Source organism: Ornithodoros turicata, chromosome 1 (assembly GCF_037126465.1).
Source record: "Ornithodoros turicata isolate Travis chromosome 1, ASM3712646v1, whole genome shotgun sequence".
Classification (NCBI taxonomy): Eukaryota; Metazoa; Arthropoda; class Arachnida; order Ixodida; family Argasidae; genus Ornithodoros; species Ornithodoros turicata.
The window spans coordinates 77148232-77216367 of record NC_088201.1 but is presented as its reverse complement, the minus strand read 5'-3'; the positions used below and the strand labels follow the sequence as shown (position 1 = coordinate 77216367).

Here is a 68136-nt window from a genome sequence, read left to right as displayed (position 1 = left end):
TTGTGCCCAGCGGAACGGCTGTACTGGAGTCAAAATCTGCTCCGTGAATGGTCGTTGAGGGCTTGCCTTTTTAGCTAACCGCTTCAGGGTGCCCCCAATTCCATCGCATGGCCCTTTGCCGTGCGATGTAGCAAAGAACTGCCATGTCGCGTCGATCCCGAAGTCGTCAGCATGGTGGCAGAGATTAACGAATTTTTTTTTCTTTTTTTTTTTGTCTTGAGAGCTTGCCCCATCGGAAAAATAGTGAATCTTGGTTACACCCGGGATAGCACATCTTATCTCCGTTATGATACTTTTCTGAAAAGCGTACACTGTTGGGTTGTCGTGTGTGAGATGATCTGAAATGATGGCGTAGGACTTCACGTGGAGAGAACCGTCGACCTCGCCTTGCTCGTGATAGTAGATGCATGCCGGATGAACAGTTGCTTGAAAGCTGTCCCAATGGAAACTTTGCGGCGCGTCCTGCACTATAAAACTATAATTTTCGGCAACGTCCATCACAACGATGGCATCTGTGTCGGGTAGATGGCCCTTCAGGTCGCGCAAGTATGCCTGCGACTTGCTGACGAAGTGGTGCGCCGCAAGCTCACTGATGACTTCCGCTAATCTTTCCTTGAAGTCGTCCGCTGGGAGGTTGAAGGTCTCCAGCCTACAGTGTTTACCACTCACCCACTGTTTGTACACAATTGGTTCTGTAGAATCCTGACGGTGCAGGCCGGTACTGCTCAAATGGTCTGTTAGGGCTGCCATTCCAGGGCATCGATCGCAATTCCCAGTCATGCAATGTTCGTTGTGCACGTCGCAAATGATTCGGGATATTAAGCTTTCGCAATCTTCCTTCAACCCTGCTGCGTGTATCATGAGCTTTGCATTCTGGTGGTATTGACATACACAAGTAGTGTGAGTTCCAGCTGCACCGGCGAGAACACACCACTGTGGCCTCAATGCAGTGAAACTGGAAAACGCAACCCTCATTTCCGTATTTTGAGATTTCTAGACTTCAAACGCCTCTCTTAGGTTCAGGAGCATCAGCCGTTTTTGTTTGCCGCGAAGTACGTCCTTTTTGCACGGCAGACACAAGGATATGAAATCGTCCTCGTACAATGCTACAATCGCGGCCTTCACTGATTCCTGGAGCGGCCTATTTGTCCTGCGCTTCGGTTCGCTTAGAACACCGTGTGTCTCCTTCAGGCGTCGGGCTTGTCGCACGAGCCTTTCTGGGGCTCCAAAAAGTGCCATGGTGCTATCAAAGGACCATGAATTCGGCGCAAGTGTAAGAATTGCTGCCTTTTTCGAACGGCTGCCCTCCGTTCCGAACTTTCGCTTTAAATCGCCCATCAGCGCCTTGTAACCCTCCTCCAAGATGATCGACTGCCAGTTATACTACCTGTTGCACCGTCAGATGAATCTGAGGAATCCTGCTCTCCTGAGGTTAGCGGCCCTTGCAATTCAGCTTTTTCCTTTGCTGTGCACGTGACGCCGCTTGGCGTTCTGTTGTCTGTTCACAGGACTATCGCCAACTGCACCGGGGCATGTGCTTGGGCCGGCCTCATTGTCGCTCTGCCAGGCACTCAACACTTCGATATTCGATTCTCGCAACAATTCTTCTTCGCCACTTTCGCCTTTCGCCTTATAACACTGCATGTAGCACAGGGTACAAAGCCTGTTCCCAGGCACCAGCTTCAGGTAAGGCAGCTTTCGCGCAAGCTGCAACGAGATCACCTTTGTTCCTTTTCGACGAGATTCATGTTGAGAAAATGGGTTCATGCATGTCTTGGGTGCAAATACGGTCGCTTACTAACTTCTAATTAATCTCTTAATAAGGTACTTCCTAACGTAGACCTCGTAATGATGACCACATACCAATCGCGGAGTAACTGCCTTCGCTCGAAGTATTACCAGTTCCCTTTCTACTTCTGGAAGATCCTCAACGTTACGCAACATGATTTCAGAATAGACAGTGCGATGGCACATTCCTGGCCCAAAACAACACGCGGGAGACACGCAGCTCCTGCGAAATGGGAACATTTACAATGTTAATCTCGCGCATGAACTTTGGAAGTGACAGTTAAACTCGCGACAAACGGATAGGCCAAACTGAAATTACATTTCTGACTTTCGTGATATATAGCTATAGTTTGGCAGGCACTGTGCTAAATTTGTGCGTGGCAGAAATATTACGTGGAGCCCCGTCTGTTTTTAGTTGCGCTTGTGACAGTACCATGTGCTCTAAATTCGATAAAACGACCGTAAACGTCGCGAAACGTAAAGGTGTGCCAAAGAGATGTTAAAACTTGCCATCCCAGTGGTCATTTGCTGCAACAGGAAGTTCTCGGGACGAAACTTCTCTGAAAGCATCCATAGCTGCCGAAACTGCATTACGAAGCCCACTCATGTAGCAGACGACTCTTAGCAGACGACTGAAGTGTTGATGCGCCGTCGATCGGCTGCATCGCCGGAGCTCTCCGTGACATTTGTTCGGCGGCACAGAGCGCTCCACATGCCAACCTTCAAAAATTATTTTTTCGGAAACAAAAAATAATACCTTTTTGAAACTTTCTCAGAGCGCTCAATGCACCTGATACTATCTCAGAGAGCTTCCCTCGTATTTTGCGCGGCCCACCATTTTCGATATTTCGAGCCAAACTTACCGTTTTTCAGAAAAAATGACAATTTAACGTATTTTTTTCGATAACTTGTCCTCCGTTTTTCTGGACGGCAATTTTTAATCCTGTACAGCCCTACAGTATCTTGCCTATAAATTATTTCAAACGCTCTTGTGTTCAGCATGTGCGTGAAATAAAATGGCAAAGTTTGCAATTTTGGCAGTGTTTTGCGTACCATTGAAATTGCACGGAACATGTCCACAGTGCGTTTTGAGACTTCAGGTGCTAGCATCATTATCTCAGCTGCCATCCCGTCCAAAAATATGCCCAATTTCATTCTCCATTACGCAGCGCGATTAGTTTTTGGAAGGTGCGGTTCTGCGCAATTCCGTCAATTTCATATTCAAATTTCAAGGCGAAAAAAATTTTTAACGCGCAGAAAGATGATCAGTAATGTTTTCTTATCATAACAACACCGCCTGATTTTTTAAAACAATATCTGCGATGGTCAAATTTTTTACTCGGACGTTTGACGTGGAATGACCCAGTCGGCGAACATTGTAGAAAGCGCGCGTCGGTGAAGTAGAGGAAGTAGAGAAGCTTCTCCAAGGTCGTCGATCCGTCCATGAAGTTGATGCGAGCGAGGGAACAGATGCTTCTGCAAGCATCGCTGGCTAATCAGCGCGGCGTGTCCTGGATCTCAGCCCGTCGCTCGACGGCTCCCCGCCCGCTGCCGCTGTTCCGTGTGGTCGCTTCAAAAATGATACGCGGCATCCTTCGAGCCCTTCCTGGGTAAATGTGACTCTAGTCGTGTTCAACTTAAAGGGGCCGTAAACAGGCCACCAAACATTTCTGAAATAATGATACCCCATGAAAGAGCGCAGATCATGATACCCAAATATACATTTCGTTCGGCTCGTGCCAGCTCATTGACCCATATAACTGCTTTCAAAGATGAGTAACCAGCGAGCCTCTCTCCACCACGCATACGTCACATGGCTACGTAGCGTTTTGCCGTCGAATCGGGGGCCGAGCTGCGCACATGACGTTTCAAATTACAAGCCAATAAAGATACTTCGTTATCAGCTCTGAGTCGGAGCGCTCAGTTTGTTTGTGTGAATCGACGTTTTGCGCTCCGTGGTTCCGAATTTCAACGTCATGACATCTTCAACATCTACGGCTGGCGCAAACGTCAACAGTTGGGCTGCTATCACATGACGCGATTCGAACCCGGGTTCCTCCCAGTCACGACGTGACATGGCCAGCACGCTATCCACTGTACCACGCGAGCTAGTGACGCGATGCCGCGTGGCTCAAACCAAAGTACGGCAGCCCAGTTGTCGGAACCATTCGAAGATGACGAGGATGTTCCATCGCGCACATACCTAAGATTCCGGAACTGTAGTCCCGGATATTCATTCGCGCTCGTGGTGTGCTACTGCCCAGAAAACGTAGTGCGCGTATGATACCTAAATTAAACGCATTTCTTTTTCAGTTTGAGGCTGTAATTGTTTAGATTTTGAATAGAAGAGGATTCACGTTCATCTAGTCCAATTCCCCATTTGCAATAAAATCATACGTGGAACACTCGATCGTAATTGGCGATGAAAGCGCTACGTCAAAATGACGTAAAGTTAGAGCGCGGGGCGGAGCTAAAATGCGAAAGAGTGCAGTGAATATTTCATCCGTATGCAAGCGCCTTTTGTTTTTGAGCGTTAGTAATTGCAAGGAGTTTTCACTGCATAAATTTCATTAATATAACACAAAAAAATGTGCACCTTTTGTACCTGTTTACGGCCCCTCTAAGAAGAAGAAGAAGAAATCTAGCCCGTCAGCTTTCAAAATATTACTGCGCCGCATGTAGGATATGGCTGGACACAGAGAGCAGGCCACGGTAGCTCAGACGGTAATATTGTTGGCTTGCTGAACTCAAGTTCACTGGTTCGATCCCGGCCGAGGATGGTAGCAGTGTGGGGGAGTTAAACATTGCTTCCAGCACTGCGTGTTGTAGATTTCCGGCGCACCTCAAAAGAACCCCAGGTGGTCGAAATTAGCCGCAGTAATACCCTGCGGCACGAGCAGCATGTCGCGATACAGGGCAGACGAACCTTACGTGTAACATCACGGCACCATTATTTTGGACACAGAGAGGTCACGCTCCTTCCTGCGCGAGTTGATGTAATCACTCTGCTTCCGTATAGACCGTTTACAGCAGAGTTATCTGGGCGCCGCCATCTTAGCGCACGTGACCTTGCGCGCCACTGCTTGCCTTCTCTTTCGACTGCTTGTTGACATGGCGCACGTAGTACGGCGGTGCAACCCAGAGACGCTTTCCACGATTTTAAACCTTTTGCAATGAATTCCGGATGGAAGGATGTCATGAGGCTTTGGCCGAAGCTTCAACGCTCAGGTGAGTGATTTGCTTGATTTAGAGTGACATTTCTGTCCTCGTGCGTCCCACAGATCGGCCCCACTATGCTCGAGTTACTATATATTTCGGCGTTTTTTTTTTCTCTTCTTTTGTTGGGCATACGTTACGTTGTGGGTACGTTCATAGTGTAATATCGTAAGCTCGTGATTTCTTGGTTTTTATCGCAAGAGTTGGGGTACATGAGAGCTTGTAGCCACTAAAGGAAAGCTTCAGTGTTTTATAATATTGTTGTTACAACTACCTGGGAAAGATATGCATGTAAGGGCTGTTATGTTGTCGTTATGTAGTAGCATACTTTTATTGTTGATTTCAGATGTATATAACCACATGATCAACGAGCTAGAGGGAGACGGAAAGCCTGCGCTGAAATACAGAGAATTCGCAAACGCAAGGAAGCTGTTTGACAGCGGCCATGTCGGTGTAGTACTGTGCCAGTGCAACGATGGTGTATGAATTTTAAAGGCCTACATCAGGTCGACACAAACAGTGAGCAGAACGTGTAGTAGAGAGACTCGCTTCGGGCCCACTTTGGCGGCAGCATGCACATGTAAAGCGGGTTTGAGCAGCAGGTGCAGTCATATTTGTACACTGGTCATCAAGGTTGTAGAGGCGACAAACAAGGGGCTCACGAGTGCTTCGTGCACTGACAAGGCATGTACGTGGAACGGTTCAACTGCGAGGAACGTGACCCCTGCTACTATTGGGGAAGTTTATTCTCACAAGCAGCAGCCAACGCCTACAGCAGAGTTTGGGGCTCACACAGAAATGCTGCGCCAATTTGAGGGCTGCATTACTTACCCTCGCTGACTTGAAATCCTTCCCGATTTGAAATCCTTCCTCTGAAGATTCGATACCTACCGTTGTCAAATCAGCTTGTTTTTCTCTCTCTGTGGAAACCCGTGCATTGCAAAATGCCTCGAACGCGGGCAGTCTTTGTATAGCGACGGGTCGTGAATTTAACAAACAGCTTCGTCCCACACGATCAGATCTCTGTCACAGTTTCTGCACTCAATCACGGAACAGGTCTTCCCTCTGTTTTTTCAGATTTTGCACAGAACTGTAGCATAGCGGCAAAAAAGGTCGGAAGCACTCACATAGGCAAAGGCACTCGCAGGAGGCAAGCAATGGCGTGGCTACTGTGGCGCCATCTATTAGCGCCCGAAGCAACTTGCTGCTGTAAACGGTCTATTGGCTGTTAGGACCGGCCAATGACACTGCGCCGCGGCGCTCCCCTACTGATGGCGCTTGGTGGCGCTGCAGTATTTCTCTTGGCGCGCTATTGTATCTCCTTATCTCCAACAGCTCATGTAGGTGACGCACTAGGCTGCTTTTCCTTCTTAAGTTGAACACAACTATAGCTCAGCATTCCTAGGCTTCTTGTCTGGAAGTGTCCTCGGTTTGGCTACAAAGACATCTTTCCTTTTTCCTTTAGTTTTAGTTTAGTTTTCCTTTAGATTTCCTTCCTTTTGTTAGAGCCGCTAAGCAGCGCAACCTAGAGCCAATAATTAGGGGTATAGGGTATAGCATTCCTTTTCCTCGCCAGAGGCACTTTTCGGTGTCCGCGATTGGGCCGATCGTATCACGTGATTTCCCTTTCTAAGAACGCGCCGTCCATGTTGAGTCCCCTCCATCCAAAATCGGTTACCTCGGTTGTTAGCTGGCTCGACTGCGCGCTGTTCTCCGGCGGAGAAAGGGCAGATTGGCGTCCCATTGCTAGGCGACGCAGGCGCACCGGACCCAAGATGGCGGGCTGGCTCACCGGCGTGGCTCAGTGTCGCTACTCCGTTCTCTCTATTTAGTGACCCCAGCTTAAGCGAGACAGTTAGTAGAATTCATGACAGTAAACCTTTTCTCCAGTTAACCATGCTGTTGGTTTCTTATACCGGCATGTGACGCGCAAAGCAGAAAATTTTATTTCGCCCATCCTAAACAATCTTGGGAAGAGCTCCGAAGCAGGTTGGAGAAGAGGTCATAAAATGCGAAGTAGTTGTAGCCCGCAGTAACATAACTGCTGTAGTTAAGTACAGAAAAATGTAGTTTAACTACTAGTTATAATTACATTCCCAGAGATAGCTTGTAACAACTTTTTAACTACTATGCAGTAGTTTAACTAGATGTAGTTAACTACTTCCCATCATTGTCCACAACCATGAACCCCAACACTGGGGGTTTAAATTTTTTATGGTGTTATACCACCCGCCCAATTTTTGTCGCTGATTCACTAAGGAGAAATCACGAGAACAACCAAGTTCTCGGGCAAATGGCAATTTCAGGGACACGGTGCGTTGATTTTGTTGTGTAGCCTAAGCTGACACATTTCGATTTTCAAACACTGTTGCCTATATTTTCTGACTGTCAAGTATAAAACAAATAAACACTTGAAAAGAAAGATTCAAATGTGAATAATGTCAAATAAATGTCAAATGTGTACTTTTACATCATTTACACATTTCAACGAAGAGAAAAACAAATATAAATTCACAACAGGTCATAGGTTGATTTAGTCTGCAGTCTGCTCCAGAGGGAATAGTGGGAAGTAACCGCGTCGGCTTCTCCCGCAACATGGCCGGCGCAGCTCAGTTCGACGAAAGCGCAACAGGTGGCGCTCATTTTTGAAATGGGTCTATTGTGCTTTTCCGGAGGCCTCACAGCGGTGGGCAACGTCTCGACTGACGCCCTAGAGGAATGTGCGTCATGGGCCGACTTCTAAGGGAAAACCAACGGCAAACCCCAGACACCACAGTCGGCACCGGGATTCGAACCCGGGTACCTCCCAGTCTCGACGTGACATGGCCAGCACGCTAACCAATGAGCCACGTGATTCGTGCTATCCAGTGTAATGGCTGTAATGCGCATCAACCCTGAACAAACGGAAAGCAGGGCTTGCGTGCATAACGCTTAGGATGCGTAGCTGTCAGCCTTTGCTTTCAGTTCTATAATACATATATACGGGTCCAATCATGCTCACCGTGACTAATTGGCATCCGTGAAAAAATGCAAGAACAAAGCGAGTCGTGTGTTCCTGTCGTCCCTCTGTGTGCCCAGACTCAGGCTAATGCGAGCTTGCACCTTTGGAAGCAAAAAGACGTACATGTCGTAGACCTCAAGTGAGACAGTTTCAGCAACATTGCCCGTGTAACTAGTGTAGCATCAAACAGTATACAAAATGGCTTCAAAATACAATACGTACAAGTTTTCTGTAACACAGATGCACAACTTTCCCGCCATGTTTTCCGCACACAGATTCTTGTTTATGGAAGGAGGGCTTGGCTTTGCAGTGTTGCCAACATTCTAGACGAATGATCCGCCAAAGTAGCCAACCGATTCCGGTAGAATCCGCTAAATTTTGCGAAGAAGCCGCTAAAACCGCTCAACGCTGAAAAGTGCATGAACACGTTGAGATTTATGTAATTTCACCTCTGCGTATGGTGTTCTTCTTCTTCTACCAATGAGATAATGGCCGTGAGCCGTGTTCTGGAGCGTGCTTCGCATTCTCGTTCATTTCTTCGTCGTCGTACCGGGGAGGTCGTACTCGAAGCAGCTCTTCGCGTGCCAGCACCACACCGAAGTACTAGAACCAGCACTATACCGTTTCGTCCAATCTGCCGCCGTTCTGAACCGTACCTTAGCACAGGGTCCCGAAGCCATTCCTTGCAAAGTTTCTGTTTGTAACTCACTTTTGGCATTTCAACAAACGAGAAGAGTGCACACTGCCACGGACGCTAGTGAAGAAGAGAAACGAAGCCACCTCGCAATGGGAACAGCAATCGGCAGACTTTGTGGGCTACTATAAGAGGGAGCAAGATGTCCATACAATCTTTAATTCGGGTTCTGGTGCAAAAACTCGGTTTATGTGTCATCGTTTCCCCTAGTCAACAATACTGTGCTGAGTGAGAGCATCATTTAAGGTCTTAGTAGTTAGGGCCACTTAGATGTGTTTATGTGCATACTCTGGCGTTCGGAATCCACCACGGAAACAAATAGCCGCGCTACCAAGGTAAAGTGTGCTACACCAGCTACAAGGGCTGCATCCGTCTCGAAAGTGATGGTCGTAATCTTGTGCTGAATGTGACTTGTTAGTTACTCTAAAAGTGTGTTTTTTATTTGTTTGTTTTTTTGCGCGACATGATTTTTCGCGTTTTTCGAGACCGCCAAAGAATTCGCAAATTTAATTGTACCCTCGAAGTCGACAGTCACCGAGATATATGAGCTTGCGTTTTTCGCGAATAGTATAGGGTGTTTTCACATGACGTCAAGCGAACCCGTTTGGACTCCATGGTGATGGTCACTTTTCGGCGCAGCTGCCGGACTTATCTAGCATTCTAGTGTTGAAATCCGGACGCGTCCGTACCCCTCTTTTATCCCAAAGGTGCTTCGTCATTGTCGTTCTCACATTTTCTTTTATGAAAACTATGGTTGTCGCATCGAAAAATAGCGCAGTTTGTCATCTTGCAATGCCGCTAGCACGAAAAGTGACCATCAGTGGGAGGAGCTTCCGAGCATGTCACGTCACTGCACGTCACGCAATGACGTCATGCACATGTTGTCCCGCCCACTGGTGGTCACGCTTCTGCAGCTAGCTGAACTGTGTCCTCGTGGTATTTGTTTTTGTACGCGACGCTATGGTAAACTGCGCTATTTACGGTTGTAACGAGAGAAGTTTCCGCAAGAAAAAGAGGAAGAGAGAAGAGGAAGACGAGGATTCACGTGAGACGTCGCTGGGAAACGAATATTTGCAAAATGACGATGACGAAAATGTTGCAGAAGAGGAGGAGCGACGAGTGGCTCTCACGCATCAACCGAAAAGACATGCAAGCAAGTACCACCCATTACAGAATTTGCAGCAAACACTTCATATCTGGTGCGCTGATGTTTTGATCTGGTATGCTTCGCATTACGTGCAAAAGTATTCAGTCTTTACCTGATATGAGCGGCAGCGACAGCTAGAGTTTAGAAGAACATAACTAGGCCAGTTTCAGGTGAACCACCACTTCTGTACGATGTCAACAACCCGTACTGGGCACCAAGCGTCCAGCTTGGTCACAACAAGTGACTGCACTGTAATTTAGACAGGTACCTGGTACTTGCTCATTGTGTCTGTCTTCATGCATATCTCATACTGTGTCATTGCGATTTCATGTAGATACAGTAGGCGCAAGAATAGGGCAGCATGCCAGGCAGGAGTTGCAAGGCACCTCACAGAACTCAAAAATGTGCCTGTGGCTGACAGTGCTGGTACAGACACAGAAGCATCAGAGTGTGGACTCAGTTGAGGTAGTGGTCATCTTACCATTAAACTTACTAACATGTTAAGTACTTTAATCCAGATAATTTGCAAAAGGATATGCTTTGGTGACTTAAATGATGTGAAATTTTGATTTAGACATTTCGGTGGATCACCCATTTGCAGATGATGAAGACGGGCAACTACAGGATGCGCTTTCACATGACAAGGCAATTGCATCGGGTAAGTTTCAAGTTGTGCGTAGCAATTCATTGCTAGATAACTGACAGGACCTGTTCACATTTTTGCAGATATCTCCATGGCTGATATTCTCCGACTTGAAGAAGAAATCCGAAGGTTAAACCACGAGGTCTACAAGCTGAAGGCACATATGGCACATACGAGAAATGACACAAGCGTATTTTCAGAATGACTCTGCTGCAGTGAAGTTTTACTCTGGACTTCCCAACTATGCAATGTTGCTTACAGTTTTCGATTTGGTTGAGAACCATGTCCACCATACATCTTGCAATTCTTTGACGAAATTTCAGGAGATAATGTTAACTTTGGTTCGGCTTTGTTTAAACGTGCCTCTTCAAGATCTTGCAGCAAATATATTCCCAGTATGTTCGTCTCGGGGAGGGGGTGGGTGAGGGTGTTCTGTAAACGGTGTGTGGCACTCAGTTTTGCAGCTTTTATGGCTTCTTTTGCCTTTCTTGCAGACAATTTGGAGGGGTGTTGGGGGTGTTTTAGCAGGGTGTAGGGGATGCTTAAAAACCCTGCGACCCGATTTTACGGAGCACAAAGTTGAAGCGTTTGTTGAAGGTTACCAAGCAAAAAGTGCCTCAATGTCACTTGGTCTCGTAGGTTCTGTCTGGGATGGTCTGGAAGGTTCTGTGGCAAAGTGCAATGCGTTGGCGCGTATTACGGAGTCTTTGTTTCCCGTCTCCAAATCCACCGCTGCCAAATAACGCCGCCATCTTTCTTCGTAAGACTGCTCGGGAGCTCTCGCAGGATTCCGCCGTAAGCTGCGAAGATTTTGCGACGCGCGCCCTTCGTGAATCTACACTTCGTCGTAACTTTCCCGTACGACGGAGTTACGACAGATTCCGTCGCACGAGCTCTTTGTGAATCCGGCCCCACATCCCGTTCCGTCCCGATGAGTGCGCCCTACCGTGCAAAGTGCCAAGTGTTCAAATTTCACAGTTGTGTTTGGACCTTCTTTCTGCTACGCCATCCATTACATCGTTATCGTCCGTCAGCACCACTGATCTCTACAGTATAGGCTGGATCGCGGATAGGGTGCTCCACAGCGTGGTCACCGGCCGCCATATTGGTTGGCCCAACGCATTCTGTCGCCTGCATTTAGTTCAAGCGGGGCTGCCCGTATTTTTTTAAAATTTCCTTTAAACTAAAGGGCATGTCATGCCTGTTTAAACCGCAATAAATACTTCAAATCAAATCGCTTCCTATTGTTTGCTATGGGAGCAGCCGGCGCAAGTGGGCCCTCCAACATGGCGGCCCGAATGCACGCCTCTCCCCCACGAGCCCCTCTCACATGCGCGATCCAGCCATTATACATAGAGATAAGTGGTCGGCACCTCTGTTGTCATTCGAGAGCGAACACAGGCTCGGACACTTTCACAAACAAGGAATGATTTGCAAAAGCGAGGAAACAAAATACGGAATGCACGAAAGCGGAAGCGCCACTAATTGTATCGATAATTAAGCCCAGAAAGGAAGTACCATCGCGCCACCTCTATTGTTAGCACTAATTAATGAGACAGTGACATCAGAGTCGGTATTCGCGGCATATATCAAAACGCGTCCGAAGGCTTACTTTGTTACTTATTAATTGCTTTGTTCCACACTCCCATTCCTGTCAGCAGCGTCGGTGGATGCCGGCATTATGCCCGTCACGTTGACCCCAGTGTCAGCAGAAGCTTTAAGCGTTACACAGTTGAAGCAACAAAGGTGAACTATGTCAAAGCGTTAAAAAACAAATTTACATACATATACCTTCGTTCTTTGTAACGCTACACTGATCCTATTTTAGTCTCTGCACCTAATTATCGTGCGTTTTGCACGTATACTATGATGCCTAATGTTTTCCGAATCCCTTTCGTACAGATGAACTTCCACTGTCATAGCGTTAAAATACTATTTGGTTCGATCAGTAGGTGAAAACAATAAGTATAAAAAGCTTCAGGATTACAAAGGGAATTATGAAATCCGAGAGAAAGTTTCTAATATATTACGCGCGTCGCTAGAAAGGGTCGTGCTGCTGTGAGCCGGTGGAAATTAATTGCATCGCGTGAAGAGCTTGCAGATATGATGATTACATGCGCGTTCTGTGTCGTAATCAACTTCCGTGTTACCGTGACCTTCAGTGAAAATATTCATTACAGCTTCCGGAACGAAGATGGAACGAGTATTGCTTTTCTTTTACAGTTCCCATTTATTCTGCTTACTGGTGGCAATGCTGAATGGGAAGTAAGCATCCGGAAATTAGTGCCCTCCCTAAGCAGTTGTGTGATCGCCCGTGTAATTACCAGAGCAGATGTCCGCTCACTTGAGGCGCTTGCACAGTGAAAAAGTGTCACAAAACAATCGGTATCTGCTGCCTCCTCGAGGCATTTTTGTTTCCATTACCTCTGGAATGAGACATCTGTCTTATTTTCGCACAGCTTTTACTCTGGAAGTTTTCAATGCATTCTAACGACAAGGAGGGACTTTAAAGTGCGCGTGATCGGGCCCGGCGTGACCACCTTCCGTTACATCAAATATGGTGAGCTATGCACAAAACACAAGGACAATACACCCTCCCGCGCGGCAGGTGTTCCCGCTCTAACTTCCCTCTCCACCGCGCACACGCCTTCCTACCGGAGCTAATGTTATTGGGTTGCCTGGTTCCGTCAGTGCATGTCTGGTTAAGCTAGCTTTATTTCCGAGCGATCTTTCTGGGCCATTGTGAGCCAATGCGTCCTAGATCAACTTCACAGGGAAATGTGCAGACATTTGCGTTCGCAGCCGTCTGAGAAAAAAAAAAGCCAGGGAAATCACCCGAGAGCATACTGGGATGCGAACCCGGGTCGCCTCGCAGCGTCGTCGTGAAAAGCGGTCATCTTAGGCACGAAAGCACGCTAGCTGGATAATGATTGGGAAGCTTGAAATTACCTTCTCAAGCAAAAAAAAAAGAAAAGAAAAAGGCAGCAAGAAATATCTATTTATATATATATATAGATACTCATGGAACGATGCGACAGCACCAGAGGACACGTGTTTCGCCGTATTTGCGGCTCGTCAGCCCTGGGCAGCTGCTCATCGTTCGGGATTGGCAAACCAGGGGTCACTCAACGAGCGATATACACCTGGGAGGGTGACTGAGCACCCCTCAATGCCACAGTGCGAGCCAGTGAATTATAAATAGGGGAAAAAGGCCATTAAAGAAATAAGTAAATTATGCTTGACGTGTTTGAAATTCAAACTTACAGATTAAGTTGGCTTCTATGGCTGCACGTAGAGAAACAGATACTCATGGAACGATGCGACAGCACCAGAGGACACGTGTTTTGCCGTGTTTGCGGCTCGTCAGCCCTGGGTAGCTGCGCATCGTTCGGGATTGGCAAACCAGGGGTCACTTCGCGAGCGATATACACCTGGGAGGGTGACTGAGCACTCCTCAATGCCACAGTGAGAGCCAGTGAATTATAAATAGGGGAAAAAGGCCATTAAAGAAATAAGTAAATAATGCTTGACGTGTTTGAAATTCAAACTTACAGATTAAGTTGGCTTCTATGGCTGCACGTAGAGAAACAGATCCTCATGGAACGATCGTTCCATGACGCAGTTAAAGACTGCTCTTCGTAAAGTTCTGGGGAAAACGTCGCTCGGCTTTGAAGAACTCAGAACAGTAATGACCGAAGTTGAGGCGGTAGCCAACTCCAGGCCACTCACGTACGCTAGCTGCAGTCCAGACGACTCAAACGTATTATGTCCATCTCACTTTCTCGTGGGCAAGAGAGTTATCGCCCTGCCGACGCAGACAGCAACACAGTACGACGACCAAAATCAATCAACGAAAGATCAACTGACGCGTAAAATGCTCTACAGAGAAAAGTTGATGCAGCACTTTTGGAGACGCTGGAGACGCCAGTATCTCTTGCAGCTCCGGTCAGCACATCATTTTGATTCTACGTCCTCCAAGAGGCTACTACCTGGCGACGTAGTTGTGATTGAGAGCAACAGGCCGAGGAACGTATGGGACAACCGGTGGACGAATGGTATGGGAAGACGGTATCAATGTTGCAGATGGGATCGCGGCCAAAGACTAAGCGGAATGGACTAAAGTTGGTGGTCAACTGAACAGCTGTGTTGTAGGCGAATGTCAGGTAAGGTAACAGGCTGTCCCAATTGGTATGGTCAGACGAAACGTAGAGCGACAACATGTCACCCAAAGTGTGATTAAAGCGCTCTGTCAGGCCGTGGGTTTGTGGGTGGTATGCAGATGTTGGACGGTGAACAACTGCACAGGCTTGGAGAACGTCTTGGAGAAGCCGGGCAAGGAACGGGCGACCGCGATCGCTTACGAGCACACGAGGAGCACCGTGGCGAAGGAGCAAGCTATGTATGAAGAAGTGGGCGATTTCTTCTGAGGAACCACTCCGAAGGGGTGCCCTCTCGACGTAGCGAGTAAGGTGATCAATGGCAACGACAACCCATTTGTTGCCGGTAGGAGAGACGGGAAAGGGGCCAAGTAAATCAATGCCGACGCGGTCGAAGGGGGCATGTGGTGGTGACAAGGGTTGGAGCAGGCCGGCAGAAGGTGGGGATGGTTTTCGTCGCTGACAGGAGAGGCAGGACGAAACATATTTGTAGACGGAAGAGTATAACCTTGGCCAGAAGTAGCGCTTGCGGACGCGGTCGTAAGTCTTGTAGAAGCCTAAGTGGCCGGCAGTAACGTCATCATGTAGGCTGCTAAGGACTTCATGGCGGAGGTTGCGTGGTACGGCGAGAAGGAATCGCTGGCCTTCGGGGTCGTAGTTGCGCTTATAGAGGGCACAATCTAACAGAGCGAAATTTTTGCATTTGCGCTGGAATTTCCGGACTGAGGAAGGCAGCGAGCCATTGAGGTGACGAATAATGGCCGAAAAATCGGGGGCACTGAGCTGGAGTGCTTGGAGGGACGGGAGATCAACAGGAGGCAAAGTGAGAGCACTGATCGACATATCGGCGGCTTGTGCGGTGGGCGGCCAGTTTGGTAAGAGGCAGCGCGATAGCGCATCGGCGTCACGATGTTTACGGCCAGACTTGTACTTAATGGTGTAATCGAACTGTTGGAGGCTTAGCACCCAGCGGCCTAATCGGCCAGATGGGTCTTTGAGAGTGGTGAGCCAACACAATGCGTGGTGATCCGTGATAATGACGAACGGACGCCGTTTTGCGCTTTACGCGCAGTCTTCGTTATGGAACGAAGTTATCGTCATGGAACGATCGTTCCATGAGTATCTGTTTCTCTACGTGCAGCCATAGAAGCCAACTTAATCTGTAAGTTTGAATTTCAAACACGTCAAGCATAATTTACTTATTTCTTTAATGGCCTTTTCCCCCTATTTATAATTCACTGGCTCGCACTGTGGCATTGAGGAGTGCTCAGTCACTCTCCCAGGTGTATATCGCTCACTGAGTGACCCCTGGTTTACCAATCCCGAACGATGCGCAGGTACCCAGGGCTGACGAGCCGCAAACACGGCGAAACACGTGTCCTCTGGTGCTGTCGCATCGTTCCATGAGTATCTGTTTCTCTACGTGCAGCCATAGAAGCCAACTTAATCTGTAAGTTTGAATTTCAAACACGTCAAGCATAATTTACTTATTTCTTTAATGGCCTTTTTCCCCTATTTTTATATATATATATATATATATATATATATATATAGAAACGAAAAATAATAGTGATAAAAATAATCGTAGTATAGGTAATCTACTTGTCTGAACACTATGGGGTCAACGCTATGTATCACGGAGGATACTTTGCCATGACTTCTGAGCACTTTTATCAAATTGAATTTTCCTAATTGAGCTCCGAAATTTACCGACTCAACCTAACGTTTTCTCGTTTTTTTTTTTACAAAAACAGAAAGCACATGCCGTATTTGCCCCATTCTATTGCAAAATACATTCAGTACTACAATGACAATAGCCGTAAAAAATTGCGGGAAAGGTACTGTCGCAAGAACTCGTAAACTCCTAGTCAGCTTACCATGCCAGACAAATCAATGCAGGACATGGCCACTACAGGTAGCATCCGCGAACTTATTTCTGAATCGATCGTTCGCTTTATAAGTAATATGTGAACAGCAGTGTTTGAAACCGTTCCGAAATCTCTGTTTACTTTTCTTTTATTTTTACTTTCGGATCGTTAGGGTGCTTTCGAAGCGTGCTCGAGACTAGTTTAGTATACGTCTCAGGCACTGCTCGATCTCCGCAGTTCTAACGACGTCATCACGGGATGCATTTCGTGAGAGGAGACACGTGCTCGTTGTAGCATCTTCAAAAATGGGTCTTCTGAAGCGAGCTTCGGAAACTGGTGGCGCAGCAATGTCTATAGAGACGTTGTTGCGCCACCAGTTTCTGATGTTACTTGAGATGGACGTGGGGTGCTTCTATTGAAAATCGGTAGTTTGTGCTCTGCTCTCCTGTTCGTCTGAGGGGACATGCTTGGATATGAAATGGGCACGCATGGGTTTTTTACAGTTTTACAGTACGTTCACATTCGTTTCCATACATCGTTATAACCGGGATTTCACCGACGAATGGTGATTTGTGTGAAGAGATCATTACAGGAACGACATAAATAAAATGACATAAGTAGATCCACGCGTACTCTTAAAAATGAACTTCACCGCATAGCACGCTCCTAGCCAAACCATCGTCCCGAGTGACATTGTTCTTTCCAGGAGTTCCTTTTTTTTTTGTCTTTTTCATGTTTCTCTTTTATTTGCTGAGAACGGGAAAGGGGGAGGGGGGCGTACGCCATTCTTGTGTGTTATGTAGTTCATAATTTGCACAAACATGGCGTACGCGTCCCGTTTTCATCAAATCAGGGGAGAGAACGTTGTCATTCGGGATGGTGGTTGGCTACGAGAATGTTATGCGGTGAAGTTCTGTTTTTAGAGTGTATGACATGCTTGACGTCCCTAATGGCGTCAGCCTAACGCGTATCACACTCTGCACGTGCAGTGGCCGTTATAGAAATTGAGGGATTCATCCGAGTCATTTGACACATTGGCTGCGTCCAAGCGTTAGCAGATGACATGTCCTACAGGAACTGCACTGAAGATGACGATCCCCCACTCCCTCGTACTGTCCACTTTCCATATCTGTCAACGTTTCTACGGCGGTCATAGCCACAGTTACTTCGCGGCGCTAACACACACACACATACATACACATATGCATGTATGCATGATACATACACGCACACACACACATACATACGACACACATATACATACATACATACATAAAAAAATTGAAGTAAGTAAGGCAGACTGTATCTCCGAATAAGCGGAGACTGGCTTCTACGGGTAAAAGGAAAAAGAGAAAAGAAGGCCACGAGTAAAAGGAACCAGGACGGCGGGAAAAAGGGAGGGAACACTGAATGAAACGAGAAAATTGAGCAAGCGTGAGAACAAAACTAAACACGAAAAAGTACATAGCACACGACATACAGCCGCTATCGTTATAAGCATGAACGCATCCTATGCTGTTGTCGCAATTCCTACAAAAAATAAAAAAGAAAATAAAAAAAAGAATAAGAATAAGAATACGAAATAGTTAGGTGCGCAGAAAACACATTCCGTAGAAAACGAAACTACGAGACCAGAGTATCAAGAGCGGCACAGGAAGCGCACACCGCAAATTAGAAGCGACGAAAGTCGACCTTTCGCAGCCCCAGCTCGACGGCATACACGCACTCGTCCTCCTGTTTCTTCTTTTTTAATGCCTGTGCGTTTTTCTTCCCCAATTTGTCCCACCGTCGAAAGGGTGCCGTGTTCCTTTATCGTCGCGAGTTGCCTCGTTTCATGGCGGAGCACGGGAAAGGGAAGCGCCAGTCCGACACGGGATGTGGCCAATTGCCCTGGGAAGTGTTGTCATCAAACCTTTATTGTCCCTTTTCCATGGAGATACCGAGAAAATGTTTTTGTTGTTGTTGTTGTTGTGCCCCGTGCTGTTTATTGCAGAGTAGCGCTAAAATTAAGTTGCATCACACATGCGTTTCAAAATGCGGTGCCACCTCTACATTCGCGGCGCTGTGGCCGACAGGGGGCTGTGTAGTGGGCCAACACGGCCGATCCGCCTGCGTGCTAACGCTTTTCGTGATAGTTGCCACTTCGATACTGTACAGACACTTCGTGCGTGCCTCGTTAACCTGTGAAGCATTTCTGCTAGAATTATGACACGACAAACGTGACACGATATACTATAGACGCACAGAAGGGAAAGCAGAAGAAGTGAGACATAACAGTAACATAAAAGTAATATGCATTCGAGGTGGTGTGTACCTGACGTTGGCAACATATCCCGGAACTTTGTGGAAAACACAAATGCACCGATCACAGTTCTCTTGTGCTGTTCATTCTGTGTTTCGTACGTTTGTCTTTTCCCCAAGCTCCTGGATATGCTGAGAACAAAAGGTTTATCTGCCAAAAATGACAAATGTTTATCTGCCAGCGACTAACGCAACCGTAGCACTCGGATATATTTATTTTCGTTGATTGATATGTGGTTTGCGTATATGCCAAGCGCGTCGTTGACCTCCGCGGTTCGCTTAGACGACAAACAACAACGTGTGGTTTTATGTGGCTAAGACAATCTGCTCCGTCGACGTGTGCGACGAGGCGTCCCAAAGTCGTAGCACGAAGCGGTTCTCGAAAACCGCCTGGAAGCACCTCACGTCGCGGCATCCGCTTCCCTACTGGGACGTCTTGGCGCCGCCTCAAGATACCAATGCGAGAGACAAGCTTTTGGTGTCTGGTCCGGTCTGGTGTAGTGGGGGCACTGCGGGCATGGCAACCCGTACGATTGTCACAAAGACTCTTTGTAGCCATTACACTAATATTTGTAACCAGGCAGAGGATTTCGGTCAATTCCAGCGTGATGAACACGAGAGACTAGGCACAGCTGCAATACACAATCATCTTCAGCCTTTCATTTCGAAATACCAGAGAGATGAAGTGCCCACGGATCTGAGCGAGAGCGCCACCACTGCACTGTAATCCCAAGACAGGCACTAAGATAATCGATGTCCTTTACATGCGGGCTCTGTTCCAACAGGTGGGGAGATTCGGACCATGGGAATTCCCAGGGGGGGAAGCGTGCAACCCAGTCAGAGTTTTTCTGAAGACTGATGCCGCAGACTGTGCGGTTCAGAGGTGAATACTCAGAGGTAGAAAAATCATGGCTATGAATAAAGAGTGCACTATTTTCACAGGCGATCTTGAAGCCCCCCTCCTCTGCATCCCCTCGCAATACGCCCTTGATTAGGAGACACGTCACATCTAGAAACGGGAGATATGAAATATTCTTTATCTGCACAAGTGTGATTTTGTTATGACATTGAGATCAGTGGAGAGAAGAGGGCGATTATCGCGAATTCACATCATACATCGCTGCAGTCGGTGCTGGGGCTCGAGCGCGAATGAATGAGGGCTACAATAGCCCAACGAAGCGCTCAATGTTTCGAAACCAAAACAAATACTATATAAAAACAAGACAGTTTGTTCAGTGGGCCTATTGAAGTCACTTGTCGCAGGGTTGCTTCTTTGCAATGAGACCACGGAGGTAGTCATCAAGTGAGCGTTGTCTGGCAACCGCTTCATAACCGTAATGTTCACTCCAGATATCATGCAGAGCCTTTCGCTTTTGTCTGTTCATCCTGGCGATGTACTTCTTGACACGTTGACCGAACCTACGGGGTGACAAGAGAGGTATCCAGGCATTAGAGATGTCAAAGACATCGGAATCCAAAAAAACGCGTATCACCTGCAACTCTCGTATAGCGGCTCGTATGGTGTGAAATTGATATTAGACTATTCTTGATGGATGTTGCACAAAGCTACGTGGAGTTCGCAGCAGCCAAAGGAGTCTGCGGGGGTTGGGGTCGTTTCTAAGGGATTATATCAGGTTTCGTGGGCTAAGTGGGCTAAAGTCAGTTGAACAGAACCACACAAGTATTCCGAACCCAAGAAGTTACAAGGTCTGTCACAAGCCCAACCCCTTAGTTGCTCCGCGTTACCCGTTCCACAATACGAAACTTGTGGCGTACCTCAGACAATGCCTGGCGGGCGTCGAGCATCTAGGGCACAAAAGGGGGCCATCCTCAGGGGCAGTGGAGCAAGCTTTCCTCAAATCTTCCTCGGGCACAGAATGTCCGCAGTCTCCGAGCGCTACGAGGAGAACATTTAGGGACGTTCCCGCTTCTTCCTCGTACTCTTTCGGCTTGCAAACACTGCATAGCGTCGGACAGGGCTCGCCGCAGGCTCCGAGACAAGCATGGCCACAGGGCAGCAGTCTCGCGCAGCGATGGTTGCAGGGAGGCCGCGTACAAGGTTCGCAACACAAGGCACCACAACGATAGTGCGGACACGACCACGTGCAGGGTTCTCCGCAAGGTGGACATGGATAGCCACATACAGCCGGGCACGGGCCGTGAGGGCAGGACATTGGGCACGATAGCTGGCACGGGTATGGGCACGGCGTTTTGTAGCAGGCGACCGGACACGGATGACCGCAGGCAAGAGACCGGGGACAAGGTTCTAAGCAAGGAAATTCCCTTTTCAGCAGACTGCACGGAACGATATCTTTGTGGCCACAAGCTCTGTCCATAGTAACATACTTGTTGCACGTACTTGCGCAAGGTTCACTACAGGCATTCGAGCAAGGATGACCGCAGTGTAGGATAGCTGGACAAGGTGCACGGCACAGTCTAGAAATGGCAGAGGAATCCTTTTGCTTCCAGCAAGGAACTACAACGGTGTGTCCAGATAAGCACGGAGCGGCTACTTCGGCATTGCAAACGTGGCTACAAGCTCTCGTGCATCCGAAACGGCATATGTGTCCACATGGCTGAGACTTCGGACACTGATCGCACGCGAAAAATGATTCAGTTTGGGTCTGCCAGCATTCGAGGACCACGTCATGTCCGCAAGGAAGCACGTAACTAGATTTCGTCCGGCATGCAATAACCGTTGTCAACTCACGACACTCCGCAGTGGCCGTATGGCCGCAGGGTAAGGACTTCTTTACGGCTTCCCTGCACGGGTTATCGCCACACGGCTCACCACAACGCCCTGCACACTTATGTCCGCATTGTAGCAGTCTCTCGCAGCGGGCTTGACAGAGTTCTGGATTAGCAGCGATACAGCCAGACATCTTGCACGGGACTTCGATGAGATGTCCGCATGGACCTACCTCAACATTTGATACCATGCACGCTCCACCGCAGAGCTCGCCGCATTTTTTGCCACATGGATGACCGCATGATTTCAAGCGTCGCCCGCACTTTTTCGTGCAAGTCGCCTCGTCTGCCATGTAGCACGGGACTTTCGAAGTATGGTGGCAAGCGGGAAACTCCACCTTAATGTGCACCGTGCAACGCGTACAGTGGCCGTGGCAGCGTTCGTTGCAACAGTGACCTCTGGAACATGTCTTTCCGCAACGCTCTCTGCAGGTGAACAGCTTGTGGTCCTCAGTATCCATGTGACAGTTTTTTGGACAAGAATGTCCGCAAGGAAGGGAGGCTGGGCACGGAAGGTTACAGAAACCATTACAACCGCTAGGAAAGTCCTCTGGTGTTCTTACTACTGCCGTGCTGTTCGAGTGTCTCCTGCACCGTAACTTCAGTTCGCATCCGACCAGACCACGATATTTGAGGTCGTCAACGATGTCTCTCCATAAGTTGGACGCCTCGCTCAGTAAGGTCATATTGCCTACGCAGTAAAATCCCATACGAGCCCTGGACAGGAGGACACAAATTCGGTTCGCCACTTGAACAAAACCGGTTTCCCCAGTTTCGTTGGAGCGAACCAGGGACAAGAGGATGATGTCGTTCTCTTCTCCTTGGAAATTATCCACTACTGTGATGGCCACCGCGGTCAGCTCGTGATATGTATTAGCTGTGCGCTCTAGAAGCTTCTTCTGACCCATGTACGGCGTGAGCAAAGTGATTTGAGAAGGTTGGTAACCCTGAGCAAGCAGGTATCTGCAGAGGTTGACAAGAAACTTTGCCTCGAAAACGTTGCTATAGCTTCTGCCAGAATTTCTCCGTTCTGGGGAGGAGTGATTGAAGAAGAACATGTTCGTGGTCATACCCTCAATGTCTTCGTATCGTTCCACGCACGGGTGGGGCTCCAAAGTAGGGTAGAATCGTGGCGTGAGAAGGCGGGCGAAGTCCGGCCTCATGCGATGTTGAACGCAGAGCTGTTTGACACCCACGCCGTTGATAAGCATTCTTTCGAAAAGAGACACGTCCATCTTGTATCTGTTAAGTAAACCATCTTGCTTTCAAATGTAAGTAGTACAAAGCACACGACGACAGCAATATTACGATTAAAGAACGGCAGTCGATGGACGGGTACCGGGACTGGGAACCACGCTATGCGGCTGCACGTTACACATGATGCGCTTACACGATGTTAGATCCTCAACATACCAAGCTTCGCGCACACACACGAGGACAAGCTTCCACACTCTACACATCCCCTTTGATTCCCTGTCACATCCACACCCATTTGTTTACTGAGTATCGTGGTGGTGAAACACAGGGACGGACATAACACTCTTGGCGTACAGCGGCGGGTTGCGTTACAAGGTTTGGTGCCGGGTTACGCACACTTCCAACAGTTTACAACCCAAACACGTAAGATAACCCCTATGGGTGCGATTTCCTTTCCGATTTCCTGAATAGTGTTATCGTGCCCCGTAGCCCACTCAATGAGCGTTGCATTAAAGCCTATTGCTTGTCAATGGGTCTTGAGTGTAACACTCGTTGAGTGTTGCATTCAAAAAGTTTCGTGCAAGCGGGCCCTGTACCTGATTGACAGTTCTTGTACATTCGTGGGCGGACGCAACTGCTGGTGGTCCCCGATGAGGATCACATGCTGAGTTTGCGGAGCCAAACTTGTCACCACGTGAGCTTCGAGTACTTCGGCTGCCTCTTCCACGATGACGATGCGCGGTTGCACCTCGCGGAGGAGAGCCTGGTACTTAGCCGCGCACGTTGTTGTCATTCCAATGACCTGAAACAAGACTACTGGTCATCTGCAGACACACAGCAGGAGTAATGTTTGCACTCTAGTGCCCTTCTTGGAACTCATTAGGTACCCACCTTGGACGCCCTAAGGACCGATAGGTCAGCCATTAGTCTGGAGTGCGCCATGCGCTCTTGCACATCTTCCATTGTTGTCATCTCAGAAGTTTGAAAGGTGTCAATCACAGAAGTCAGGTTGTCGACCCAGTATCGATACAGTTTCCAGCGCTCTCGAGATCGTAGTGTCCAGACGTCCTCGACGTGATCGTCTCCTGTGGCTCGATCGCCCTCCTTGATGATGATGCGCAGATGTGCTTCCCAAGAGCTTGTGTCCAGGTCCCGCATGTTGAATCCTTTTATAGCTTTGTGCACCTGTGCAAGTGACATCCCTATCACCGCACTGCCTATGCCTAATGGTTCAATATGTCACAAAACCAGCCACCAATAATTTAAGCGTCAGTTTTGAAGTCCACGCAGGAGTCTTTTGGCGTTGTGCGAAACGAGTTTAAATGTGGCCTTATACTCTTAAGCTGGCGGTAATTTTTTTTAAAAATCCTATCATGAGGTGTCACGTGGATAGTGGTGCGCGCGGGTACGGTTATCCCGTGGATCCGCGCGGATATCCGGTCTACGCCGTGCTGCGTAAAAAATATAACGTCTTGAAATACACGAGGGTAAGGTGCGGATAAACTCGCGCACCACTGCGGCAGGCGCGGATATCGGCATTTTATCCTCAAATAAGCATTTGTGTTGTTGTCGACGTCCGCCAGGTGGAGCCACAATTGACGCGAAGAGTCCAAAATGGTGTGAAAGTGTATATCATTTGCACAGTTGTGGGTGACACAATATTCCTGGGTGGTTTACGTAACATTTTCGTCATGCGGATTTTCGTCATGCGTCATGCGGTGACTGCGGATACATCTGTTTCATCCGACGCGGATGCGGTCGCGGATTTTACGTGCGCGGGTGCAGTGCAGATGCGGATACTATCAATGTCATCGGGCTCTCGTCTGCCTAGGAGGCAGAAGACAGAGAACTCTGTGCAGAAGACAGATACATCAGATATACTCTGAGAATGTAGTGTACCAATCCAGCCTCCCTTACCGATGACGTGTCCTTTTTGCTGCATTGATTCAGGAAGAGTGCTTTCGTTTGTTCCAGGCGCAACCACACCCTGAACACTTGACAGAAGGAATGCTCGTCGAACACCGCTTGGAAGAAGGACCGGCAGCACGCCTTGCTCATGACATGCATAAGCAGTTTTACAACGTCCTCTTCCTCAGGTACGGACAAGACGGTCTGTGACAATGTTGAAAGCGTCTGAAAAAAGGTCAATGCATAAGCTACCGTGTGAGCTGAGATGCAGCAACGTCAAAGGTACAAAGATTGGCTAAGGCTTTGTCCTTTGCTTGTCCGTAGAAGGTATAAGAGCATGCACGTTAGATCAGCGGGAGCACAACGGAAGACCAGTAGAAATCTGCCTCAGCTCCTTGAGGAACGCATCACTTCCCGTGTATTCTCACAAGCGACATTCCTCAGAATACGCCACCGGAAGATGCGATACAGTCACATGAGCGCGTGCGCTCAACGTCATGTCTTTGCGTGCACTGCTGACCGTGGGGAAGATACTCAACAAAACAACTTAATTCTGCCCCGTGAGCACCTTTTCGCTTTTTCTTCCGCTAGAAAATTCCGTGGGGATATCGTTCGTGTGAATACACGTTTAGGCCCCGTTAGCACCATCCTGTGCACTACACAAACGAAAACATCAAAAACAAAAGGCAAACCTTCACTCGTTCAAGGTGCTTCCGTAGAGCTTCAGACGACTGCCGACCAGCGTGTGTCCGTTTACACTTCTTATTGACATGATACATTTTCAAGGCGTTGTTCTTACATCCACCGCCCATCCTCGTAACAAGTTTCGTGAACTGAAGCACGCCTTCCAGAAACTGATCCAGGGCGCGATTTGTATAACAGACCACCAAGATGGGACCTTGGTCGTCACCCCATACAGCGTCGTTCTCCAGCAGCGTCTGAACAATCTTCAAACCCATGTAGGTCTTTCCCGTTCCCGGAGGTCCCTGTATAACGCCTAGTTCATGGGTTAGCGCGTATTGAAGAGCCTCCAGTTGGGAGCTGTCCAGTTGGAGTTCTTCCGCCTTTGGCCAGCTGTCTCGGTCGAGGAGGGTCACCTTTCGGCGGGTACCACCAGGTGTCTCTAGGAGACACGTTATGTCGAACGTCGTCCAATTATTCACGTAACTTGGATGGAAAACGACAGATTCCGCTCCTGCAACGGCGTGTAGTTGAGTGTGAAAAAGTGACGAACGAGGGAAAAACTGATACAAACAATTATACGCCTGTGCCGTCAACAGTGCAAGTGTTTATGTTCCTGATGTCGTCAGCTGCCACTGTAAGCAACGTGGGTACTGTCGCAAAGCTTGAAACATGATCTTGGGAAGGTTCTATCTTCGTTCTGTGAGTTGAAACCGGTTAGGCACGCAAAGAGTTCTGTGTGTTCCTGTATTTTGCTCGCCAAAGGATGTTATGATATCTACAGGGTGTCCACGCTAAGTGTGAACAGATTTTGCAAAAATATATATAACACTTTTTCCAAGATGAAATCAATTGCAATATAGCATATGCTAAAGGCACTCCCTAGCAGGGCATTAGCAAAGTCCGAAGGCAATGTCTTAATTAACTTTCATCCAGGTTGCGCTTCTTAGAAGACGCGTCTTTCTTTCACCCCCAATGTGAGAGGGAGAAAGAGCACACTATCGCCTCTCGCGTCATGGAAAAAGATTAAAAGGAAACAGAAAATGCAACCCAAGATAAGGCTAGTTCCGATAGAGTCACCCGATACATTTGTTTTTGTTTTGTTTCCGCAAGTTAAAGCTCATCTTCGACACATGAGGCGGCACTGTGCTCCTTCCCCCTCTCCCGTTGGGGATGAAGGAAATACGCGTCTTCTAAGAAGCGCAATGAACAAAATAAAGAAAAAATGGCGTTCCTTCACGAATTTTTTGCGGGCGATCTATCGAACGGATTTTTGTTCTGAAAACGGCTACGATATCAGGTGACCGAAAGGAACAGATGTTCTCATTGGGACAACTTTGTAGCTTTTATAATTAAAAAGTTAATTAATGAAATTTAATTAAGACATTGCCTTTGGACTTTGCTAATGCCCTGCTAGGGAGTGCCCTTCAGCATATGCTATATTGCAATTGATTTCATCTTAGAAAACGTGTTATATATATTTAAAAAAAATCTGTTCACACTTAGCGTGGACACCCTGTATATCTGTGCAAAACAGTTTTGTTGCGCGGCCTGCCATGAACTGTCCTGGGGTTCCAGAGAACGCTCTTTCTGCGTTACATATAGCCACACGAGACACATGCTCCAATAGGTAACACGAAGTCATGCAATGCTATTCTTCAACATTCAACTATATAAATCACGCATGTCGGGAAGCACACTATGTGCACAAACGCGTGCGTATAGTCGATGGGGAAAGGAAAATACATATATTACGGAAGCGCCTACAACCTAAGATCACGTGGTGACGTTCTTGCCTACGTACCAGGAATACTTGAATATAGTAACGACGTTGGTCTGTATCAGCTCACCTACGATGTACTTTTCCAGTGGAAGAACGTGCGTGTTTTGCAGAGCCTGGAATACATGACGATAACCCTCGAAGTATGCAATGCTTTCCAGAACAACAAACTGGCCCGTGACTGCGCAGCTACAATTCCAGAATGTGACTTCAACGACGCCTCTGCCGAGCATACTTGGAGTGGCACGAGACACCGTAGCCACCTGGATTGTCTCGAAGTTGTCCTTACTGAAGCAAAGAAGCGATCCGGGAATGAAGCGCCTCGTTCCCTTCCAGAGTATCTTTGAGAAGCTCGAGGCGTCGAACTGCACAACGTATACCCTTCCATCTGCGTTGACGGAAGAGGAAATGACGACAACGCCGGAATGGACGTTGACGCCGTCCAACTTGTGGAATATTTCTTTCCTGCACAGAAATACATCGGCTTAATTAAACGTAAAACTAATTATCTCGCGCCCGTTTTAATGACCAAGAATCGCAGACCGTTGTAATGCTTCAAATGCTCCCGCGAAGTCTCAGTAGATCGCACGCAATCGTTTCGCGTAACGCTACAGTCAAGACTGTACGCGTCTGACGGAGCACACATTTTAGTATACCGGGCTCCAGCGCGCAAGCTATTTCCACGAACGCACTTGACGCAAGAGTCAACGCCTGCAACTGAGTCGTAGGGCTTGGACAGCCGAAATAGAAAGAACGTATTTTTAAAATTCCGTGTTAGCGCCGCGAAGCAACTGTGGCTATGAGCGGCGTATAGAAGTGGCCAGATAGAGAGAGGACAGCAGGAAGGAGTGGGGGACAGGGGGTGTTAGTATGCGTCCTGGACTGACTTCAGGAGAACTGAGGACATTTGTCTAGAAAGTCGTCGGAAAAATCCTCGGACAGCAAAGCCGGTGGTAGGATTCGAACCCACCACCTCCCAGTCTTCAGCACGACCTTGGCTACCATCAACGAGCGGGCCGCCTTAACCCACTCTGCCGCTGGTCTAAAAAGAAGTGGTAGAACGTGTGAATGCATTCTCGTAATGTTTAACGTTATTTTGTACTTGCAGTACACTTTGCTTTTCGATCTTAACGAATGAGTAGACGATATGCTTGCCCAAATCCTACGAGGTGCTCCCGCAAATGCTTCTTACGTTGGGATGTTATTCCTGAAAAACAGCTCATGCGCGCAAGCACTCTTTGCGTACTGTGCATGCAATGTTCTAGCAGGTACGATCCACTAAAACCCTCCTGAAATGTCCATCTCACAGTATGGTTACTGGCATATATCAACGCAAAAATAAAATACGATACACATGCGCCATAGTAATGATATAAGCGCATGGTATCGATAAACATGGGTGGCTCCGACAAGGCTGATCAATTTTTGAGCAAGAGACGGCAAGTTTCGCAATATTCTGGCATTATACGAAGTTTACCTGTATCTATATCCACGGACTTCCTGTGCCCGTGCGCACTCCCTTATCCCTTCCCGGAGCGGACGGACGAAATCCTCACGAAGCAGCCTAAACTGGACGTCCAGATAGTGCTCCGTGCTATTATACGACCCACGGACACGATTAGGCGTCAAATGAGGCAATTCTCTGGCTAGCAACTCTTCAGATGCTGGAACGACTGGGAGAGTTCTGAAGTCCGGGTGGGACAACACACGTTGTCTACCCAGCATGGCGCCACTCGTCGCAAACGCTTCCAACTTCACGGCCCTATTGCAGATGTCGTCGATGCCTAATTGTGATTCACGCAGTGAATCAACCATCGCCGTTATGTAGGGTAGTAGGCTAAGGAAGGTGTCCGTATTCAGAACAAATTCCTTTATGGCCTCCAAGACGTCCAGTAGGTGAACGAGGGATTCCAGCTGAAAAAGCAGGCACTTGCTTAATCATTTTCTAGTTCTGTAAATAACTCAGCACAGAACACTCGTACGCAAACAAAGGCGTAAGCTTCCAGTGACAAGTCAAGCTCAGGGCAAGTCAACTACAACAGGTCAAGTTCGCCCACAAGTCTGAAGACGTCTGTGATCCGCCTAGGAGCGCGCATGCCTTCGCGTCTCAACGTAGTGCCCGCGCACGGATGTTTCAAACTTACACAGATGACGTTGCCAAAGCACACTCGTCGAAGACGACGTACTAATTGCGTACTTTTGAAGCAAAGCACATAAAATATTCTCACTAACAAAACAATGCGTCCTTACCTGCTGAGAACAGTTTTCGAGTGACGAAACCTGAGCGCAAAATTTGGAAGCGTCTTTGTCGCAAAGTTTTCAGATGTAGCTGTCTTCCTAAGAAGGTCCCGAAGTCTACGAGAGCCGCGGTCGCAGTGCGAACACAGGAGACTGAACACCGCGGAGGCCCACTTGAGGTCCTGGAAGTCTAGGTCGTCGCACTCCAGGAACGCGTCAAAACCATAGGGTATTAAGAATGGCAGTTGGGCTGCTCAGGCAAATCCCTCGGAAGAAAGCCCACCACGGATGGTCACTTCCACGAAGACACCGAGAAGACATAACGCTGCATCAGGTCGTACGTATCTTGAGACAAATTGTGGAATGCATCAGCGCGTGCCTTCTTCTTCTTCAACGTCTCTACATGCACGTGATGATACTTCCTCTTCATCAGGGACTTTCTTGGGATCTTTCATCTTTCATCTTAGTCTTGCGGGGTCATAATCGGTGGTGGCAGCAATGACCAAAAACGTCAAGAAGGTGCACATCTAGAGTGTGTCTTAAAACAATTATTTTGGTTTGTGTGCATGTACATGTCACACTCTCAGAGGCTTTGTTTTTGTGAGCACTTCTCAAAGAATTGGGGGATGCCAAGTTTTTGGCTAAAATCGCGTTTTAAAATGTAGCCTCTGGATCTGTCCTAGGCGGGAAATCTGTCTGACAAAACGCGCTCAAATCTTGACTGTCCCGCAACACTTCTTAGGTATCAGGTTTTTCGTTGGTCGTAGGTCAAACGTAACGCTGTATAGACCTATTAGAATGTAGATTTATTGTACTTGCCAAAGAACCCACCAAAATCACACAACGTCAGTCCAACTGCGCAGTTCGTTCCAAAACGTCCGTTCTACACTTCTTCCTCTACCTCTCTCTTGCCCATGACCATAGGGCTGCCTACAACCCCAACACTCCCCCCGACTAAGTTACGACAAAGTCTTTCAAATGTGCCGGAGTCTTGATGACACGCCCAAAACGTCCCGTTCGCATGTTTGGCTGCTGAGTGCCCTGAGCCTGCCCGCTTGCCTGGTCTGTAGTCAGTAAAGGGAATGCTGGTTCCTGCGACGTACTCTGCTGTGTCTGCTCGGTGTCCGTGGATGGAGGGAAATTCAAAAGGCTGGGTGCAGTTACCATGGCTGCAGTATCACCAGTTATATCCATTTTGTCAAGGATTCGGCGCAAGGATTTCAACGTGGCGGCGATGGAGTCTCCCGTCGGTAGACGTGACAGCAAATGAAGATCGGCCCGTCTGCTTTAGTATTGTTGCCGGAAGCCATCGCGGCCCGCTGTGGAACATCCGAATATACACTGGCTGCCCTACTTTGTATTTCTCAGTCGTTTGGCTTGATTCTTTGGGCATGTTGTCTGAATGCTCCTGAGGATGCAATAAATTCCAAGCTGTTGTCAGGGGGCGACCAAACAGCAGTTCTCCGGGGGTCTTCCCGGTTGTCTTTGACACCGTGGTATGCTGTCGAAACAAAAAACGTGCCAGGCGACACTGAGTGTTGTTCTCAGTGAGCTTGCGAAGTGCTTTTTTTGTTTCAGCGACCATCCTTTCGGCCTGGCCATTTGTGGCTGGATGGAACGGGGCACTTGTACGTTGCTTGATTCCGTTGCGCTTACAGAATTCGGACATCTCCCCGGAAACGAAATTTGGAGCATTGTCTGAGAAGAGAACACGTGGTATGCCAAATGTCGCAAAGACATTACGTAGCTCATGTATGATGTTTCCAGAGGTAGTGGTTCGTAGCCGTCTCACCTCCAGCCATTTCGAGAATGCATCGACTATGATGAGGTATGACCAACCGTCCATTGGACCCGCGAAGTCGATATGTAGCGTATGCCAAGGAGCATCAGGGCGTTTGAAGTCTTCATCCACGAAGCATGGACTTGCACGCGCCCAAGTTTGGCACGTGTGACATCTGTCAAATGTTAACTGGATGTCGTGGTCAAGTCCTGGCCACCAGAAATGACTTCGAGCGGTGCTCTTCATTGCTGCTACTCCTGGGTGGTTTGCATGTAGCATTCGTAGTGCCAAGGGCTGAGCTTTCTGAGGTATTATGACCCGGGAACCCCACGTGAGGCAACCTTTACAGACGGCAAGTTCCGACCTTCGACGTCTGTAGGGAAGGAGGTCTTCTGTATTCCAATCTGAGAAATCTCCCCGTTGGACACCTTCCAAGACCCGTGACAAGATGACGTCACGTTGAGTAAGCTGTGCCACTTGGTTAGCATTCAGTGGATCGCAGTGGAGTGCTTCTAGCATTAGTACGTCACCCAGTGATGCTTGACCATCGACGGATATGGGCAATGGGAGACGGCTCAATGCGTCTGCGTTTTGATGCCGATTTCCAGGGCGATATACCAAGGTATAGTCATATGCGCTTAGTAAAAGACACCAGCGAATCATTCGGGGTGACAACATCTGAGGAATCTGTTTGTTAGGGCTCAAGATTCCCAATAACGGTTTGTGGTCCGTGAACACCGTAATGTGTCTGCCTGCAATAAAGTGATGGAAGTGTTTCATTCCAAAAACGATGGACAGACCCTCCTTGTCCAGGTGTGCGTAGTTCCTCTCGTGAGTACCCAGTGTGCGCGAAGCAAACATTATTGGAAGCTCATCTCCGTCGACTGTTTGTTGAGAGAGAACGGCCCCAACCCCGTATGGTGAGGCATCACAGGAAAGGATGATCGGCCGGGATTCATCAAAATGTGCTAAAACAGGTGCCTTCACCAGAAGCTGTTTTAGTTCTTCGAACGTGCTTTGTTCTTGATGTCCCCACTTCCAGGAGGTCTGTTTGTCGAGCAGCCGGTACAGAGGCTCCGCCACTGTCGCTCTATCCTTCAGGAAACGGTTGTAGAAGCTTAAGAGGCCCAAAAATGACTGAAGTTCCTTCCTGCTACGTGGTGCAGGAGCGTCGATGATGGCTTGTACCTTTCTCCTGGTCGGAGTGATGCCTGTAGATTGGATGTGATATCCTAAATATTCCAGTTCAGGAACCGCAAAAAGGCATTTGTCGAAACGTGCTTTCAGTCCAGCTTTACGCAACCGTTGGAGTACTGCACGCAGACGTTCATTGTGCTCTTCCTGAGTGGACCCCGTTATTAAAATGTCGTCTAAGTAGGCTCCGACGCCCACTAATCCAGAGAGTAGCGTGTCCATGTATCTTTGAAAGATGATCGGAGCCACGGATACACCAAAAGGTAAGCGAGTGACCCGGAAGAGTCCTTTGGGTGTGTTCAACGTAAGCAGCTCTGACGTGGGTTTGTCCACCCGAAGCTGCTGGTAGGCCTGTTGAAGATCTAGCTTCGAAAATATCTTGCCCCCCTGGACGATACTGAGCATGTCGTCTACTGTCGGTAGTGGGTATGCAGCTTTCGCCACAGCCACATTTACAGTACTTCTGTAATCACCACACAATCGAAGTGTGCCGTCCTGTTTGCGCACAGTTACAAGAGGCGTAGCCCAGAGCGAAGATGAAACAGGTTCGATGATTCCTTGATGCTGAAGCTTGCTAAGCTCTTTGTCGACGTCATGCCTTAATGCTAACGGCACGGTGCGACTCTTCAGGAATTTCGGAGCAGTGTTCCGCTGTACGTCAATATGTATAGGATTTCCTTCATGTCCAGTCATGTTGCCCTGGAATACTTCCTTGAACTCGTCCAGCAAGGCTTGACACTCTGTTGCGGCGACTGTATTAATCCCAGTCACTGAAATTCCCAGAGGTTCGAACCAGTCCCGCCCAAGAAGGCTTACGCCGCAACCAGCAACGACGTAGAGATCCAGTTCAGCCTCTGTGTGCTGTAGCTTGACGTGCACTCTCGCTTTGCCTCGTACCTGTAGTGGAGTACCAGTCCACGTCTTTAGGTCAAAAGTTGCGCTGTGTAAAGTTGGCCTGTCATTATTCCAGAGGTGGTGAAATGTTTCTTCGCTTATGATGGAGAATGATGCTCCCGAGTCCACCTCGAAAACGCAAGGGCGGTTGTCTAACGTTACCTCTATGGTGTAACGATTCGTTGCTTGTCTCGAGGTGTGTAGTGAGAAAAGGTCTGCCCACGCCTCAGTCTCTGTAGCCTCAATGCAGTTCGTTTGCCGGTGTTGTTGAGACTGGCGAGTGTTATCGTGATCAGTAGTCTTACCAGACTGCTGCCGCTTCTTACTGATGCAAGCCTTTTCAATATGTCCAATTTTCTTACAGAAATTACAGACTGACTTCCGAAATCGGCAGTTCTGAGCATTGTGATCTCCATTACAACGGTAACAACGGCAAGTTTGTTTGGTCCCCGTCTTTGAATTCCGTTGCTTTGTCGTCGTGTTGAGAATCTTGTTGCCTTCCGTACTACGCATGCTTGACTGTTGCTGAACTGTCGACTCCATAGCTTTTGCGATGTCAAAAGCTTTTTGAAAGGTGATACTCCGCTCTGAGAGTAATCGCTGCTGTACGTGGACGTCACGTAGCCCACAGATGAATCGATCCCGCAACATTATCTCCAGTGGAAGAGTCGTGGTTGCAGGAGTTCCGACAGTAGAAGGAGTCGTTGTGGTTGATGCCTCTGGCTCGGTTGCGCGTGACGTGGATGGCGTTGCAGCCGGTGATGTACCAACAGTCTGCGATGTTCCAGCGTACAAGGTGCCAAAGTTGCAGTCCTTGGCGAGAGCTCTCAAGGCATCCACGTATTCTGAAATGCTTTCCTGGGGTCTTTGATCCCTCTTGTGGTAACGCCATCGGCCTAGCAGTTCGGAAGGTCCCGTCTCGAAATGGAGATTTAATTTGTCCATAATTTCATGATAGGGTACCTGTGATGGCGATAACGGATGTAGGAGATCCCGAACCTTGTTGTAGGTTTCTTCTCCGATGCAAGTGAAAAGCAACGCACGCTTCTTTGCTGCGTCCCGTACGTCATTTGCCTCGAATAGAAACTCGAGACGTTCACGCCATGATGTCCAGTCTGAGCCGGCAGTGAATTCTCCAAGTCTTGCGTGGTTCATGCTGCTCCCTCGTCGCCAGTATTAGAATGTAGATTTATTGTACTTGCCAAAGAACCCACCAAAATCACACAACGTCAGTCCAACTGCGCAGTTCGTTCCAAAACGTCCGTTCTACACTTCTTCCTCTACCTCTCTCTTGCCCATGACCATAGGGCTGCCTACAACCCCAACAAGACCGTTACGTCAAGACGGGTGCACAACCGCATCAAAATGAAACATGCAATGTATGTCACGGTATGGTACACCAGGTACGCTTTGAAACGCTGTGCACAGTAAATTCAAAAACACCCTTTCTGGGTAAAAAAAGGTGTTTTTCAGCAAATACACCTTTTTTAATTCCACAAAGATAACCAAAGGCCGCAAAAAGGGTGCTAAAAAGGTGTATGAGAAAATACACTCTTTATTACACCAAGTGCTGTATCAAAAAGGGTGTTTTTATGCGTTTACACCTGTCTTTACACCCTTCAAGTAACACTGGTGTCGAAAAAGGTGTTTACGTTATATACACCCTTTCGATACACTGGTGTTGAAAAGGGTGTTTTCATTCGTGAGAGAAAAATTACATTGGCTTGACATCTCCGCTCATTAGGTAATCACATTATAGACGATAGCTTGAGTTGAAAACACAATATTTGACAGGGAGGGATGTCAGGAAGCTCGCTGATATCTTGACTCGTTACAGGCGTACGTGTTAATTGCAAAGACACATGTTCGTCACCGTTACAGACGAGTTTTACCGCACTAAGCTTAGCGAATATACTCCAACGAACTGCATTTCAGTATATGATCAATCTGGTACGCCAATTTAGGCTACCGAGAGTGCTCGGGCTCATTACAGGCATCGTCTGAAGATGGCAGCATCGTAACGCCGCTCATTTCACGAGCACGGACAGCGTTACGATGTTGCGATCTTCACCTCTTGCCTTACATATGTCCAACTGTTTTGTTTTCATTTTATTTGAATTGTTCTTTTTTTTGCTCACTCACAGTGTTGCTAGGACGATGAGGGTTGCCAGTGACGCACTGCTCTCCAGTTTAGGTTCTGCTGTGGAACCACGGCTGGAACTGTGCCGTCGCTAGGGTGGTTGTTGCCATACAAGCAAAAACGTCGGTCTGCATGGCTCGGCATGCTGCCGCGGGAGCTTACACCCTTTCGAAAGGGTGTAAGAGTGTTAAACACCCTCCTAAAAGGGTGTTTAAACAGGTGTTTTTTGCACAATACACCTTTTTGAAAGGGTGTTACAGTTGATGCGGTGTAAAAAAGGGTGCCAGCCATAGGACAAAAAGGTGTAAGCGGTTTATACCCAAAAGGGTGTTTTTGAATTTACTGTGTGAGTATTATTCGCGTTCCTTAATTATGTACAAATCCTGGTGATACATGCATGTGGCTTTCGTTCCCAACTAGCCAATAGTTCGAAACCACTAGTATCCCTATCCATGTGTCATGAGCGCAATTGAACTCGACGAAGATTGGTGCAACACCACCACCTAAATATTTTCCGCACGGCACAAGGCGTACAAGCAATGGATATAGAGAGGACCGAGAATGCGGTCACAAATTCTGAGCGCATACATCGTAGAAGCAAGAAATACCACCATGGTGTTGCGAACACATCGAAGAAAGATGAAACACGGTAAGATTAGGGTGCAGAGGGAGCTGGTATTGAGGCACCCTAGGTAAGATCGCCCACTGGTGACACGGAGGTGAAAAGAAGAAAGATAAAAAAATGAAAAAAGAAACCCCAACAAAACACGTTCTGTCACGGGTGAAACTACAGAGCCCAATTTCCCAGATGAAGATTAACACAGGCAGCACACACCGCGAATTAGAAATTGCGCAATTCAAAGAACTATTGTTGCTCTGTTCACGCATAGTATACAGTTCATGTCTGTACTTTTTTTTCCTATCTGTTACCTCTCCTTTTGTTGAAAAAAAAGAAAAGAAGAAGAGAAATATATAATCATGCTCTGAGACGTGCTTGTGTATTACTATGGGTTTCTTGGTTCGACCACGTTTCGAAAAGCTGGAAGTGGTTTATGTGGGGAAGGATCACAACAAAGCGTTTATCTTCCCTATTCTATACAGCCAAAAATTAATCTTTCCATATTTGTCGGTATCGCTACCAATTTGGAGAGAAGACAATAGTCATACCGCCATGTCCTTTCACTCACTGATTAATACAAAAGCTGAGCAAACAGAGCAGGATAAAAAAAAAAAAAGACGAGAAAAAAAAAAAAGAAACTCGGTGAAATCTACACTGTTCAGGCTTACAAAGTTTCACTGACATTCTCAACACCGTGCAACAGTGGCCTACTGGTATATTGCCACGTATCATCGTCTTGCGGGTTGGGGGTCCCAATGGCCCGAATTCCGCAGGTAGTCCACGCTGTCTTCGACTCAGTCGTTTCTGTTCTTCCAGGCAGTTGAGCACGGATTGTCCCGCACCTCCACCAGAAATGTCACGGATGAAAACAGGCGAGCGAGACGGCGACAAGAGCGGTAGCTCTTAGACAGAACTAGGGTAAAGGATGCTCCGGCTGGGAGCTCACAAGCTTTTATACACAGCGGGGTCATTCCATGCCAAACGTCCGAGTGCAAAATTTGACCATCGCAGATTTTGCTTTAAAAAATCAGGCGGTGTTGTTATGATAAGAAAACATCACTGATGAAGTTTCAACTCGTTAAAAAAATTTTCGGTCTTGAACTTTGCATTTGAAATTTACGAAATTGCGCAAAACCGCACCTTCAAAAAGCTAATCGCGCTGCGTAATGGATAAAGATATTGCGCGCATTTTTAGACTGGATGGAAGCTGAAACGATAATACTTACACCTGAGAACTCAAAATGCACTCTGGACATGTTTCGTGCAATTTTAATGGCATGCGAAACACTGCCAAAATTGCAAAATTTGCCATTTTATTGCACACACATACTGAACACAAGAACGCTGAAAATACTTCATCGGCAAGATACTGTAGGGCTGTACAAGATTAAAAATTGCCGTCCAGAAAAGCGGAGAATAAGTTGGTGAAAAAAATACGTGAAGTTGTCATTTTTTCGCAAAAACGGTAAGCTTTGCTTGAAATATCAAAAATGGTGGGCCGCAGAAAAATATGAGGGAAGCTCTCAGAGATAGTATCAGGTGAGTTGAACAAGCTGATAAAGTTTCAAAAAGGTATTATTTTTTGTTTCTGAAAAAATAATTTTTGAAGGTTGGCACGTGGAGCGGCCTGTGCGGCTGAACGAACGTCACGGCGAGCGCCGCAGAAGATCGACGGCGCATCATTATTTCAGTCGTCCGGTACAGGTCCTCGTACTGACGGGAACCGTTGCTTCTTAGAATACGACGTTAGTCCAACATTGATTGTGTGCTTATCAACTGGTTCGAAGCTGTGATAGCGGCGTGTGCCTGGAATCGGCGACGCGTTTTGATACCGGTGCTGTAGGAATTCACTTGCTTTCTGAACATCAAGATCCGAAACCCAGATAGGAGTGATATTTTTGAGCGCCTCTTGTGCCCAGCGGAACGGCTGTACTGGAGTCAAAATCTGCTCCGTGAATGGTCGTTAAGGGCTTGCCTTTTTAGCTAACCGCTTCAGGGTGCCCCCAATTCCATCGCATGGCCCTTTGCCGTGCGATGTAGCAAAGAACTGCCATGTCGCGTCGATCCCGAAGTCGTCAGCATGGTGGCAGAGATTAACGAATTTTTTTTTTTTTTTTTTTTGTTGAGAGCTTGTCCCATCGGAAAAATAGTGAATCTTGGTTACACCCGGGATAGCACATCTTATCTCCGTTATGATACTTTTCTGAAAAGCGTACACTGTTGGGTTGTCGTGTGTGAGATGATCTGAAATGATGGCGTAGGATTTCACGTGGAGAGAACCGTCGACCTCGCCTTGCTCGTGATAGTAGATGCATGTCGGATGAACAGTTGCTTGAAAGCTGTCCCAATGGAAACTTTGCGGCGCGTCCTGCACTATCAAACTATAATTTTCGGCAACGTCCATCACAACGATGGCATCTGTGTCGGGTAGATGGCCCTTCAGGTCGCGCAAGTATGCCTGCGACTTGCTGACCAAGTGGTGCGCCGCAAGCTCACTGATGACTTCCGCTTTCTTTCCTTGAAGTCGTCCGCTGGGAGGTTGAAGGTCTCCAGCCTACAGCGTTTACCACTCACCCACTGTTTGTACACAATTGGTTCTGTAGAATCCTGACGGTGCAGGCTGGTACTGCTCAAATGGTCTGTTAGGGCTGCCATTCCAGGGCATCGATCGCAATTCCCAGTCATGCAATGTTCGTTGTGCACGTCGCAAATGATTCGGGATATTAAGCTTTCGCAATCTTCCTTCAACCCTGCTGCGTGTATCATGAGCTTTGCATTCTGGTGGTATTGACATACACAAGTAGTGTGAGTTCCAGCTGCACCGGCGAGAACACACCACTGTGGCCTCAATGCAGTGAAGCTGGAAAACCCAACCCTCATTTCCGTATTTTGAGATTTCCAGAGTTCAAACGCCTCTCTTAGGTTCAGGAGCATCAGCCGTTTTTGTTTGCCGCGAAGTACGTCCTTTTTGCACGGCAGACACAAGGATATGGAATCGTCCTCGTAGAATGCTACAATCGCGGCCTTCACTGATTCCTGGAGCGGCCTATTTGTCCTGGGCTTCGGTTCGCTTAGAACACCGTGTGTCTCCTTCAGGCGTCGGGCTTGTCGCACGAGCCTTTCTGGGGCTCCAAAAAGTGCCATGGTGCTATCAAGGGACCATGAATTCGGCGCAAGTGTAAGAATTGCTGCCTTTTTCGAACGGCTGCCCTCCGTTCCGAACTTTCGCTTTAAATCGCCCATCAGCGCCTTGTAACCCTCCTCCAAGATGATCGACTGCCAGTTATACTACCTGTTGCACCGTCAGATGAATCTGAGGAATCCTGCTCTCCTGAGGTTAGCGGCCCTTGCAATTCAGCTTTTTCCTTCGCTGTGCACGTGACGCCACTTGGCGTTCTGTTGTCTGTTTACAGGACTATCGCCAACTGCACCGGGGCATGTGCTTGGGCCGGCCTCAGTGTCGCTCTGCCAGGCACTCAACACTTCGATATTCGATTCTCGCAACAATTCTTCTTCGCCACTTTCGCCTTTCGCCTTATAACACTGCATGTAGCACAGGGTACAAAGCCTGTTCCCAGGCACCAGCTTCAGGTAAGGCAGCTTTCGCGCAAGCTGCAACGAGATCACCTTTGTTCCTTTTCGACGAGATTCATGTTGAGAAAATGGGTTCATGCATGTCTTGGGTGCAAATACGGTCGCTTACTAACTTCTAATTAATCTCTTAATAAGGTACTTCCTAACGTAGACCTCGTAATGATGACCACATATCAATCGCGAAGTAACTGCCTTCGCTCGAAGTATTACCAGTTCCCTTTCTACTTCTGGAAGATCCTCAACGTTACGCAACATGATTTCAGAATAGACAGTGCGATGGCACATTCCTGGCCCAAAACAACACGCGGGAGACACGCAGCTCCTGCGAAATGGGAACATTTACAATGTTAATCTTGCGCATGAACTTTGGAAGTGACAGTTAAACTCGCGACAAACGGATAGGCCAAACTGAAATTACATTTCTGACTTTCGTGATATATAGCTATAGTTTGGCAGGCACTGTGCTAAATTTGTGCGTGGCAGAAATATTACGTGGAGCCCCGTCTGTTTTTAGTTGCGCTTGTGACAGTACCATGTGCTCTAAATTCGATAAAACGACCGTAAACGTCGCGAAACGTAAAGGTGTGCCAAAGAGATGTTAAAACTTGCCATCCCAGTGGTCATTTGCTGCAACAGGAAGTTCTCGGGACGAAACTTCTCTGAAAGCATCCATAGCTGCCGAAACTGCATTACGAAGCCCACTCATGTAGCAGACGACTCTTAGCAGACGACTGAAGTGTTGATGCGCCGTCGATCGGCTGCATCGCCGGAGCTCTCCGTGACATTTGTTCGGCGGCACAGAGCGCTCCACATGCCAACCTTCAAAAATTATTTTTTCGGAAACAAAAAATAATACCTTTTTGAAACTTTCTCAGAGCGCTCAATGCACCTGATACTATCTCAGAGAGCTTCCCTCGTATTTTGCGCGGCCCACCATTTTCGATATTTCGAGCCAAACTTACCGTTTTTCAGAAAAAATGACAATTTAACGTATTTTTTTCGATAACTTGTCCTCCGTTTTTCTGGACGGCAATTTTTAATCCTGTACACCCCTACAGTATCTTGCCTATAAATTATTTCAAACGCTCTTGTGTTCAGCATGTGCGTGAAATAAAATGGCAAAGTTTGCAATTTTGGCAGTGTTTTGCGTGCCATTGAAATTGCACGGAACATGTCCACAGTGCGTTTTGAGACTTCAGGTGCTAGCATCATTATCTCAGCTGCCATCCCGTCCAAAAATATGCCCAATTTCATTCTCCATTACGCAGCGCGATTAGTTTTTGAAAGGTGCGGTTCTGCGCAATTCCGTCAATTTCATATTCAAATTTCAAGGCGAAAAAAATTTTTAACGCGCAGAAAGATGATCAGTAATGTTTTCTTATCATAACAACACCGCCTGATTTTTTAAAACAATATCTGCGATGGTCAAATTTTTTACTCGGACGTTTGACGTGGAATGACCCAGTCGGCGAACATTGTAGAAAGCGCGCGTCGGTGAAGTAGAGGAAGTAGAGAAGCTTCTCCAAGGTCGTCGATCCGTCCATGAAGTTGATGCGAGCGAGGGAACAGATGCTTCTGCAAGCATCGCTGGCTAATCAGCGCGGCGTGTCCTGGATCTCAGCCCGTCGCTCGACGGCTCCCCGCCCGCTGCCGCTGTTCCGTGTGGTCGCTTCAAAGATGATACGTGGCATCCTTCGAGCCCTTCCTGGGTAAATGTGACTCTAGTCGTGTTCAACTTAAAGGGGCCGTAAACAGGCCACCAAACATTTCTGAAATAATGATACCCCATGAAAGAGCGCAGATCATAATACCCAAATATACATTTCGTTCGGCTCGTGCCAGCTCATTGACCCATATAACTGCTTTCAAAGATGAGTAACCAGCGAGCCTCTCTCCACCACGCATACGTTACATGGCTACGTAGCGTTTTGCCGTCGAATCGGGGGGCCGAGCTGCGCACATGACGTTTCAAATTACCAGCCAATAAACATACTTCGTTATCAGCTGTGAGTCGGAGCGCTCAGTTTGTTTGTGTGAATCGACGTTTTGCGCTCCGTGGTTCCGAATTTCAACGTCATGACATCTTCAACATCTACGGCTGGCGCAAACGTCAACAGTTGGGCTGCTATCACATGACGCGATTCGAACCCGGGTTCCTCCCAGTCACGACGTGACATGGCCAGCACGCTATCCACTGTACCACGCGAGCTAGTGACGCGATGCCGCGTGGCTCAAACCAAAGTACGGCAGCCCAGTTGTCGGAACCATTCGAAGATGACGAAGATGTTCCATCGCGCACATACCTAAGATTCCGGAACTGTAGTCCCGGATATTCATTCGCGCTCGTGGTGTGCTACTGCCCAGAAAACGTAGTGCGCGTATGATACCTAAATTAAACGCATTTCTTTTTCAGTTTGAGGCTGTAATTGTTTAGATTTTGAATAGAAGAGGATTAACGTTCATCTAGTCCAATTCCCCATTTGAAATAAAATCATACGTGGAACACTCGATCGTAATTGGCGATGAAAGCGCTACGTCAAAATGACGTAAAGTTAGAGCGCGGGGCGGAGCTAAAATGCGAAAGAGTGCAGTGAATATTTCATCCGTATGCAAGCGCCTTTTGTTTTTGAGCGTTAGTAATTGCAAGGAGTTTTCACTGCATAAATTTCATTAATATAACACAAAAAAATGTGCACCTTTTGTACCTGTTTACGGCCCCTCTAAGAAGAAGAAGAAGACATCTAGCCCGTCAGCTTTCAAAATATTACTGCGCCGCATGTAGGATATGGCTGGACACAGAGAGCAGGCCACGGTAGCTCAGACGGTAATATTGTTGGCTTGCTGAACTCAGTCACTGGTTCGATCCCGGCCGAGGATGGTAGCAGTGTGGGGGAGTTAAACATTGCTTCCAGCACTGCGTGTTGGAGATTTCCGGCGCACCTCAAAAGAACCCCAGGTGGTCGAAATTAGCCGCAGTAATACCCTGCGGCACGAGCAGCATGTCGCGATACAGGGCAGACGAACCTTACGTGTAACATCACGGCACCATTATTTTGGACACAGAGAGGTCACGCTCCTTCCTGCGCGAGTTAATGTAATCACTCTGCTTCCGTATAGACCGTTTACAGTAGAGTTATCTGGGCGCCGCCATCTTAGCGCACGTGACCTTGCGCGCCACTGCTTGCCTTCTCTTTCGACTGCCTGTTGACATGGCGCACGTAGTACGGCGGTGCAACCCAGAGACGCTTTCCACGATTTTAAACTTTTTGCAATGAATTCCGGATGGAAGGATGTCATGAGGCTTTGGCCGAAGCTTCAACGCTCAGGTGAGTGATTTGCCTTGATTTAGAGTGACATTTCTGTCCTCGTGCGTCCCACATGATCGGCCCCACTGTGCTCGAGTTACTATATATTTCGGCGTTTTTTTTTTTCTCTTCTTTTGTTGGGCATACGTTACGTTGTGGGTACGTTCGTAGTGTAATATCGTAAGCTCGTGATTTCTTGGTTTTTATCGCAAGAGTTGGGGTACATGAGAGCTTGTAGCCACTAAAGGAAAGCTTCAGTGTTTTATAATTTTGTTGTTACAACTACCTGGGAAAGATATGCATGTAAGGGCTGTTATGTTGTCGTTATGTAGTAGCATACTTTTATTGTTGATTTCAGATGTATACAACCACATGATCAACGAGCTAGAGGGAGACGGAAAGCCTGCGCTGAAATACAGAGAATTCGCAAACGCAAGGAAGCTGGTTGACAGCGGCCATGTCGGTGTAGTACTGTGCCAGTGCAACGATGGTGTATGAATTTTAAAGGCCGACATCAGGTCGACACAAACAGTGAGCAGAACGTGTAGAGAGACTCGCTTCGGGCCCACTTTGGCGGCAGCATGCACATGTAAAGCGGGTTTGAGCAGCAGGTGCAGTCATATTTGTACACTGGTCATCAAGGTTGTAGAGGCGACAAACAAGGGGCTCACGAGTGCTTCGTGCACTGACAAGGCATGTACGTGGAACGGTTCAACTGCGAGGAACGTGACCCCTGCTACTATTGGGGAAGTTTATTCTCACAAGCAGCAGCCAACGCCTACAGCAGAGTTTGGGGCTCACACAGAAATGCTGCGCCAATTTGAGGGCTGCATTACTTACCCTCGCTGACTTGAAATCCTTCCCGATTTGAAATCCTTCCTCTGAAGATTCGATACCTACCGTTGTCAAATCAGCTTGTTTTTCTCTCTTTGTGGAAACCCGTGCATTGCAAAATGCCTCGAACGCGGGCAGTCTTTGTATAGCGACGGGTCGTGAATTTAACAAACAGCTTCGTCCCACACGATCAGATCTCTGTCACAGTTTCTACACTCAATCACGGAACAGGTCTTCCCTCTGCTTTTTCAGATTTTGCACAGAACTGTAGCATAGCGGCAAAAAAGGTCGGAAGCACTCACATAGGCAAAGGCACTCGCAGGAGGCAAGCAATGGCGTGGCTACTGTGGCGCCATCTATTAGCGCCCGAAGCAACTTGCTGCTGTAAACGGTCTATTGGCTGTTAGGACCGGCCAATGACACTGCGCCGCGGCGCTCCCCTACTGATGGCGCTTGGTGGCGCTGCAGTATTTCTCTTGGCGCGCTATTGTATCTCCTTATCTCCAACAGCTCATGTAGGTGACGCACTAGGCTGCTTTTCCTTCTTAAGTTGAACACAACTATAGCTCAGCATTCCTAGGCTTCTTGTCTGGAAGTGTCCTCGGTTTGGCTACAAAGACATCTTTCCTTTTTCCTTTAGTTTTAGTTTAGTTTTCCTTTAGATTTCCTCCCTTTTGTTAGAGCCGCTAAGCAGCGCAACCTAGAGCCAATAATTAGGGGTATAGGGTATAGCATTCCTTTTCCTCGCCAGAGGCACTTTTCGGTGTCCGCGATTGGGCTGATCGTATCACGTGATTTCTCTTTCCAAGAACGCGCCGTCCATGTTGAGTCCCCTCCATCCAAAATCGGTTACCTCGGTTGTTAGCTGGCTCGACTGCGCGCTGTTCTCCGGCGGAGAAAGGGCAGATTGGCGTCCCATTGCTAGGCGACGCAGGCGCACCGGACCCAAGATGGCGGGCTGGCTCACCGGCGTGGCTCAGTGTCGCTACTCCGTTCTCTCTCTATTTAGTGACCCCAGCTCAAGCGAGACAGTTAGTAGAATTCATGACAGTAAACCTTTTCTCCAGTTAACCATGCTGTTGGTTTCTTATACCGGCATGTGACGCGCAAAGCAGAAAATTTTATTTCGCCCATCCTAAACAATCTTGGGAAGAGCTCCGAAGCAGGTTGGAGAACAGGTCATAAAATGCGAAGTAGTTGTAGCCCGCAGTAACATAACTGCTGTAGTTAAGTACAGAAAAATGTAGTTTAACTACTAGTTATAATTACATTCCCAGAGATAGCTTCTAACAACTTTTTAACTACTATGCAGTAGTTTAACTAGATGTAGTTAACTACTTCCCATCATTGTCCACAACCATGAACCCCAACACTGGGGGTTTAAATTTTTTATGGTGTTATACCACCCGCCCAATTTTTGTCGCTGATTCACTAAGGAGAAATCACGAGAACAACCAAGCTCTCGGGCAAATGGCAATTTCAGGGACACGGTGCGTTGATTTTGTTGTGTAGCCTAAGCTGACACATTTTGATTTTCAAACACTGTTGCCTATATTTTCTGACTGTCAAGTATAAAACAAATAAACACTTGAAAAGAAAGATTCAAATGTGAATAATGTCAAATAAATGTCAAATGTGTACTTTTACATCATTTACACATTTCAACGAAGAGAAAAACAAATATAAATTCACAACAGGTCATAGGTTGATTTAGTCTGCAGTCTGCTCCAGAGGGAATAGTGGGAAGTAACCGCGTCGGCTTCTCCCGCAACATGGCCGGCGCAGCTCAGTTCGACGAAAGCGCAACAGGTGGCGCTCATTTTTGAAATGGGTCTATTGTGCTTTTCCGGAGGCCTCACAGCGGTGGGCAACGTCTCGACTGACGCCCTAGAGGAATGTGCGTCATGGGCCGACTTCTAAGGGAAAACCAACGGAAAACCCCAGACACCACAGTCGGCACCGGGATTCGAACCCGGGTACCTCCCAGTCTCGACGTGACATGGCCAGCACGCTAACCAATGAGCCACGTGATTCGTGCTATCCAGTGTAATGGCTGTAATGCGCATCAACCCTGAACAAACGGAAAGCAGGGCTTGCGTGCATAACGCTTAGGATGCGTAGCTGTCAGCCTTTGCTTTCAGTTCTATAATACATATATACGGGTCCAATCATGCTCACCGTGACTAATTGGCATCCGTGAAAAAATGCAAGAACAAAGCGAGTCGTGTGTTCCTGTCGTCCCTCTGTGTGCCCAGACTCAGGCTAATGCGAGCTTGCACCTTTGGAAGCAAAAAGACGTACATGTCGTAGACCTCAAGTGAGACAGTTTCAGCAACATTGCCCGTGTAACTAGTGTAGCATCAAACAGTATACAAAATGGCTTCAAAATACAATACGTACAAGTTTTCTGTAACACAGATGCACAACTTTCCCGCCATGTTTTCCGCACACAGATTCTTGTTTATGGAAGGAGGGCTTGGCTTTGCAGTGTTGCCAACATTCTAGACGAATGATCCGCCAAAGTAGCCAACCGATTCCGGTAGAATCCGCTAAATTTTGCGAAGAAGCCGCTAAAACCGCTCAACGCTGAAAAGTGCATGAACACGTTGAGATTTATGTAATTTCACCTCTGCGTATGGTGTTCTTCTTCTTCTACCAATGAGATAATGGCCGTGAGCCGTGTTCTGGAGCGTGCTTCGCATTCTCGTTCATTTCTTCGTCGTCGTACCGGGGAGGTCGTACTCGAAGCAGCTCTTCGCGTGCCAGCACCACACCGAAGTACTAGAACCAGCACTATACCGTTTCGTCCAATCTGCCGCCGTTCTGAACCGTACCTTAGCACAGGGTCCCGAAGCCATTCCTTGCAAAGTTTCTGTTTGTAACTCACTTTTGGCATTTCAACAAACGAGAAGAGTGCACACTGCCACGGACGCTAGTGAAGAAGAGAAACGAAGCCACCTCGCAATGGGAACAGCAATCGGCAGACTTTGTGGGCTACTATAAGAGGGAGCAAGATGTCCATACAATCTTTAATTCGGGTTCTGGTGCAAAAACTCGGTTTATGTGTCATCGTTTCCCCTAGTCAACAATACTGTGCTGGGTGAGAGCAGCATTTAAGGTCTTAGTAGTTAGGGCCACTTAGATGTGTTTATGTGCATACTCTGGCGTTCGGAATCCACCACGGAAACAAATAGCCGCGCTACCAAGGTAAAGTGTGCTACACCAGCTACAAGGGCTGCATCCGTCTCGAAAGTGATGGTCGTAATCTTGTGCTGAATGTGACTTGTTAGTTACTCTAAAAGTGTGTTTTTTATTTGTTTGTTTTTTGCGCGACATGATTTTTCGCGTTTTTCGAGACCGCCAAAGAATTCGCAAATTTAATTGTACCCTCGAAGTCGACAGTCACCGAGATATATGAGCTTGCGTTTTTCGCGAATAGTATAGGGTGTTTTCACATGACGTCAAGCGAACCCGTTTGGACTCCATGGTGGTGGTCACTTTTCGGCGCAGCTGCCGGACTTATCTAGCATTCTAGTGTTGAAATCCGGACGCGTCCGTACCCCTCTTTTATCCCAAAGGCGCTTCGTCATTGTCGTTCTCACATTTTCTTTTATGAAAACTATGGTTGTCGCATCGAAAAATAGCGCAGTTTGTCATCTTGCAATGCCGCTAGCACGAAAAGTGACCATCAGTGGGAGGAGCTTCCGAGCATGTCACGTCACTGCACGTCACGCAATGACGTCATGCACATGTGGTCCCGCCCACTGGTGGTCACGCTTCTGCAGCTAGCTGAACTGTGTCCTCGTGGTATTTGTTTTTGTACGCGACGCTATGGTAAACTGCGCTATTTACGGTTGTAACGAGAGAAGTTTCCGCAAGAAAAAGAGGAAGAGAGAAGAGGAAGACGAGGATTCACGTGAGACGTCGCTGGTAAACGAATATTTGCAAAATGACGATGACGAAAATGTTGCAGAAGAGGAGGAGCGACGAGTGGCTCTCACGCATCAACCGAAAAGACATGCAAGCAAGTGCCACCCATTACAGAATTTGCAGCAAACACTTCATATCTGGTGAGCTGATGTTTTGATCTGGTATGCTTCGCATTACGTGCAAAAGTATTCAGTCTTTACCTGATATGAGCGGCAGCGACAGCTAGAGTTTAGAAGAACATAACTAGGCCAGTTTCAGGTGAACCACCACTTCTGTACGATGTCAACAACCCGTACTGGGCACCAAGCGTCCAGCTTGGTCACAACAAGTGACTGCACTGTAATTTAGACAGGTACCTGGTACTTGTTCATTGTGTCTGTCTTCATGCATATCTCATACTGTGTCATTGCGATTTCATGTAGATACAGTAGGCGCAAGAATAGGGCAGCATGCCAGGCAGGAGTTGCAAGGCACCTCACAGAACTCAAAAATGTGCCTGTGGCTGACAGTGCTGGTACAGACACAGAAGCATCAGAGTGTGGACTCAGTTGAGGTAGTGGTCATCTTACCATTAAACTTACTAACATGTTAAGTACTTTAATCCAGATAATTTGCAAAAGGATATGCTTTGGTGACTTAAATGATGTGAAATTTTGATTTAGACATTTCGGTGGATCACCCATTTGCAGATGATGAAGACGGGCAACTACAGGATGCGCTTTCACATGACAAGGCAATTGCATCGGGTAAGTTTCAAGTTGTGCGTAGCAATTCATTGCTAGATAACTGACAGGACCTGTTCACATTTTTGCAGATATCTCCATGGCTGATATTCTCCGACTTGAAGAAGAAATCCGAAGGTTAAACCACGAGGTCTACAAGCTGAAGGCACATATGGCACATACGAGAAATGACACAAGCGTATTTTCAGAATGACTCTTCTGCAGTGAAGTTTTACTCTGGACTTCCCAACTATGCAATGTTGCTTACAGTTTTCGATTTGGTTGAGAACCATGTCCACCATACATCTTGCAATTCTTTGACGAAATTTCAGGAGATAATGTTAACTTTGGTTCGGCTTTGTTTAAACGTGCCTCTTCAAGATCTCGCTTAGGTTTTCGGTGTCAATATCAACAGCATCACGAATAGTTGAGAAGTGGATAAATGCAATGTATGTCTGTCTAAAGGGTCTGGGGTCGGATTCACAAACGCGATCGTAAGTTACGCTAAGATGCGCTAAGACGTCGTAGCCTGCGACGCGCGTACGACGGCGTCGTAAGCGCGATTCACAAAGCTATCGTAGTGGATAGGGTACCCCCCTTTGACGAGGAAGAGGAAGTTGCTCGCTTCCTGTCACGTGCACCTCGGAGACAAACAGCCAAAGGGTGCGAGACTATGTTTTCGCTATTGTAACGATGACGAAAATTTGTGATCGCACCAATAAGAGTCGTCCCATTAGAAGAAGACGAAGTTGTTCGTCCCCAAATTTTTTGTTACTGCACGTGCTCACGGCCTTTCGGTAGCCATAATGGATGCCATGCAATCACAGGCGAAACGCGTTCGATGACACAGCAAATATATTCCCAGTATGTTCGTCTCGGGGAGGTGGTGGGTGAGGGTGTTTTGTAAACGGTGTGTGGCACTCAGTTTTGCAGCTTTTATGGCTTCTTTTGCCTTTCTTGCAGACAATTTGGAGGGGTGTTGGGGGTGTTTTAGCGGGGTGTAGGGGATGCTTAAAAACCCTGCGGCCCGATTTTACGGAGCACAAAGTTGAAGCGTTTGTTGAAGGTTACCAAGCAAAAAGTGCCTCAATGTCACTTGGTCTCGAAGGTTCTGTCTGGGATGGTCTGGAAGGTTCTGTGGCAAAGTGCAATGCGTTGGCGCGTATTACGGAGTCTTTGTTTCCCGTCTCCAAATCCACCGCTGCCAAATAACGCCGCCATCTTTCTTCGTAAGACTGCTCGGGAGCTCTCGCAGGATTCCGCCGTAAGCTGCGAAGATTTTGCGACGCGCGCCCTTCGTGAATCTACACTTCGTCGTAACTTTCCCGTACGACGGAGTTACGACAGATTCCGTCGAAACGAGCTCTTTGTGAATCCGGCCCCACATCCCGTTCCGTCCCGATGAGTCCGCCCTACCGTGCAAAGTGCCAAGTGTTCAAATTTCACAGTTGTGTTTGGACCTTCTTTCTGCTACGCCATCCATTACATCGTTATCGTCCGTCAGCACCACTGATCTCTACAGTATAGGCTGGATCGCGGATAGGGTGCTCCACAGCGTGGTCACCGGCCGCCATATTGGTTGGCCCAACGCATTCTGTCGTCTGCATTTAGTTCAAGCGGGGCTGCCCGTATTTTTTAAAATTTCCTTTAAACTAAAGGGCATGTCATGCCTGTTTAAACCGCAATAAATACTTCAAATCAAATCGCTTCCTATTGTTTCCTATGGGAGCAGCCGGCGCAAGTGGGCCCTCCAACATGGCGGCCCGAATGCACGCCTCTCCCCCACGAGCCCCTCTCACATGCGCGATCCAGCCATTATACATAGAGATAAGTGGTCGGCACCTCTGTTGTCATTCGAGAGCGAACACAGGCTCGGACACTTTCACAAACAAGGAATGATTTGCAAAAGCGAGGAAACAAAATACGGAATGCACGAAAGCGGAAGCGCCACTAATTGTATCGATAATTAAGCCCAGAAAGGAAGTACCATCGCGCCACCTCTATTGTTAGCACTAATTAATGAGACAGTGACGTCAGAGTCGGTATTCGCGGCATATATCAAAACGCGTCCGAAGGCTTACTTTGTTACTTATTAATTGCTTTGTTCCACACTCCCATTCCTGTCAGCAGCGTCGGTGGATGCCGGCATTATGCCCGTCACGTTGACCCCAGTGTCAGCAGAAGCTTTAAGCGTTACACAGTTGAAGCAACAAAGGTGAACTATGTCAAAGCGTTAAAAAACAAATTTACATACATATACCTTCGTTTTTTGTAACGCTACACTGATCCTATTTTAGTCTCTGCACCTAATTATCGTGCGTTTTGCACGTATACTATGATGCCTAATGTTTTCCGAATCCCTTTCGTACAGATGAACTTCCACTGTCATAGCGTAAAAATACTATTTGGTTCGATCAGCAGGTGAAAACAATAAGTATAAAAAGCTTCAGGATTACAAAGGGAATTATGAAATCCGAGAGAAAGTTTCTAATATATTACGCGCGTCGCTAGAAAGGGTCGTGCTGCTGTGAGCCAGTGGAAATTAATTGCATCGCGTGAAGAGCTTGCAGATATGATGATTACATGCGCGTTCTGTGTCGTAATCAACTTCCGTGTTACCGTGACCTTCAGTGAAAATATTCATTACAGCTTCCGGAACGAAGATGGAACGAGTATTGCTTTTCTTTTACAGTTCCCATTTATTCTGCTTACTGGTGGCAATGCTGAATGGGAAGTAAGCATCCGGAAATTAGTGCCCTCCCTAAGCAGTTGTGTGATCGCCCGTGTAAGTACCAGAGCGGATGTCCGCTCACTTGAGGCGCTTGCACAGTGAAAAAGTGACACAAAACAATCGGTATCTGCTGCCTCCTCGAGGCACTTTTGTTTCCATTACCTCTGGAATGAGACATCTGTCTTATTTTCGCACAGCTTTTACTCTGGAAGTTTTCAATGCATTCTAACGACAAGGAGGGACTTTAAAGTGCGCGTGATCGGGCCCGGCGTGACCTCCCTCCGTTACATCAAATATGGTGAGCTATGCACAAAACACAAGGACAATACACTCTCCCGCGCGGCAGGTGTTCCCGCTCTAACTTCCCTCTCCACCGCGCGGAACGATCGTTCCATGAGTATCTGTTTCTCTACGTGCAGCCATAGAAGCCAACTTAATCTGTAAGTTTGAATTTCAAACACGTCAAGCATAATTTACTTATTTGTTTAATGGCCTTTTCCCCCTATTTATAATTCACTGGCTTGCACTGTGGCATTGAGGAGTGCTCAGTCACCCTCGCAGGTGTATATCGCTCGCTGAGTGACCCCTGGTTTACCAATCCCGAACGATGCGCGGGTACCCAGGGCTGACGAGCCGCAAACACGGCGAAACACGTGTCCTCTGGTGCTGTCGCATCGTTCCATGACTATCTGTTTCTCTACGTGCAGGCATAGAAGCCAACTTAATCTGTAAGTTTGAATTTCAAACACGTCAAGCATAATTTACTTATTTCTTTAATGGCCTTTACCCCTATTTATAATTCACTGGCTCGCACTGTGGCATTGAGGAGTGCTCAGTCACCCTCCCAGGTGTATATCGCTCGCTGAGTGACCCCTGGTTTGCCAATCCCGAGCATCCAGAAGCCAACTTAATCTGTAAGTTTGAATTTCAACACGTCAAGCATAATTTACTTATTTGTTTAATGGCCTTTTCCCCCTATTTATAATTCACTGGCTCGCACTGTGGCATTGAGGAGTGCTCAGTCACCCTCCCAGGTGTATATCGCTCGCTGAGTGACCCCTGGTTTACCAATCCCGAACGATGCGCGGGTACCCAGGGCTGACGAGCCGCAAACACGGCGAAACACGTGTCGTCTGGTGCTGTCGCATCGTTCCATGACTATCTGTTTCTCTACGTGCAGCCATAGAAGCCAACTTAATCTGTAAGTTTGAATTTCAAACACGTCAAGCATAATTTACTTATTTCTTTAATGGCCTTTACCCTATTTATAATTCACTGGCTCGCACTGTGGCATTGAGGAGTGCTCAGTCACCCTCCCAGGTGTATATCGCTCGCTGAGTGACCCCTGGTTTGCCAATCCCGAACGATGCGCAGCTACCCAGGGCTGACGAGCCGCAAACACGGCGAAACACGTGTCCTCTGGTGCTGTCGCATCGTTCCATGAGTATCTGTTTCTCTACGTGCAGCCATAGAAGCCAACTTAATCTGTAAGTTTGAATTTCAAACACGTCAAGCATAATTTACTTATTTCTTTAATGGCATTTTCCCCCTATTTATAATTCACTGGCTCGCACTGTGGCATTGAGGAGTGCTCAGTCACCCTCCCAGGTGTATATCGCTCGCTGAGTGACCCTGGTTTGCCAATCCCGAACGATGCGCAGCTACCCAGGGCTGACGAGCCGCAAACACGGCGAAACACGTGTACTCCGGTGCTGTCGCATCGTTTCATCCCTATTGAAAAACAGTTTTTGGTGGGCCACCAGAGCTGATGTCTGGTGTGTTTTTGGACCTTGATGACTGATTGGCCACCAGCCCTGATTCCACCAGCCTTGACTGGCTGAATGCCCCCACCAGCCCTGATGTGCAGTATATGTACATCCACAGACGTGCATGTGCGTATATGCATATTTGCTGGAGTTGATATAAATTTTCTGTAGGCAGACACATACTACCACTCAGGATTCGATACCACTCAGCCGTCCTGGTGGCCAACCAGGGGCTGTCAGAATCAACCTGGTGGCCAATCAGGGGCCACAAGAACAGGTCTGGTGTTCCACCAGGTGCTGTCAGAGTCAACCTAGTGGCCAGTCACGTGCCACCAGAACAGGTCTGGTGGTCCACCAGGTATAGTCAGGGAGTGTCTGGTGGTCCACCAGGTGCAATCAAGGAATGCCTAGTGGACCACCAGATGCCCCACAAAAATGTGATTGGCCATCAGAATTCCTGGTGGTCCATCAGCATTACTTTTTGATAGGGATGAGTATCTGTTTCTCTACGTGCAGCCATAGAAGCCAACTTAATCTGTAAGTTTGAATTTCAAACACGTCAAGCATAATTTACTTAATTCTTTAATGGCCTTTTTCCCCTATTTATAATTCACTGGCTCGCACTGTGGCATTGAGGAGTGCTCAGTCACCCTCCCAGGTGTATATCGCTCGCTGAGTGACCCCTGGTTTGCCAATCCCGAACGATGCGCAGCTACCCAGGGCTGACGAACCGCAAACACGGCGAAACACGTGTCCTCTGGTGCTGTCGCATCGTTCCATGAGTATCTGTTTCTCTACGTGCAGCCATAGAAGCCAACTTAATCTGTAAGTTTGAATTTCAAACACGTCAAGCATAATTTACTTATTTCTTTAATGGCCTTTTCCCCCTATTTATAATTCACTGGCTCGCACTGTGGCATTGAGGAGTGCTCAGTCACCCTCCCAGGTGTATATCGCTCGCTGAGTGACCCCTGGTTTGCCAATCCCGAACGATGCGCAGCTACCCAGTTCTGACGAGCCGCAAACACGGCGAAACATGTGTCCTCTGGTGCTGTCGCATCGTTCCATGAGTATCTGTTTCTCTACGTGCAGCCATAGAAGCCAACTTAATCTGTAAGTTTGAATTTCAAATACGTCAAGCATAATTTACTTATTTCTTTAATGGCCTTTTTCCCCTATTTATAATTCCCTGGCTCGCACTGTGGCATTGAGGAGTGCTCAGTCACCCTCACAGGTGTATATCGCTCGCTGAGTGACCCCTTGTTTGCCAATCCCGAACGATGCGCAGCTACCCAGTTCTGACGAGCCGCAAACACGGCGAAACACGTGTCCTCTGGTGCCGTCGCATCGTTCCATGAGTATCTGTTTCTCTACGTGCAGCCATAGAAGCCAACTTAATCTGTAAGTTTGAATTTCAAACACGTCAAGCATAATTTACTTATTTCTTTAATGGCCTTTTTCCCCTATTTATATATATATATATATATATATATATATATATAAAGAGGGGGGAAAAGCCATTAAAAAAAAAAATAAGTGAATGATGCTAGACGTGTTTGAAACTCAAACTTACAGATTAAAATGGCTTCTATGGCTGCACGTAGAGAAACAGATACTCATTGAACGATGCGACAGCACCAGAGGACACGTGTTTCGCCGTGTTTGCGGCTCATCGGCCCTGGGTAGCTGCGCATCGTTCGGGATTGGCAAACCAGGGGTCACTCAGCGAGCGATATACACCTGGGAGGGTGACTGAGCACTCCTCAATGCCACAGTGCAAGCCAGTGAATTATAAAGAGGGGGGAAAAGCCATTAAAAAAAAATAAGTGAATGATGCTAGACGTGTTTGAAACTCAAACTTACAGATTAAAATGGCTTCTATGGCTGCACGTAGAGAAACAGATACTCATTGAACGATGCGACAGCACCAGAGGACACGTGTTTCGCCGTGTTTGCGGCTCATCGGCCCTGGGTAGCTGCGCATCGTTCGGGATTGGCAAACCAGGGGTCACTCAGCGAGCGATATACACCTGGGAGGGTGACTGAGCACTCCTCAATGCCACAGTGCAAGCCAGTGAATTATAAAGAGGGGGGAAAAGCCATTAAAAAAAAATAAGTGAATGATGCTAGACGTGTTTGAAACTCAAACTTACAGATTAAAATGGCTTCTATGGCTGCACGTAGAGAAACAGATACTCATTGAACGATGCGACAGCACCAGAGGACACGTGTTTCGCCGTGTTTGCGGCTCATCGGCCCTGGGTAGCTGCGCATCGTTCGGGATTGGCAAACCAGGGGTCACTCAGCGAGCGATATACACCTGGGAGGGTGACTGAGCACTCCTCAATGCCACAGTGCAAGCCAGTGAATTATAAAGAGGGGGGAAAAGCCATTAAAAAAAAAATAAGTGAATGATGCTAGACGTGTTTGAAACTCAAACTTACAGATTAAAATGGCTTCTATGGCTGCACGTAGAGAAACAGATACTCATTGAACGATGCGACAGCACCAGAGGACACGTGTTTCGCCGTGTTTGCGGCTCATCGGCCCTGGGTAGCTGCGCATCGTTCGGGATTGGCAAACCAGGGGTCACTCAGCGAGCGATATACACCTGGGAGGGTGACTGAGCACTCCTCAATGCCACAGTGCAAGCCAGTGAATTATAAAGAGGGGGGAAAAGCCATTAAAAAAAAATAAGTGAATGATGCTAGACGTGTTTGAAACTCAAACTTACAGATTAAAATGGCTTCTATGGCTGCACGTAGAGAAACAGATACTCATTGAACGATGCGACAGCACCAGAGGACACGTGTTTCGCCGTGTTTGCGGCTCATCGGCCCTGGGTAGCTGCGCATCGTTCGGGATTGGCAAACCAGGGGTCACTCAGCGAGCGATATACACCTGGGAGGGTGACTGAGCACTCCTCAATGCCACAGTGCAAGCCAGTGAATTATAAAGAGGGGGGAAAAGCCATTAAAAAAAATAAGTGAATGATGCTAGACGTGTTTGAAACTCAAACTTACAGATTAAAATGGCTTCTATGGCTGCACGTAGAGAAACAGATACTCATTGAACGATGCGACAGCACCAGAGGACACGTGTTTCGCCGTGTTTGCGGCTCATCGGCCCTGGGTAGCTGCGCATCGTTCGGGATTGGCAAACCAGGGGTCACTCAGCGAGCGATATACACCTGGGAGGGTGACTGAGCACTCCTCAATGCCACAGTGCAAGCCAGTGAATTATAAAGAGGGGGGAAAAGCCATTAAAAAAAAATAAGTGAATGATGCTAGACGTGTTTGAAACTCAAACTTACAGATTAAAATGGCTTCTATGGCTGCACGTAGAGAAACAGATACTCATTGAACGATGCGACAGCACCAGAGGACACGTGTTTCGCCGTGTTTGCGGCTCATCGGCCCTGGGTAGCTGCGCATCGTTCGGGATTGGCAAACCAGGGGTCACTCAGCGAGCGATATACACCTGGGAGGGTGACTGAGCACTCCTCAATGCCACAGTGCAAGCCAGTGAATTATAAAGAGGGGGGAAAAGCCATTAAAAAAAAAATAAGTGAATGATGCTAGACGTGTTTGAAACTCAAACTTACAGATTAAAATGGCTTCTATGGCTGCACGTAGAGAAACAGATACTCATTGAACGATGCGACAGCACCAGAGGACACGTGTTTCGCCGTGTTTGCGGCTCATCGGCCCTGGGCCCCATATATATATATATATATATATAGAAACGAAAAATAATAGTGATAAAAATAATCGTAGTATAGGTAATCTACTTGTCTGAACACTATGGGGTCAACGCTATGTATCACGGTGGATACTTTGCCATGACTTCTGAGCACTTTTATCAAATTGAATTTTCCTAATTCAGCTCCGAAATTTGCCGACTCAACCTCACGTTCTTTCGTTTTTTTTTTTTACAAAAACAGAAAGCACATGCCGTATTTGCCCCATTCTATTGCAAAATACATTCAGTACTACAATGACAATAGCCGTAAAAAATTGCGGGAAAGGTACTGTCGCAAGAACTCGTAAACTCCTAGTCAGCTTACCATGCCTGACAAATCAATGCGCGAACTTATTTCTGAATCGATCGTTCGCTTTATAAGTAATATGTGAACAGCAGTGTTTGAAACCGTTCCGAAATCTCTGTTTACTTTTCTTTTATTTTTACTTTCGGATCGTTAGGGTGCTTTCGAAGCGTGCTCGAGACTAGTTTAGTATACGTCTCAGGCACTGCTCGATCTCCGCAGTTCTAACGACGTCAGCACGGGATGCATTTCGTGAGAGGAGACACGTGCTCGTTGTAGCATCTTCAAAAATGGGTCTTCTGAAGCGAGCTTCGGAAACTGGTGGCGCAGCAACGTCTATAGAGACGTTGTTGCGCCACCAGTTTCTGATGTTACTTGAGATGGACGTGGGGTGCTTCTATTGAAAATCGGTAGTTTGTGCTCTGCTCTCCTGTTCGTCTGAGGGGACATGCTTGGATATGAAATGGGCACGCATGGGTTTTTTACAGTACGTTCTCATTCGTTTCCATACATCGTTATAACCGGGATTTCACCGACGAATGGTGATTTGTGTGAAGAGATCATTACAGGAACGACATAAATAAAATGACATAAGTAGATCCACGCGTACTCTTAAAAATGAACTTCACCGCATAGCACGCTCCTAGCCAAACCATCGTCCCGAGTGACATTGTTCTTTCCAGGAGTTCCTTTTTTTGTCTTTTTCATGTTTCTCTTTTATTTGCTGAGAACGGGAAAGGGGGAGGGGGGGCGTACGCCATTCTTGTGTGTTATGTAGTTCATAATTTGCACAAACATGGCGTACGCGTCCCGTTTTCATCAAATCAGGGGAGAGAACGTTGTCATTCGGGATGGTGGTTGGCTAGGAGAATGCTATGCGGTGAAGTTCTGTTTTTAGAGTGTATGACATGCTTGACGTCCGTAATGGCGTCGGCGTAACGCGTATCACACTCTGCACGTGCAGTGGCCGTTATAGAAATTGAGTGATTCATCCGAGTCATTTGACACATTGGCTGCGTCCAAGCGTTAGCAGATGACATGTCCTACAGGAACTGCACTGAAGATGACGATCCCCCACTCCCTCGTACTGTCCACTTTCCATATCTGTCAACGTTTCTACGACGGTCATAGCCACAGTTACTTCGCGGCGCTAACACACACACACATACATACACATATGCATGTATGCATGATACATACACGCACACACACACATACATACGACACACATATACATACATACATACATAAAAAAATTGAAGTAAGTAAGGCAGACTGTATCTCCGAATAAGCGGAGACAGGCTTCTACGGGTAAAAGGAAAAAGAGAAAAGAAGGCCACGAGTAAAAGGAACCAGGACGGCGGGAAAAAGGGAGGGAACACTGAATGAAACGAGAAAATTGAGCAAGCGTGAGAACAAAACTAAACACGAAAAAGTACATAGCACACGACATACAGCCGCTATCGTTATAAGCATGAACGCATCCTATGCTGTTGTCGCAATTCCTACAAAAAAAAAAAAAAAGAAAATAAAAAAAAGACGAAGAATAAGAATAAGAAAGAGTTAGGGGCGCAGAAAACACATTCCGTAGAAAACGAAACTACAAGACCAGAGTATCAAGAGCGGCACAGGAAGCGCACACCGCAAATTAGAAGCGACGAAAGTCGACCTTCCGCAGCCCCAGCTCGACGGCATACACGCACTCGTCCTCCTGTTTCTTTTTTCTTTTTGATGCCTGTGCGTTTTTCTTCCCCAATTTGTCCCACCGTCGAAAGGGTGCCGTGTTCCTTTATCGTCGCGAGTTGCCTCGTTTCATGGCGGAGCACGGGAAAGGGAAGCGCCAGTCCGACACGGGATGTGGCCAATTGCCCTGGGAAGTGTTGTCATCAAACCTTTATTGCCCCTTTTCCATGGAGATACCGAGAAAATGTTTTTGTTGTTGTTGTTGTGCCCCGTGCTGTTTATTGCAGAGTAGCGCTAAAATTAAGCTGCATCACACATGCGTTTCAAAATGCGGTGCCACCTCTACATTCGCGGCGCTGTGGCCGACAGGGGGCTGTGTAGTGGGCCAACACGGCCACAGGGGTGACACAAACCCGCCATTGTTGTAACTACCCTCAAGCGGGTGCTTTTGGCTAAACTGCCATCTTGTCCTGGTCGCACGTCATAGAAAACGTCATTTTGAGGTCATGTGACTTTGTTTACATGTCGTTTTGCCGCTTACTGACATATTTTCGCCGTCATAACACCAAGAGATGACCGTATTTTGCCAGCGTAAACTATGCGGTGCTTCTTCCGCAACATGGTAGCCCATGTCACCTTAGTTTAAGTACATCGCATCGGCTCGGTAAGTCTTAACGCGCGGTCGTCATCACATCTTTGGAAGTTATCAACAATACGAGGCTTTATGTGTAAAATTGCGCGTTTTACTGCGAGATTATGGGATAAAAATAATTACTGTGATCCAAAAACATCCAAAACGGCGTCCAGAAACAACAACCGCATTGTTTACAAACGGATTGGCCGTCGATCACGGGCGCCGCCATCTTTAAGGTCACGTGTGCCTTGACGTTTGCTGTGACGTGCGACACGGACCTGTCCAGGATGCATTGCGTTCGCCCAGCACGCTTTCGTCTACGGAGCAATACATTGGATGCCACCCCTGTGAACACGGCCGATCCGCCTGCGTGCTAACGCTTTTCGTGATAGTTGCCACTTCGATACTGTACAGACACTTCGTGCGTGCCTCGTTAACCTGTGAAGCATTTCTGCTAGAATCATGACACGACAAACGTGACACGATATACTATAGACGCAGAGAAGGGAAAGCAGAAGAAGTGAGACTATGTACTGTATGTCACTTCTTCTGCTTTCGTAATATGCATTCGAGCTGGTGTGTACCTGACGTTGGCAACATATCCCGGAGCTTTGTGGAAAACACAAATGCACAGATCACAGTTGTCTTGTGCTGTTCATTCTGTGTTTCGTACGTTTGTCTTTTCCCCAAGCTCCTGGATATGCTGAGAACAAAAGGTTTATCTGCCAAAAATGACAAATGTTTATCTGCCAGCGACTAACGCAACCGTAGCACTCGGATATATTTATTTTCGTTGATTGATATGTGGTTTGCGTATATGCCAAGCGCGTCGTTGACCTCCGCGGTTCGCTTAGACGACAAACAACAACGTGTGGTTTTATGTGGCTAAGACAATCTGCTCCGTCGACGTGTGCGACGAGGCGTCCCAAAGTCGTAGCACGAAGCGGTTCTCGAAAACCGCCTGGAAGCACCTCACGTCGCGGCATCCGCTTCCCTACTGGGACGTCTTGGCGCCGCCTCAAGATACCAATGCGAGAGACAAGCTTTTGGTGTCTGGTCCGGTCTGGTGTAGTGGGGGCACTGCGGGCATGGCAACCCGCACGATTGTCACAAAGACTCTTTGTAGCCATTACACTAATATTTGTAACCAGGCAGAGGATTTCGGTCAATTCCAGCGTGATAAACACGAGAGACTAGGCACAGCTACAATACACAATCATCTTCAGCCTTTCATTTTGAAATACCAGAGAGATGAAGTGCCCACGGATCTGAGCGAGAGCGCCACCACTGCACTGTAATCCCAAGACAGGCACTAAGATAATCGATGTCCTTTACATGCGGGCTCTGTTCCAACAGGTGGGGAGATTCGGACCATGGGAATTCCCAGGGGGGCGAAGCGTGCAACCCAGTCAGAGTTTTTCTGAAGACTGATGCCGCGGACTGTGCGGTTCAGAGGTGAATATTCAGAGGTAGAAAAATCATGGCTATGAATAAAGAGTGCACTATTTTCATAGGCGATCTTGAAGCCCCCCTCCTCTGCATCCCCTCGCAATACGCCCTTGATTAGGAGAGACGTCACATCTAGGAACAGGAGATATGAAATATTCTTTATCTGCACAAGTCTGATTTTGTTATGACATTGAGATCAGTGGAGAGAAGAGGGCGGTTATCGCGAATTCACATCATACATCGCTGCAGTCGGTGCTGGGGCTCGAGCGCGAATGAATGAGGGCTACAGTAGCCCAACGAAGCGCTCAATGTTTCGAAACCAAAACAAATACTATATAAAAACAAGACAGTTTGTTCAGTGGGCCTATTGAAGTCACTTGTCGCAGGGTTGCTTCTTTGCAATGAGACCACGGAGGTAGTCATCAAGTGAGCGTTGTCTGGCAACCGCTTCATAACCGTAATGTTCACTCCAGATATCATGCAGAGCCTTTCGCTTTTGTCTGTTCATCCTGGCGATGTACTTCTTGACACGTTGACCGAACCTACGGGGTGACAAGAGAGGTATCCAGGCATTAGATATGTCAAAGACATCGGAATCCAAAAAAATGCGTATCACCTGCAACTCTCGTATAGCGGCTCGTATGGTGTGAAATTGATATTAGACTATTCTCGATGGATGTTGCACAAAGCTACGTGGAGTTCGCAGCAGCCAAAGGAGTCTGCGGGGGTTGGGTTCGTTCCTAAGGGATTATATCAGGTTTCGTGGGCTAAGTGGGCTAAAGTCAGTTGAACAGAACCACACAAATATTCCGAACCCAAGAAGTTACAAGGTCTGTCACAAGCCCAACCCCTTAGTTGCTCCGCGTTACCCGTTCCACAATACGAAACTTGTGGCGTACCTCAGACAATGCCTGGCGGGCGTCGAGCATCTAGGGCACAAAAGGGGGCCATCCTCAGGGGCAGTGGAGCAAACTTTCCTCAAATCTTCCTCGGGCACAGAATGTCCGCAGTCTCCGAGCGCTACGAGGAGAACATTTAGGGACGTTCCCGCTGCTTCCTCGTACTCTTTCGGCTTGCAAACACTGCATAGCGTCGGACAGGGCTCGCCGCAGGCTCCGAGACAAGCATGGCCACAGGGCAGCAGTCTCGCGCAGCGATGGTTGCAGGGAGGCCGCGTACAAGGTTCGCAACACAAAGCACCACAACGATAGTGCGGACACGACCACGTGCAGGGTTCTCCGCAAGGTGGACATGGATAGCCACATACAGCCGGGCACGGGCCGTGAGGGCAGAACATTGGGCACGATAGCTGGCACGGGTATGGGCACGGCGTTTTGTAGCAGGCGACCGGACACGGATGACCGCAGGCAAGAGATCGGGAACAAGGTTCTAAGCAAGGAAATTCCCTTTTCAGCAGACTGCACAGAACGATATCTTTGTGGCCACAAGCTCTGTCCATAGTAACATACTTGTTGCACGTACTTGAGCAAGGTTCACTACAGGCATTCGAGCAAGGATGACCGCAGTGTAGGATAGCTGGACAAGGTGCACGGCACAGTCTAGAAATGGCAGAGGAATCCTTTTGCTTCCAACAAGGAACTACAACGGTGTGTCCAGATAAGCACAGAGCGGCTACTTCGGCATTGCAAACGTGGCTACAAGCTCTCGTGCATCCGAAACGGCATATGTGTCCACATGGCTGAGACTTCGGACACTGATCGCACGCGAAAAATGATTCAGTTTGGGTCTGCCAGCATTCGAGGACCACGTCATGTCCGCAAGGAAGCACGTAACTAGATTTCGTCCGGCATGCAATAACCGTTGTCAACTCACGACACTCCGCAGTGGCCGTATGGCCGCAGGGTAAGGACTTCTTTACGGCTTCCCTGCACGGGTTATCGCCACACGGCTCACCACAACGCCCTGCACACTTATGTCCGCATTGTAGCAGTCTCTCGCAGCGGGCTTGACAGAGTTCTGGATTAGCAGCGATACAGCCAGACATCTTGCACGGGACTTCGGTGAGATGTCCGCATGGACCTACCTCAACATTTGATACCATGCACGCTCCACCGCAGAGCTCGCCGCATTTTTTGCCACATGGATGACCGCATGACTTCAAGCGTCGCCCGCACTTTTTCGTGCAAGTTGCCTCGTCTGCCATGTAGCACGGGACTTTCGAAGTATGGTGGCAAGCGGGAAACTCCACCTTAATGTGCACCGTGCAACGCGTACAGTGGCCGTGGCAGCGTTCGTTGCAACAGTGACCTCTGGAACATGTCTTTCCGCAACGCTCTCTGCAGGTGAACAGCTTGTGGTCCTCAGTATCCATGTGACAGTTTTTTGGACAAGAATGTCCGCAAGGAAGGGAGGCTGGGCACGGAAGGTTACAGAAACCATTACGACCGCTAGAAAGTCCTCTGGTGTTCTTACTACTGCCGTGCTGTTCGAGTGTCTCCTGCACCGTAACTTCAGTTCGCATCCGACCAGACCACGATATTTGAGGTCGTCAACGATGTCTCTCCATAAGTTGGACGCCTCGCTCAGTAAGGTCATATTGCCTACGCAGTAAAATCCCATACGAGCCCTGGACAGGAGGACACAAATTCGGTTCGCCACTTGAACAAAACCGGTTTCCCCAGTTTCGTTGGAGCGAACCAGGGACAAGAGGATGATGTCGTTCTCTTCTCCTTGGAAATTATCCACTACTGTGATGGCCACCGCGGTCAGCTCGTGATATGTATTAGCTGTGCGCTCTAGAAGCTTCTTCTGACCCATGTACGGCGTGAGCAAAGTGATTTGAGAAGGTTGGTAACCCTGAGCAAGCAGATATCTGCAGAGGTTGACAAGAAAATTTGCCTCGAAAACGTTGCTATAGCTTCTGCCAGAATTTCTCCGTTCTGGGGAGGAGTGATTGAAGAAGAACATGTTCGTGGTCATACCCTCAATGTCTTCGTATCGTTCCACGCACGGGTGGGGCTCCAAAGTAGGGTAGAATCGTGGCGTGAGAAGGCGGGCGAAGTCCGGCCTCATGCGATGTTGAACGCAGAGCTGTTTGACACCCACGCCGTTGATAAGCATTCTTTCGAAAAGAGACACGTCCATCTTGTATCTGTTAAGTAAACCATCTTGCTTTCAAATGTAAGTAGTACAAAGCACACGACGACAGCAATATTACGATTAAAGAACGGCAGTCGACGGACGGGTACCGGGACTGGGAACCACGCTATGCGGCTGAACGTTACACATGATGCGCTTACACGATGTTAGATCCTCAACATACCAAGCTTCGCGCACACACACGAGGACAAGCTTCCACACTCTACACATCCCCTTTGATTCCCTGTCACATCCACACCCATTTGTTTACTGAGTATCGTGGTGGTGAAACACAGGGACGGACATAACACTCTTGGCGTACAGCGGCGGGTTGCGTTACAAGGTTTGGTGCCGGGTTACGCACACTTCCAACAGTTTACAACCCAAACACGTAAGATAACCCCTATGGGTGCGATTTCTTTTGCGATTTCCTGAATAGTGTTATCGTGCCCCGTAGCCCACTCAATGAGCGTTGCACCCAAGCCTATTGCTTGTCAATGGGTCTTGAGTGTAACACTCGTTGAGTGTTGCATTCAAAAAGTTTCGTGCAAGCGGGCCCTGTACCTGATTGACAGTTCTTGTACATTCGTGGGCGGACGCAACTGCTGGTGGTCCCCGATGAGGATCACATGCTGAGTTTGCGGAGCCAAACTTGTCACCACGTGAGCTTCGAGTACTTCGGCTGCCTCTTCCACGATGACGATGCGCGGTTGCACCTCGCGGAGGAGAGCCTGGTACTTAGCCGCGCACGTTGTTGTCATTCCAATGACCTGAAACAAGACTACTGGTCATCTGCAGACACACAGCAGGAGTAATGCTTGCACTCTAGTGCCCTTCTTGGAACTCATTAGGTACCCACCTTGGACGCCCTAAGGACCGATAGGTCAGCCATTAGTCTGGAGTGCGCCATGCGCTCTTGCACATCTTCCATTGTTGTCATCTCAGAAGTTTGAAAGGTGTCAATCACAGAAGTCAGGTTGTCGACCCAGTATCGATACAGTTTCCAGCGCTCTCGGGATCGTAGTGTCCAGACGTCCTCGACGTGATCGTCTCCTGTGGCTCGATCGCCCTCCTTGATGATGATGCGCAGATGTGCTTCCCAAGAGCTTGTGTCCAGGTCCCGCATGTTGAATCCTTTTTTAGCTTTGTGCACCTGTGTAAGTGACGTCCCTATCACCGCACTGCCTAATGTGAATTGCCTATGCCTAATGTTTCAATATGTCACAAAACCAGCCACCAATAATTTAAGCGTCAGTTTTGAAGTCCACGCAGGAGTCTTTTGGCGTTGTGCGAAGCGAGTTTAAATGTGGCCTTATACTCTTAAGCTGGCGGTATTTTTTTTTAAAAATCCTATCATGAGGTGTCACGTGGATAGTGGTGCGCGCGGGTACGGTTATTCCCCTGGATCCGCGCGGATATCCGGTCTACGCCGTGCTGCGGAAAAAATATAACGTCTTGAAATACACGAGGGTAAGGTGCGGATAAACTCGCGCACCACTGCGACAGGCGCGGATATCGGCATTTTATCCTCAAATAAGCATTTGTGTTGTTGTCGACGTCCGCCAGGTGGAGCCACAATTGACGCGAAGAGTCCAAAATGGTGTGAAAGTGTATATCATTTGCACAGTTGTGGATGACACAATATTCCTGGGTGGTTTACGTAACATTTTCGTCATGCGGATTTTCGTCATGCGTCATGCGGTGACTGCGGATACATCTGTTTCATCCGACTCGGATGCGGTCGCGGATTTTACGTGCGCGGGTGCAGTGCAGATGCGGATATTATCAATGTCATCGCGCTCTCGTCTGCCTAGGAGGCAGAAGACAGAAGACAGAGAACTCTGTGCAGAAGACAGATACATCAGATATACTCTGAGAATGTAGTGTACCAATCCAGCCTCCCTTACCGATGACGTGTCCTTTTTGCTGCATTGATTCAGGAAGAGTGCTTTCGTTTGTTCCAGGCGCAACCACACCCTGAACACTTGACAGAAGGAATGCTCGTCGAACACCGCTTGGAAGAAGGACCGGCAGCACGCCTTGCTCATGACATGCATAAGCAGTTTTACAACGTCCTCTTCCTCAGGTACGGACAAGACGGTCTGTGACAATGTTGAAAGCGTCTGAAAAAAGGTCAATGCATAAGCTACCGTGTGAGCTGAGATGCAGCAACGTCAAAGGTACAAAGATTGGCTAAGGCTTTGTCCTTTGCTTGTCCGTAGAAGGTATAGGAGCATGCACGTTAGATCAGCGGGAGCACAACGGAAGACCAGTAGAAATCTGCCTCAGCTCCTTGAGTAACGCATCACTTCCCGTGTATTCTCACAAGCGACATTCCTCAGAATACGCCACCGGAAGATGCGATACAGTCACATGAGCGCGTGCGCTCAACGTCATGTCTTTGCGTGCACTGCTGACCGTAGGGAAGATACTCAACAAAACAACTTAATTCTGCCCCGTGAGCACCTTTTCGCTTTTTCTTCCGCTAGAAAATTCCGTGGGGATATCGTTCGTGTGAATACACGTTTAGGCCCCGTTAGCACCATCCTGTGCACTACACAAACGAAAACATCAAAAACAAAAGGCAAACCTTCACTCGTTCAAGGTGCTTCCGTAGAGCTTCAGACGACTGCCGACCAGCGTGTGTCCGTTTACACTTCTTATTGACATGATACATTTTCAAGGCGTTGTTCTTACATGCACCGCCCATCCTCGTAACAAGTTTCGTGAACTGAAGCACGCCTTCCAGAAACTGATCCAGGGCGCGATTTGTATAACAGACCACCAAGATGGGACCTTGGTCGTCACCCCATACAGCGTCGTTCTCCAGCAGCGTCTGAACAATCTTCAAACCCATGTAGGTCTTTCCCGTTCCCGGAGGTCCCTGTATAACGCCTAGTTCATGGGTTAGCGCGTATTGAAGAGCCTCCAGTTGGGAGCTGTCCAGTTGGAGTTCTTCCGCCTTTGGCCAGCTGTCTCGGTCGAGGAGGGTCACCTTTCGGCGGGTACCACCAGGTGTCTCTAGGAGACACGTTATGTCGAACGTCGTCCAATTATTCACGTAACTTGGATGGAAAACGACAGATTCCGCTCCTGCAACGGCGTGTAGTTGAGTGTGAAAAAGTGACGAACGAGGGAAAAACTGATACAAACAATTATACGCCTGTGCCGTCAACAGTGCAAGTGTTTATGTTCCTGATGTCGTCAGCTGCCACTGTAAGCAACGTGCGTACTGTCGCAAAGCTTGAAACATGATCTTGGGAAGGTTCTATCTTCGTTCTGTGAGTTGCAACCGGTTAGGCACGCAAAGAGTTCTGTGTATTCCTGTATTTTGCTCGCCAAAGGATGTTATGATATCTACAGGGTGTCCACGCTAAGTGTGAACAGATTTTGCAAAAATATATATAACACTTTTTCCAAGATGAAATCAATTGCAATATAGCATATGCTAAAGGCTCTCCCTAGCAGGGCATTAGCAAAGTCCGAAGGCAATGTCTTAACTTTCATCCAGGTTGCGCTTCTTAGAAGACGCGTCTTTCTTTCACCCCCAATGTGAGAGGGAAAAAGAGCACACTATCGCCTCTCGCGTCATGGAAAAAGATTAAAAGGAAACAGAAAATGCACCCCAAGATAAGGCTAGTTCCGATAGAGTCACCCGATACATTTGTTTTTGTTTTGTTTCCGCAAGTTAAAGCTCATCTTCGACACATGAGGCGGCACTGTGCTCCTTCCCCCTCTCCCGTTGGGGATGAAGGAAATACGCGTCTTCTAAGAAGCGCAATGAACAAAATAAAGAAAAAATGGCGTTCCTTCACGAATTTTTTGCGGGCGATCTATCGAACGGATTTTTGTTCTGAAAACGGCTACGATATCAGGTGACCGAAAGGAACAGATGTTCTCATTGGGACAACTTTGTAGCTTTTATAATTAAAAAGTTAATTAATGAAATTTAATTAAGACATTGCCTTTGGACTTTGCTAATACCCTGCTAGGGAGTGCCCTTCAGCATATGCTATATTGCAATTGATTTCATCTTAGAAAACGTGTTATATATATTTAAAAAAAATCTGTTCACACTTAGCGTGGACACCCTGTATATCTGTGCAAAACAGTTTTGTTGCGCGGCCTGCCATGAACTGTCCTGGGGTTCCAGGGAACGCTCTTTCTGCGTTACATATAGCCACACGAGACACATGCTCCAATAGGTAACACGAAGTCATGAAATGCTATTCTTCAACATTCAACTATATAAATCACGCATGTCGGGAAGCACACTATGTGCACAAACGCGTGCGTATAGTCGATGGGGAAAGGAAAATACATATATTACGGAAGCGCCTACAACCTAAG

At 47.8% G+C, this 68136-nt stretch overlaps 5 protein-coding genes and 2 long non-coding RNA genes across 22 annotated transcripts in view; 2 read left to right on the top strand and 5 right to left on the bottom strand.

Moving 5' to 3' along the window:
• Positions 1-9818: 9818 nt before the first annotated feature.
• Positions 9819-10866, top strand: LOC135401180 (uncharacterized). Of its 8 annotated transcripts, none has more exons than XR_010424751.1 (5): positions 9862-9898; positions 10017-10110; positions 10181-10311; positions 10448-10504; positions 10573-10866. XR_010424751.1 is itself a non-coding variant. In XM_064633443.1 (4 exons), the coding sequence occupies exons 1-4, from the start codon at positions 9847-9849 to the stop codon at positions 10621-10623; spliced, it is 291 nt and encodes a 96-aa protein (XP_064489513.1). In that variant the 5' UTR covers positions 9819-9846; the 3' UTR covers positions 10624-10866. The 8 variants fall into 8 exon arrangements, 2 of the variants coding, with proteins under 2 accessions (XP_064489513.1, XP_064489505.1); XR_010424750.1 differs by having other exon boundaries at positions 9873-9898; positions 10006-10110; XM_064633443.1 differs by lacking the exon at positions 10017-10110 and having other exon boundaries at positions 9819-9898.
• An 8965-nt stretch (positions 10867-19831) lies between these two features.
• LOC135378419 (uncharacterized) lies at positions 19832-22088 on the bottom strand. The gene is made up of 2 exons (XR_010418373.1): positions 20592-22088; positions 19832-20234 (listed from the first exon to the last, which is right to left on the bottom strand). It is a non-coding gene; the product is annotated as an uncharacterized LOC135378419 (long non-coding RNA).
• A 14-nt stretch (positions 22089-22102) lies between these two features.
• On the bottom strand, positions 22103-28882 carry LOC135377201 (NFX1-type zinc finger-containing protein 1-like; the record flags this gene model as incomplete). The annotated part of the gene is made up of 7 exons (XM_064609489.1): positions 28607-28882; positions 27200-27594; positions 25361-25863; positions 24678-24893; positions 23652-23945; positions 23357-23562; positions 22103-22805 (listed from the first exon to the last, which is right to left on the bottom strand). Coding segments are annotated over exons 1-7 (2565 nt in total), but the record flags the coding sequence as incomplete, so codon positions are not given.
• A 1683-nt stretch (positions 28883-30565) lies between these two features.
• LOC135377196 (uncharacterized protein K02A2.6-like) lies at positions 30566-34390 on the bottom strand. The gene has a single exon (XM_064609476.1). It carries the CDS (start codon positions 34388-34390, stop codon positions 30566-30568), a length of 3825 nt encoding a protein of 1274 aa, XP_064465546.1.
• A 6625-nt stretch (positions 34391-41015) lies between these two features.
• LOC135401176 (uncharacterized) lies at positions 41016-46318 on the bottom strand. The gene is made up of 3 exons (XR_010424744.1): positions 46128-46318; positions 45906-46006; positions 41016-41293 (listed from the first exon to the last, which is right to left on the bottom strand). It is a non-coding gene; the product is annotated as an uncharacterized LOC135401176 (long non-coding RNA).
• Positions 46319-46444: 126 nt separating this feature from the next.
• Positions 46445-48765, top strand: LOC135401151 (uncharacterized). Of its 9 annotated transcripts, none has more exons than XR_010424742.1 (4): positions 46445-47797; positions 47916-48210; positions 48347-48403; positions 48472-48765. XR_010424742.1 is itself a non-coding variant. In XM_064633397.1 (4 exons), exons 1-4 carry the CDS (start codon positions 47677-47679, stop codon positions 48520-48522), a joined length of 360 nt encoding a protein of 119 aa, XP_064489467.1. In that variant the 5' UTR covers positions 46445-47676; the 3' UTR covers positions 48523-48765. The 9 variants fall into 9 exon arrangements, 4 of the variants coding, with proteins under 4 accessions (XP_064489467.1, XP_064489448.1, XP_064489457.1 ...); XR_010424738.1 differs by having other exon boundaries at positions 47910-48210; XR_010424734.1 differs by having other exon boundaries at positions 47905-48210.
• Positions 48766-62805: 14040 nt separating this feature from the next.
• Positions 62806-68136, bottom strand: part of LOC135377186 (NFX1-type zinc finger-containing protein 1-like) — a 6965-nt gene continuing 1634 nt past the window's right edge. The window contains exons 3-7 of the mRNA XM_064609466.1: positions 66377-66879; positions 65694-65909; positions 64646-64939; positions 64351-64556; positions 62806-63799 (exon numbers count right to left, since the gene is read on the bottom strand). Of these exons, the coding sequence (XP_064465536.1) occupies positions 62806-63799; positions 64351-64556; positions 64646-64939; positions 65694-65909; positions 66377-66879 (2213 nt within the window). The remainder of the gene's footprint in view (positions 63800-64350; positions 64557-64645; positions 64940-65693; positions 65910-66376; positions 66880-68136) is intronic.

Excerpts from the sequence above, each read along its gene's own strand:
- LOC135401151 (XM_064633367.1), top strand. The coding sequence starts at position 47,677 with ATGACGATGACGAAAATGTTGCAGAAGAGGAGGAGCGACGAGTGGCTC. Across the intron at positions 48,214-48,319 it reads GTGTGGACTCAGTTGAGGTA|ACATTTCGGTGGATCACCCA; the intron begins GTGGTCATCTTA and ends ATTTTGATTTAG. Across the intron at positions 48,404-48,471 it reads TGACAAGGCAATTGCATCGG|ATATCTCCATGGCTGATATT; the intron begins GTAAGTTTCAAG and ends ACATTTTTGCAG.
- LOC135401180 (XM_064633435.1), top strand. The coding sequence starts at position 9,847 with ATGCAAGCAAGTACCACCCATTACAGAATTTGCAGCAAACACTTCATA. Across the intron at positions 10,312-10,420 it reads AGAGTGTGGACTCAGTTGAG|ACATTTCGGTGGATCACCCA; the intron begins GTAGTGGTCATC and ends ATTTTGATTTAG. Across the intron at positions 10,505-10,572 it reads TGACAAGGCAATTGCATCGG|ATATCTCCATGGCTGATATT; the intron begins GTAAGTTTCAAG and ends ACATTTTTGCAG.
- LOC135377196 (XM_064609476.1), bottom strand. The coding sequence starts at position 34,390 with ATGAACCACGCAAGACTTGGAGAATTCACTGCCGGCTCAGACTGGACA.